A 72089-nucleotide genomic window follows, 5' to 3' on the forward strand; every position below is an offset into this window, starting at 1 on the left:
AGTGTTCACAAAATAGGCACTATATAAGCATATAATCAATTTTGTGGGCCCCAGGGCAGGGTCAAATTTGACCCCTGGGGCATAATTTGAACATACTGAGTAGAGGACTATACAATGTCACTGCATACCAAATTGTGTAGCCCTAGGCCTAATGGTTATGGACAAGATTTTTTTTTAAGTTTTCACAAAATAGGCATTATATAAGCATATGTTCAATTTTGTGACCCCCGGGGCAGGGTCAAATTTGACCCCAGGGATAAAATTTGAACAAATTTGGTAGAGGACTGTTAGATGTCACTACATACCAAATCTGATAGCCCTAGGCCAGATGGGTATGGAAAAGAATATATTTGAAGTTTTCACAAAATAGGCCTTATATAAGCATATGTTCAATTTTGTGACCCACCGGGGCAGGGTCAAATTTGACCCCAGGGATAAAATTTGAACAAATTTGGTAGAGAACTATAAGATATCACTACATACCAAATTTGGTAGCCCTATGCCCAATATTTATGGACAAGAAGTTTTTAAAGTTTTCACAAAAAAGGCTCCATATAAGCATATGTTCAATTTTGTGACCCCCAGGGCAGGGTCAAATTTGACCCCAAGGACATAATTTGAACAAACTTGGTAGAGGACTATAAGATGTCACTACATACCAAATTTGGTAGCCCTAGGCCCAATGGTTAGGACAATTAGATTTTGAAAGTTTACATAAAATAGGTCTTAAATAAGCAATTTTCAATTTTGTGACCCCCGGGGCAGGGTCAAATTTGACCCAGGGGCATAATTTGAACAAATTTGGCCAGTGGAGATAAAAACTGATTCTTTGTTTAGCGTGCAAAGGGGATGGAGGAACATTTGTTGGTGCCTTTTAAAAAAGTTGTTTCATTGTGTGGAAAATTGAGTTAAAAAATGTATACACAATGCCTAATATGTGGCAAATTCCAACAATGTCTGTGTTTTTTTCGTGTAAAAACAAGAGATGTGTTTGTCAGAAACATAATGCCCCCAACTGCGCCGCTTTGAAGCCGTATATTTGACCTTTAAGGATGACCTTGACCTTTCATCACTCAAAATGTGCAGCTCCATGCGATACACATGTATGCCAAATATCAAGTTGCTATCTTCAATATTGCAAAAGTTATAGAAAATGTTTAAGTTTTCGGACAGACAGTTAGCACATATAAGATGGTTTTACAAATTCACTGAGTGTAAACATTGGGCACTTATATAGCTCAAAGTGACCGGGAAACAAATTCATGTGTTCTGATTTACATACATGTATTTACACTTGCAAAATTCAAAGTAAAGAATGGTAATTATTGTTCTCTTATTGCCAACAACTGCATAAATCTTAACATTGTAAACTGGTTGTTTTGTCTTTATTACTACTTTTGTACATTCTTTTGTATTGCCCTCTTTATATTAACTTTCAACATACATATTATATCCAGTTATTGTAAAAATCAGATGTTCTGTGATGTAAATGTGTAGGGTTCTTGTAACTTGTCACACCCATTTCCATTTCAAAATGCCTTAACACTGATATAGGATATTAGTGATTTTTTATTATTGTATTTATGTAAACTTATTCTTTATGCTGATGAAAGTGTCATCCTTTATTTTCACAAAGATTCTAGTATCATCAGTAGTATTTGTGTAAAGAACTTGAAAATTGTATTAAATGGTTAGTGGATAACAAATTGTCTTTACGCCTTGGAAAAACTGATTGTATAGTGTTTGGTTCCAAAAGGAAATTATCTAAACTTCATAATTTTAATGTAAAATGTAATGATCACACTATTGTTTCCCAATCATCTGTTGAACACCTTGGTTCAATATTCGACACTGATATTTCTGCTACATCTATTGTTAATAATATTATTAAAAAGGTGAACTCAAGAAAAAGATTCTTCAGGGGCATAGCTAGCATTTTTTGAGCTGTTTAACCTGAATATGTTACATAAAAACGGGGTGGGTGTGCGGGGGTCCTCCCCCGGAAATTGTTTAAATCCTATAACGCCTGTGGTGAGATTTAAAGCATATCTAGACAAATAATAAGGTAAAAAAATATAAGACTTTGGTCTGTATTTCTTTGATATTTTACTGTTTTATCTCAATGTCAGAGAACTAAATTTTACTGTATTATCTTTATACCAGAGAACTAAATTTTAAAACAATATGGAACAGAGAAACATTTAAAATTGTAACACTCACTTATTCACAAGTCAAATTTTGACCTCTTCATAGTACAATGGTTTTAGTAAACAGTTAATAAATAGATTACAAGTTGTACAGAATAAAATTGTTAAATTTATTCATGGATATGACTCTAGAACATCTTTGAAAGTAAAAGATTTTAGTAGTATTGGTTGGTTAAATGTTCAACACAGAGTTAAGCAATTAACATTCAACCATGTTTATAAAATTGTTAACAAGAAATGTCCTTCTAACATGACCTTTTTTGTATAATAATTTTAGTTTAGTGTCTGATATACATAGTGATAACAGTAGACATAGTAAAGATAACTTTTATTTACCTCAATGTCCTCAAGTGAATGGTTTTACCAGCACTACTTTTTATTATAAACGATCAAAGACTGGAATTGTTTACCTGCTGATGTAAAAAGCGTTATAAAAGAATAAATATGAATTTGAAAAAAAAGTGAAAACTTCTCTCGCAAACAATATGATTGAAATTGAAAGAAGATGCTGGTTTTATTTGTTACTAGTAGTCTTATTGTTTAAATTAATGTTTTATGTGATTGGTTTGTATAAATAAATAAATAAATAAATAAATATATATATATATATATATATCTATATATATATATATATATATATATATATATATATATATATATATATATATATCTATATATATATATATATCTATATATATATATATATATATATACATATATATATAACCGGTATATATAGTACTGTTGTTCAAATAAGTCATCAATAAAGTATTTGTATGTACATTTAAATGTGATGACAAGATAGTAGTAAACATTGTGTAACTAATGCTCTCTAATAATATATGCTAATTACTATTTGATCTCAAGACTATAGTCTCAAGTTTAAATTAATGATATTTTTATGCATATTAATGCCACCATTTTTGTACATTTTCCACCGATCTATAGGGCCCCATTGGAAATAAGTTGCAAACCTTTCATGGGACATCCTGTGGTATATATATCATCTCTTGATTTCAACATCTTGTAACTACTTGTTATTTCAGATCTCTGCCAAATACACTGACTATTTACTTGTAACTGAATTTAAATGATTAACTTTGACTGTGATATTCAAAATGCATTGTGATCCAAAACCTGTGATAATTGTTTTCCAATTGCTAAATGTTGTAAATTGACAGTATTGTATGATCTGTACTTGTATGATATATATATACATATGCAAAAATAAATCAATATTTAGAAAAGTGTGACTGACACTGTTTTCAGACATATTACAGTTAAATTACTTCATGTCAGTTATGGCAGTCAGGGATGGAAAATATCTTTTTACAATTGTTGCCTGCACTGTCGACCATATTTAGTGTTTTGTTTCCCATCTAAAGAGTACCGACCCAAAACCATGGGCATGCCTGTGATATGTATCTTAAATTGTCTTAAAAGATAAATACTATATAATTTAACAACACCACTGCTCAGTTTTAACATTTCCAATACAGTATGTCTTATTTTGAGAGGCCATTCTGAATTGAGTTCATTTCCAAGGGCAAAGTAAATATATTAATATTACCAAACTGAACATTGTTACACTGTCCCTAATTTTAATGGCACTGGATTGTTTAAGGCTTTGAAAAGCTAGTTGCCTGGCCGGGATAACAACATCTGGAATTAAAATGCCTAGGATAAAATATAAACAATATCTGCCAGAAGTACTGTATGGTTGCCATCATCAAATGTACAGAAAGAATTGTTTTTCAAATTCAATCAAGCCCCACTCATTCCATTCCATGAAACCTTTCAGGTGTCTCAATACTGATAATAGCCCCACTGAGGGCCGTATGGCTATGGTCCATATACAGTTTGTGACTGCCTGGCTGGTCACTATAATGCCATTGGGACCAACGTGGAGTTCACTATTTCTTATATTACACCGAAGAGTTTTCTCTGTACCACTGTACAGTGTTGTACGATTGTTTATGGTATAGAACATAAACATATTGATTAAATCTCAAAGTTTGTCGCCTGCAGCCGAACATCAGCAATGTTGCAATGAATATATTTTAAGAAATACTGATTCTTTTAAGTTTGAATAATGTTGTTGTTTTCACTTCAATCAACAACTAATTGGTTTTCTTAACATTTTATTAAAAATTTAATATTTTGCATGCAATAATATCTTATTTTAAACAATAACATTAATAAATATTCTATTATATTGCTCCTTAAAGATATTGGTCCTTGTATATGTAGATTATCGGTTGATTAAGTGCAAGTTTATTGGTGTGTAACCCGAACTATATTTTCGGTGTAATATCTTCCGCCTAGAGGCGTTAGACATAGCCTTCCACCAAATACACCCGAGAGACGATCGCCGTTATGGCGGAATTGTCCGAGGAGTCCCGATTGCCGTCGTGTATGAATTCAGTATTACTAATGCATTCGTCTTTATGCATTCGGCATTCGGCTTACTTCATGTGAGCTGCTGCCTTATGCTTTTTCGTTTCGCTTAGTAGAACTTACAAAAAATGCCATTTTCTAGCAATACTAAGTATTGAAATGATAATATTTCAGGAACAAGAAGATAGCCACATGAACAATTTAACAGAAATAATTCATTTGTCATTTCCTCGGGAGAATACATGGTTAACATACATCGAGTAAACATTAAAAAGAAGTATGCAAGCAATATTTCACTAACTGATAGAAAGAAGCATAAAGACGCAAGGAAGACGCAGTTATTTCATAACAAATAAAATAAAACAAAATGCAATTGTAATTTAGCAGTATGCAATTGTCATTTAGCAGTATGCGATGGCATTTGGCAATATGTAATTGTCATTTGGTAACATGAATGGACTGGCGGATATTGCCTTCCATATCATACTGGGCAAGGTTATTCACAGTCAGTTTATTCAAGAGGCCTAAACCCCCATTGCTATGCATAGACATTTCCAAGACGGTGACCGCAGTTTGTGTTGTGATGTATGTTTCGTCCTGTATTCAATTGACAATTGGTCAATTATTTCAAATGCAAGACTAGCGTGAGTTGCAACTTTTTATCTTAATAATGTATCTGGAGTTTAAGTATTTCTATATACTGATACTTTACTTTTATTTTACGATTAATGTGCGTATATGTAAGAAATAATATTTTTCTATCATGGTTTGTTGTCGAATAGCTCACAGTAAGGAGTATAGATGCGTAGGAATTAAATCACAAGTGCAACATAATGTTATGTGTAACATAACGCACAAAAACGCACATTTGGGGCATTGTTGGATTTATGTAATGATCGAAATTTGTACTGAATTTCACACAATCTTAAATAGGCAGCCACCTGGATCAACAAATCAATAGCCACGGTTAATAAGTACCGGGCAGGATTATTTGCTTACCTTTTGTGTCAATCGTCGGTCATTTCCGTATGTATTCGTTATGTGTCCGTTGCATTCGTCATAGACATGTGACTTTACACAGCCAATCAGAATTGTAAACGTAACAATTATCAAAGCTTTTGTTTTTAATATCTATATTGATAAAGCAGTCTTACTTGGGCAGTCGAGGATAGCAGACGTATTATTGCTTACTTTGGCGGGCTGGGCCCGTTGCGGGCTTCGCATGTATCTTGTAGTTGACAAACAGTTTGAAAACGTTGTGTTGTGTTAATAAGCAGAAATAAACGCAATGAAATCAGAAATGGACTTTGTCTATGTTTAAGTATGTGTTATGGTACATTTGATAACACGCATATATACTCTTTACTGTGGGTTATTCGACAACAAACCATCATAGAAAATTATTATTTCGATTCTAATACGATTCTGATTGATTTGGTTCAAGCTTTTTGACGTGAACTATATTTTTAAATACTCCGCCCTTCTTTGTAAATTCACTATTAAGTGACGTTATTGAATTGTACAAACATATGAGGTCGTTTTCATTCATAAATATTTGCAAATGACGTCACTTTCATTGAGAACAAAAATCGTAGAAACTAAATGACGTCACGTTTATTGATGATACTGAAGAGCTTGCATGCCTTAAATGTTTTCTTAATTACGTTTCCTAAGAAATAACATTCTTTGTAGGCGTGGTCATGCCACTTATCACCAAATATACAATTTGTTGTTTCATAACATTTATATACATTCTACATTTATTACATTTCTTTTAGAGTGGGTTTTAGCACGTGCATTTTACTGCAATATTTTTTTTTATTTATTCGGAACTATTTTCGAAACTTTAAGCTCCGCCCATAATTATTGCAGAATAACCCACACTTGATTTCCTTCTTTGTCAATAGAATACACGTTCGCGTGTAGTGTTAGAATAATGAACAATGTTTATCAAATACGATAACCTGTTTAACCGCTAATGTGATAAACTTTAATCCAATACAAACACATAAAATTTGGTTTACAAAAAATTTATAACATGTAACAGCAAAATGAATTGATGTTAAAATACATATAGATGTTTCGTTTTGTTCTGTTTAGCTGCAATCATCTACGTAGAAGGAAGAGATGTGGTCGGCCTTGAAAGGGTGTACAACATTGACATAATCGCGATATTGAGAGGAAACGTATTATCACGTTAATTAAATTGTAGCACACCTGAGTACAGCATACTCATTATAAGCTTTTGTGATCTCCTTTTTGTGCGTCGTCCGTCGTCAGCATTAAAATTGTAACAGTCTAAATGCCACATGTATTATTCGATCTTCATGAAAATGATCAGAAGAGTTATTCAAATGATATAGGGACCGAATTTGAAGCTTGGTCACGTGAGATCAAAAACTTGCTCACTAGGTCAAATTTAAAAACCTTGTAAACACTCTAAAGGTCCAATTCATGACTCTTGGTCAGAATATTTATTGTTATGATATCTAAACTGAGGTTGAATATGGCTTTGGTTCGTTGAAAAACATAACTGCGAGGGTATCGGGGCAATTTTCCTTAAACGGCTATCGTAAATTCTTGTTAACACTATATAATTATCATTTTCTTCCAATCTTCATAACACATGGACATGAAAGGTGTTCTCATGATATCTAGACCGAGTTCGAAACTCGAAATGGTTCCAGTCTGTTGATAAAGATGGCCGCAAGCGGCAAGGTCAGTTGTCTTAATATTGCTCTAGTGAACCTTGTTAACACTCTAGAAGTCACGTCTATCAATAATGTATTCGGGTCTCAGGTGTCCTCTTGTTTTATTTAAAGGCTAAATACGTAATAAGTCGTATCGCCTTTACGATACTTTAGTTGAAATAAGATTGTTACCGTTGTTAATCACCTTATTGTATATAAAATAATCAACAACACAGCTGCTACTGCTTCATATAAAACATCGTTATTTTGTTGTGGTTACACTGTCAGCCAAAAGCATTCTACATGTATCAAGAGCGCGGCGAATGCATTTCTTTATGTAACCTCTAGCAATAGAACAGTTCACGTGGTGCTTATTCTTCTACTTGTTTATATGGGTAATATTCTAGCTTCGTTTTTGAGACCGCATATGTTTGCATAATCAAATTGACAATGTATCAAAATGTTACCGTTTAAATATTGAGCCTGTAATATAACATTATTTTTAAAATTTAAGAATGTACTTTTGATATAATAAGAATATATTTATACAATAATTCACTGCAGAACTGGGCCGGACGTCTATAATCGACCCGCTGACGACATAACGGCCCGAGGGCCTTTAACCCTAGGACAATTAAGCGGCTTGGGTCGATGATAGACGTCCTGTCCGCTCGCGAGGTCATTTTGTCACTATTTTTAGTAACGATATGTAATATATACGCACTTGCTCTTAAAGAATGCGTGCGCTTCTATATTAGTTATATATTGAATATTTAAACAATGCAGATGGCTAATGAGGAAATAACGTAAATATAAACCGAATAATGTTGTTGTTTTTTGTAAAAATAATTAATATGATAGCAGGAGACAGTATCTACATCACACCAATTAAAGTCAAGTTATGATTTAGAATGTAAAGACAAGTCTATATAATACTTTCGACGACATATTTAATTGTTCGTGGTGCAGTTTAATTATTGTATTATTGAGTCTATATTATTTAATTTTCAAGCAGATTATTACATATTTAGTGATCAGTTTTAAATTCTTCTTTCGTATTTCACCTTAGATGCAACAAGCGGACGAGCGACATCTGAAAGGTGCCACACATAGTTGTGGGGTTACCTTTGAAGTTAACAAGTACTACGTTATTTCGGGTAATTGAGTTTTACTTAAAATTTGCTAGTCCTTGTACAACTCTACTCATTTCTTTATCACGTGGTTTGATTAGTATAAATCAAATTCGCAAACTGAATTTTTGGTGAAGCAAACATGCTTATACAATCTTTAATTTTCAGTACCGATCTATGACGTTTTGCACCTTATTGGTCGCGATAGGCGCTAGTCCAGTTCCGTAACATCAACCTAGATTTAGTCGTGAGCTTGAGATATTATTATTCGTTCTAAAATGTTAAAGATAAAACATTTAAAAATAAATGGGGCAATAAATCCAAATATTTTCCCTCGCAACCTGAGTGGGGTCTAATTTATATGTTAAATTGAATTCACAATGTATTTTCGATGAACGCAAGGAAACCGTTCATCGTGGATAAAGGTGGGTTCCCACTGCCGATGCGATCAACTCGATCATCCCGATCACCAAAATTTCCCGACCAAAGCTCGACTAAAAGGGTATACACGACTTCTTCTCGATCTCTTGTCGATAGCACACGACCCCCACACGACTCATTCAAGATGTTCGCTCAACCATCTTTCCGATTTCCGCTCGATCATCTCGTTCTATACGCGAGCCCTATACGATCTCAGCTCGACCAAGTGGACCTCAGCTCGATCGCCACCAGATCTTCACACGACCAGATCGTGATGGTCCTACTACAGTCGTACAAAGTCTCTAACGGTGGTGTATTGAAACTTTGAGAATAAAAACTTTTGTGTTAACTTATCACTTTAATCATCATTGAGATTGAACAATAACATTTGTGAGCCAGATGGTTAGAGCTCCAGAGAGACAGGGCCATGGCTGTATAAGAGTTAGATAAGGAGGCGTAGGTGGATCATTCCCCTCTTCCTGTGGATAAACAGTTACTTAAGTCTCAGCGACTGTACATTTACCACTAGTTTTACTAGTTTTAGCAGTATCAGTCGCCTTTTTGCCCTTTCTTGGCATCTTTGGATGTTGACTCGTCCGACTCTAAGAAGGTTATGAGAGACAAGCAGGACGTTTTGCACGTGAGTTTTGTGTTAGTGACATGAGCTCGTTTATGGTCGAACAGCAATCGGAAAGTGATCGCGTACGGTCGAATAGCCGTCGGGTAGAAGTATAGTAAATATGTACATCAAATCGAATAAAGGTCGAGTGGATCGTGTTGCGACCTAAAATAACTCGGGTAGAGGTTGAACGGAACAGGTACATATCGTGTAAAAGATGTCAATCCGATCGCCACACCATTGCTTCACGATCAACTCGATCTTCTACTCGACTAATACACGACCACTTCCCGAGCGCTTCTCGATCCATTTCCTACTCGACCCCTGCTCGATATTTTTTACATGTCAAAAACTATCGTGTAGGAAGCCCGACAAATGCCGACCTACCCGACCTCCCCGACCACTAATGCCGACCGAACCAGACCAGTACCCGACCGCTTGGTCGGGCTTGATCGAATTGATCTGATCGGCAGTGGGAACCCAGCTTTAAATATATAGAGAGAATTTAAAGCAGCAAATATTAACAGTACAGTTATAGGTCAGGAAAACTTATTAAAATCTAAAACTGAAAATGAAGATCTTAAATTCATTTAATGCCATTACTACAAAAGAATGAGACAATATTAAGGACGTGTAGCGTCATTAAAATTACGAATATTACAAGAAAAAAAGAGAATTATATCAAAGGAAAAATTGTTAGCTTCTAGAGTAAAACTGATAAATATTTTGTCAGTAAAGTGATCGTGACATTTTTTTCACACTAAACTGTGTAAATAGTTCACGGTTTCACCAGAAAGCAAGCAAATACTCGTGGAATCAATATCTTTACATGTTTGTACATGCATTATGAAACTAAAAATGGAACTTATTTGTATAATATTTACATTTGTTTCATATCTTAAAAGGGATATATGCCTACTACACCATACAGATTCATATAATCACATCCTCTTAGCCTTCCAAAAGACTTTGTAAATTACTTTTTTGTATTGTTCAAATAATTATAATTTACTGCGGCGTTAAATTAAGAGTTTAAATATTCATTTAATATGTATAAAATAATTTGATCAAAGAAAAAAAACAGCAGACGCGTGCATCGTTTGTCTATTTATCTTACATGTTAACTATTAGAAACGTGTGATATACATAACATATGGGTATAAAGCGACACAATTAATTAAATGTTATAAAACTATGGAAACGTATTTCAACTCACGAACTTGTTTAACTTACTTATTATTTATAGAAAAAAAAACTACTGTTACTGTATTTGATTTAATTACATAAATCTATCATTGTTTACCTGCTTCACCAATATCGTTCGATGTCCCTGAATGCGATCGAGGCAAATAAAATAAGAAGGACTAGTCGCTATGTTCAGTAAATGAACAACGCGTACTTAATATTGACAAATGACGTAACTGCCCAGGTCGAAACGCCTTGAATATCATCCGCGATTGTCAATGGCAATCGTTGAAAACAGGAATACATAAATAAATTTAAAGAAAATTAAATAGTGAATGGTATGGTGTATTCTGTAAACTTATATGAATACACACTCGCATGCTCTATATGCGTATTAAACAAAACTAAGAGGTACTTTTTTATACAACATATTCAATATTATGGTCAATATATGGCGCTGGTTTGACAACTGCAGACCTAGGGACATTACTTGCATGTCACATGGAGAGCTGTCACACCATCAATGTGTTTTATCCTTCGAACATTTAAGTTGATGTTTTCAATTTAATATTTAGATGATGGATTTTATTCGGGTAAGATGCTCCATACAGTATTGACAATCTGTTGACAAATACATACAGTATCTATATACAAAAACCGTCGATCTTCTTTTATGGATTTAACGAATCTTGATTTAAATGTGCATTGTAAATCTCAACCAAATACTATTCTAATTCGAGAATATATGGCCACCATGGATAAAAGAATTTTTTTTCGTTAAATGGCTCTATAAAACCACAGAAAAGAAATGTTTTAGGAGTTTCTTTTTAAGTAAAAACTTTTATAATATCAAACAAATTTAAGATAGTTAAGGTTGTATAGTAACATTTTTATGAGGGTACTTTTTTTCACACCCATCTTTGGTTATAACCAGCTGATGGAAGATATACAGGGTCATCTTAACTTTGAGTCTAAAACTGGGAGATGCGGAACTAACTGTGGTTGCCGAACTATGTTCAGGCAACTCCTTACGAAACATGACATAAAAAACAATTGTTTTAATCAGACAGTGTAAAATTCTTATTTTTAACCATGCATCTAGTTTGAAATCAGGTAAATGATAAATTTAGAGTCAATAACTTGACATTTTACTTGTTTACAGCATAACGGTGTATTTTAACAGCTAAATGAGCAACTCTATTAGTTGAATTTTAAGATATCACTCATTTGTATAAATTATTGAAATAAAGATACATAGTCTACGACCGTAGACTGAACAACTGACACCTTTCGATGTCACTTTGATTTATACATCATATGACAGATTAAATTTATTTTTTGGAACGGTCATGTGATTACAACATAGTCTGGTATCGTAGCATTTATAAACAATAAGGAATGTTTGCCATTGTCGTCCCATAGCCGCTTCTGGAATGTAAGATTTTTTTTATTAATTTCAAAATGTTTAAGTCAGTTATTATCCCCACGCTTTTTGAAAAAAAGGTGGGGATATTGTGGTTATCTCCGCCGTCCGTCCGTCTGTCCGTCCGTCCTGGCCACTATCTCCTCCTACACTAAAAGCACTAGAACCTTGAAACTTACACACATGGTAGCTATGAGCATATGTGCGACCCTGCACTATTTGGAATTTTGATCTGACCCCTGGGTCAAAAGTTATAGCGGTTGGGGTGGGGCCGCGTCAGAAATTATCACTCATTTTTTTAGGTTATTTTACATTTACTTCTTTATTTCTACACCGATTCACTTCAAATTGATACTGGACCTCTCTTATGACAATACGGTCAATCTCAACCATGCATGGCCCCATTCCCAACCCTGGGGCGCCCCGCCCACATAGGCCACACCCACCAAAAATTTCCATTTACTATAATTTTTTCATTTCTACACGGATTCACTTCAAATTGATACTGAATTTTTGTTATGACATTAGGGTCAATCTCAACTATGCATGGCCCCAATCCCAACCCTGGGGCGCCCGCCCACATAGGCCACACCCACCAAAAAATTCCATTTACTATAATTTTTTCATTTCTACACGGATTCACTTCAAATTGATACTGAAATTCTCTTATGACATTAGGGTCAATCTCAACTATGCATGGCCCCATAACCAACCCTGGGGCCCCGCCCACATAGACCACACCCACCCAAAATTGCCTTTACTATAATTTCTTCATTTCTACACCGATTCACTTCAAATTGATATTGAACTTCTCTTATGACAATACAGTCAATCTCAACTATGCATGGCCCCATTACCAACCCTGGGGCGCCCCGCCCACATAGACCACACCCACCCAAAATTGCCTTTTACTATAATTTCTTCATTTCTACACCGATTCACTTCAAATTGATACTGAACTTCTCTTATGACAATACGGTCAATCTCAACTATGCATGGCCCCATTACCAACCCTGGGGCCCCGCCCACATAGACCACACCCACCCAAAATTGCCTTTTACTATAACTTCTTCATTTCTACACCAATTCACTTCTAATTGATGATGAACTTCTCTTATGACAATACGGTCAATCTCAGCTATGCATGGCCCCATTACCAACCCTGGGGCACACCTAGGTCAAACATTCGGCGTGGGGATACGCGTCGGCCTCTGCCGCGCCATTTCTAGTTTTCCGGTTAATGCAGTATTCCAGATAAATAAAACAATTGAAAATGCTTTTGATCATATAGAAAGATTAATTGAAGAATTAAACATTTTCTTCAAGAATGCGACAAGTAACGTGTTTTGGGTGGCGATCACTATGTTTTCCCCTTTTATGCATATACGGTTCATCATATCGTGTACAGATTAGTTGCAAACATACTAAGCCAAAGTCGAGGTAATCGAACACGTACCTGTTGTTCTAAATATGAAATGATATTTTATTAATTGTTCGTATTGTAATAGGATAATCTGTCGTCCACAATCTTTCATGATATATTATTTTTCAAAACTTTGTATTCTAGCGAGATCACCGTCAAATTCAAGAATGGCAAAAGTCGCTATCATAAAGAGATTAATATTTTGTTTGTTCTTTTAACTTCAACATATTGCTTATAACGTATCATGGGCAAGTAATGCTAATTCAATGTATAACAAAAAATGGACTTAAACAATCATTTATTTTAGTTTTTGACATCACTGTTAATTGGTATGTGCGCCCCAGGCACGGATAGCTTTTAACACCTGTTTTAGTTTGCATGAAGAAAGTGTTATATATCTAGGGCCTATGTACATGTATGTGCTTTTGGTGGACATTTCAACTAAATGAAGTGATACACAGGCGAACAAAGGGCAGTTGTATTTCAAAATAATTATTTTATTCCATTCAATTTTAACCTGATTAGCTTTGTTGAACACATAAACAACAACGTTTGAGGAATATCCATCTTGAATTAGATGGAAAGTTCCTTAATTACAAATAATTATATGCTATGTACCTCTTCTCGAACCTCACCTCTTTTCGAACCCTTCATTTGTTTACATTTGGTGCGCACGCGCGCACGCGCACTACGTCACCGTTTTTTGTGTATAAGTAATTTGTTTACGACGACTCGCGCGTAGCGGCAAAGCGAAGAAAATGCGTCAAAACAGGTAGAATCATTAGATTTATCATAAAATACGTAAAAATCATTGTATTTCTTAATGCCTTTTACATATAGAAGGATTTTTCTTAAAAAACTACAAAAACATGGTCTAATTTCTGTTCTCAAATTTGCTTGACAATTTACACATTTCGGCTGCTGCAATAAGTCACGTGACCACGGTCAAAACATGTGACTAATTTATTTTCAATGTTGTACACTGAAGGGTTCGAAAGCAGGTACTCGTTGTTTGGGCGGCATTGATAGTTTTACATGATATGGATGTGCTGGCAACATGCAAAAATGTGTTATCAAAAGAGGATTTACATAGCAATTAAAGTTGCCAGCCATGTAGAAAAAAGCTATTCATTGAATAGAGAACTTATTAATATGTTTTACTATTTCCAATATTAAATTTGAGTCAAATTGACGTGTCAAAAAATAAGAGGTTCGAAAGATGGTTCGTCCATTAATAGGTTAAGAATATGGTGTTAAGTGTGTGAGATTGTCTATTCAAAGTTGACATTAAAAAAACGGGATTGTGTTTCGCTCGTGGTGAGTTTTAACTTTTTCCCAGTGAACAAAATACATAGCGTGCAACCTGCTTTGAAATGGCACTATGGATCTTCGTGCTATAGGATGTGGCAGTGTTATTATTGGAAATTACCATTCAAACCAATTTTGTTTTACTGTTCAACAAAACATGTATTTTAAAAACTAACTTTAAATTTTGTATAAAAAATGTATTTTTAGAATGTATTAAAGAAATAGAGAATATCCTTTCCCAAAGTGCCTATAAACAATGTTTAAGTGCCCCGTAAGGGGGTGGACATATGGTCGCCGATATGTCAAATTGTGATGAAATTAAACAGAGACCAGACAACGCTACCATGATTGCATATAGATCATCAGCTTTTTTTCCTCATACACGTATTATATGCATGTCAATTATGGCTGAATGTTATAAGCCTCTACTCACTACAAATAAGTGACCACCAGTCTATGAACATGTCAATGAGTATTGAACACCCATGTAAACGTGTCATGATAGGAAAAATATACATACTGATATTATTTTTCTCAAGAATCTACTAAAACGCTTCTTGGTTGTTTTAGTATGCTGTTGGTTCTTTATAGTTCTATTGCGATCAGGTGATGTACATTCGAACCCAGGGCCCTCTTTGTCTAATGCATCTCTTTACACAGATGCAAACAGTTCTTTATCCACTTCCAATGATTCAGCAACAAAACACTTAAGTTTTGTTCATTATAACATTCAAAGTCTTATACAAAAATTAGATGTTTTTACACAGGTCTATGTGAATTTGATGTTATTAGTTTTACTGAAACATGGTTAAATAGTTCAATTTCATCTACTGATCTCCTCTTTAATGGCTTCCACCAATCAATTCGTAAAGATCGACCATTCGATTCACATGGTGGCGTTGTTATTTACGTAAATGAAAGTATTGCTTTCAAACGCAGACATGATCTTGAATTAAATAACGTAGAATGTATTTGGATTGAAGTGTTTCCCTTAAGAAATAAATCTCTTCTTCTTGGCGTATTTTATAGACCGCCAAGTGCGGATAGATCATATATGCATTCTATAGAAGATTCCATTGCGCTAGCCAGAGAATTACGAATAAATGATATTATTCTAACAGGTGATTTTAACATTAATTCTCTCGCTGAATCGACTGCACGAACAATTAATGAATTATGTCAACAGCATGACCTAACGCAACTTATTAACGAACCAACACATTATACTAAACATTCATCTTCCATAATTGACTTAATCTTTATAAGCAATCGGAATACCGTACTTCTTTCTGGAACAGGCGAACTCTTTTTAAATCAAACTGTTCGGTACCACTGACCTGTTTTTGTGACATTAAAATTCACAAAACCAAGATGTAAAACGTTTTATCGACATATCTGGCGTAACGGGATTATTCTAAACTACGACAATTAATGTCAGATACCAATTGGGAACTAGTAAAATGCGAAAATGTTGATATCTACGCGGAAAACATAACTGAAACAATATTGAACACTGAACGTGCATGCATTCCGAACAAAAATGTGTGTATCCGTTCTCGAGATATTCCATGGATAAACAATAACAGAAAGAAAAAAAATCGTAAACGAAAACTCCTATACCGCAAAGCAAAGCAATTTAACAGTATTACTAATTGGTCAAATTTCCGTTATGTCAGGAATGAGATTGTTCTACTTTTACGTAATTCGAAAATTGAATATTTTAACAGTATTGCACAAAAGCTCAAGTCATCCGATCTTTGCGCTAAAGACTGGTAGACAACATTTCGAAAATTTATTCCTATTCACACACATAACTCAATTCTGCCTCTTTATGATGATCAAACCAATATTTTTTGTAGTGGAGGATACAAGTAAAGCTGATATGCTCAATAAGTACTTTGCAAGTCAGTGTTCAGTTGATGAAAGCAACCTTGATCTTCCAACTATGCACCATGTAAATTCTAACAGCCTTCAGTCTATACATCTAACAGAGGAAGAGGTTATTGACTCAATTAAATGTCTAAATGTAGGAAAAGCGTCCGGTCCCGATGGAATAGATAACCGAATCCTCAAAGAGGCAATGCATCAATTAAGCTACCCCTTATGTGATTTGTTAAACTCTTGTTTAAATACTTGCACAATGCCTTATTCTTGGAAAAGTGCAAATGTGTGCCCAATTTTTAAAAAAGGCGATCAAACCTTAGTGTATAATTATCGTCCAATATTACAATTAAATACTACTGAGAAGGTCTTTGAGAGATTATTACATAAACATATGTTTCATTTTTTTCGTGCGAATGATTTTTTTGCCCCCACTCAATCTGGTTTCTTGCCTGGTGACTCTACTGTCAATTAGCTTACATATATTTATTATACATTTTGCAGAGCCCTAGACAATGGTCTTGAGGTCAGAGTTGTATTCTTTGATATAAGTAAAGCTTTTGATAAAGTATGGCACAAAGGTCTATTATGCAAATTACAATATGCAGGCATTCGAGGAAATCTTTTATCGTTTTTGTCAAATTATCTTACTGATCGTAAACAGACAGTAATATTACCAGGATCGCATTGAACCCCTATTGAAATTATCGCCGGAGTCCCTCAAGGCTCTATTCTAGGATCACTTATGTTTTTAGTGTATATAAATGACATAATTTCTGGTATTAATGCACACATAAATTTGTTCGCTGATGACACCAGTCTTTTCATGGTCGTATATTCCCCTAACGTTACTGCAGCCGTATTGCAGTCAGACATTAATACAATTTCCAGTTGGGCTGAAAAATGGTTGGTATGCTTTAATCCATCAAATCCGATCCAATGATAATTTCTGATAAAATAAATAAACCAACTCATCCACCATTGACTATGCAAAACGTTGATATTCCTATTGTTGATGTCCATAAACATTAAGGTGTTTTTATGTCATATGACTGTACATGGCATGCACATATATCCTTTTGTAAAGGAAAAGGCATGGACACGAGTTCATATAATGCGTCGATTAAAAATAATGCTTTTTGTACTGTTTGGGCAATCGGTCACTTGCCTTAAATAAAGGACCAACTAATTGTTTATAATGAGAATTCAATACTGCTCCAGCAGCTGGAGTTTCACTTCTTTATATTGATAGAAAAGCTCTCGAGAAAATATTTGCATCGTTTATAACACCGGTCCTTGAATACGCATATGCTGTTTTTGATAATTGTACGCAATATGAAAAAGATGAACTAGAAAAAATCCAAATCGAAGCCGCGCGAATAACATCCGGCTGTACAAGTCTAGTCTCATTATAAGAACTTAATAATACATTAGGAAGGGAAACTCTCAGTCAACAAAGACACAAACATAAACTAATATTAATGTACAAAATGAACTCGAACAATGTTCCAAACAACTTACAGTCTCTTTTGCCCGCAACAGTTGGGTCGAGTAACAATTACTCATTAAGAAATTTGTCACATCTCCAAACAATTCAAGCGCGAACGTCACTTTATTCCAATTCGTTTCTTCCGTCCACTGTATCTGAATGGAATAATCTCCCTGATGTCGCCAAAAACGCTGAATCGATCAATTCCTTCAAAAGTCTCATTAACACAGATCGACCGATTGCAAATCCCCTATTTTCATACGGCGAAAGACGATCAGAAATGTTACACACGCGCCTAAGAACAAAGTGTAGTGCTTTAAATGAACATCTTTTCAGACGCAATAGTATTACAACCCCTTTATGTCAATGCGTACATCGTGAAACGACGTCACATAATTTCCCCGAACGCACTCAGTATGCATATATTCGCGACGAACTTCTTAACTCAATATCCGTATATTTTGTCCCCTGCATTGAAACTATTCTATATGGAAACAACACACGTGACTTCTTAACAAATACTAAAATAGCTGATGCAGTTCACAAATATATTGTAAAAAAGCAATCGATTTGATTTGTAATATGCTTCGAAACGACTCTCAACCTTCTTTCCCTCTTTTGCAACAATAATTCAAAACTTCTTATATTCTTTCCCACGAACTCTGCCAGTCTTTTCCCTTCACCTTTAAATGTTAATATATAACATGTTTGTTTTCCTTTTAACAAATGAAACTCTATACTCAGAGTTTCTCTTTCTTTTTTGCATGCCAATATTATTGTGTAATCATAAGAAACCAACTATGTTCGTCTAACAACATGTAATTGTATTTGTATGGTGAGAAGAACTATATAAGACATTGTCTTTCGTTCCCATCCTATTCAAACATGTTAACTGTGTAAATGTTGTATGTAATTCGATGTATAACAATATGTATTGTTTGTTTGAAATAAATATGTTTAAACTAAATTGTGATGAAATCGAGTTTGTGTGGGTTTGATATGAATTTTCCAGCGCTTGTTACTTCCCTACTCGATGTCCGTCCGTCCTCTGATCCGTCACACTTTTCATTTTCGCGCAAGATCTCAGACACTAATGATCTTAATTCGATTAAACTGGAAATGCGTGATCACAACATGGTGGGCATTCGCAACCTTGCAGTCTTATGATTTTGAAGGGAGTTATTACCCTTTCGTTCATGCACATAAGAATTTGATAACTAACGCAAGGTCTATTCAGTGTAACATGTGCATTTTGTAGTGTCGTTTCACCTTATTGCGTGTTTATGGAGTTATTGCCTCTTGATCAATTTTTTTTTCAAAAAGGTAACCAATATATTGACGAAGCGTATCATTAATCAGTTTTACTGATATTTTTGTTCGGAATAATGTATTCCATCACGGGGCCCTCGGATTGGTAGTTCAACTAGCCAGAATCGATCATTATTTTTGAAAAGCTGTTTCTAAGTGACTTTAAAAAAATGTATTCGTTTAAAAAACATGAGCTTATAGGTGACATCAATAGGACAATAACAAACTACATGATAGCAACTTAAATTGTACAAGAGGGCCATGATGGCCCTGAATCGCTCACCTGACTCATTAAGATCAGATGAAAACAATGACCTCTATTGTCTACACAATGTTTTTCTATGATTTGACCTAGTGACCTTGTTCCTGACTCTAGATGACCCAAATACAATCCCAATCCAGATTTCATCAAGATAAACATTCTGACCACAGTTCATAAATATTGGATGAAAACTGTGACCTCTATTGTCAACACAAGGTTTTTCTATTTATTTGAACTAGATTTTTACCCCAGATGACCCAAATACAATCCCACCCAGATTTCATCAAGAATTCTGACCAAATTTCATAAAGGTTGGATGAAAACTGTGATCTCTAATGTCTACACAAGGTTTTTCTATTATTTGACCTAGTGACCTAGTTTTTGACCCCAGATGACCCAAATAAAATCCCAACCCAGATTTCATCAAGATAAACATTCTGACCAAATTTCATAAAGATTGGATGAAAACTGTGACCTCTATTGTCTACAGAAGGTTGTTCTATTATTTGACCTAGTGACCTTGTTTTTGACCCCAGATGACCCAAATACAATCCCAAACCGGATTTCATCAAGATAAACATTTTGAGCAAATTTCATCAAGATTGGATGCAAACTGTGACCTCTACTGTCTACACAAACAAATTGTTGACGGACGGACGCACAGACACACGCAGGCACGCACAACGGACGCCGGACATCACACGATCACATAAGCTCACCGTGTCACTTCATGACAGGTGACCTAAAAATATGTGTCGGAGATAAACATGAACAGTTGTGGTTAAAATCCCATAGAAACAAGGGCTGTTTGTAAAACATGCATGCCCCCCTATATGGGCTATAAGTTGTAGTAGCAGCCATTGTGTGAATACGTTTTTTGTCACTGTGAATGGTGGTGGTGGTGGTGGTGGTGGTGGTGTAGTAGTAGTAGTAGTAGTAGTAGTAGTAGTAGTAGTAGTAGTAGTAGTAGTAGTAGTAGTAGTAGTAGTAGTAGTAGTAGTAGTAGTAGTAGTAGTAGTAGTAGTAGTAGTAGTAGTAGTAGTAGTAGTAGTAGTAGTAGTAGTAGTAGTAGTAGTAGTAGTAGTAGAAGTAGTAGTAGTAGTAGTAGTAGTAGTAGTAGTAGTAGTAGTAGTAGTAGTAGTAGTAGTAGTAGTAGTAGTAGTAGTAGTAGTAGTAGTAGTAGTAGTAGTGTGTAAAAGTAGTAGTAGTAGTGGCAGTAGTAGTAGAAGTAGTAATAGTAGACGTGGTGGTGGTGGTGGTGGTGGTGGTGGTGGTAGTAGTACTAGTAGTAGTAGTACTAGTAGTAGTAGTAGTAGTAGTAGTAGTAGTAGTAGTAGTAGTAGTAGTAGTAGTAGTAGTAGTAGTAGTAGTAGTAGTAGTAGTCGTAGTAGTAGTAGTAGAAGTAGTAGTAGTAGTAGTAGTAGTAGTAGTAGTAGTCGTAGTAGTAGTAGCAGTAGCAGTAGCAGTAGCAGTAGCAGTAGCAGCATTACAAGACCAATACTTAAGAATGATCAAATGGGAAAAGGTAACATAGCACCAGCAGTAAATATGGGGCTCATTTACAGGTCAGATTTGGAATCTCTGCTGTAAAATGAGATTTTGAATGAATTAAAGGGAGGCAAATCTGTAATAAAAAGAACATGCATAAACCGTAGTTGTTTCCCTTGTTTGAACCATGCTAAATCCTAACAAGTTTGGAAAGAATTGGATGAAAAATTTGGACTTTATTGCATAAACACCATTTTCTCAATTCAAGGGGAGGTAAATCTGTACTTCATGGACCAATAATGCTCATTTTTTGTAGGGTTCGTGTCCTCATTGATATAAAGACACTGTGCAAATTTGGAAAGGATCGGACAAAAAATGTGGAAGATTTTTGAAAGTTTTCACAAAATAGGCAAAAACGAATAAACATGCAAAGTTCAACGAGCTCCTGCGGCCATGTTTTTTGACGAATCAAATTTCTTTGAACAACTTTTTCAGGGGAGCCCTCAAAGGTCATCCCTGTGAAATTTTTTGAAAATCTGATGAGCGGTTTCTGACAAGAAGATTTTTTAAGGTTTTTACCATATATGGTCATGGCGGCCATCTTGGTTATGCGATCAAATTTTTTTTAACAATTCTTTTGTCCCATGACCTAGGGATGCTCCACATGAAATTTAGTTGAAATTGGCTCAATGGTTTAGTAGAAGAAGATGTTTACAAATTGTTTACGGACGGACGGACGGACGGACGGACGCCGTACGCTGAGTGATCACAATAGCTCACCTCGAGCTATCGCTCAGGTGAGCTAAAAAAGCCACTGTGCTGTAATGCGTTTTACAAGTCGTCAATGTTCGGAACGATGTGTTCAGAGGATAGAATAAGAAAACATTAAAATATCAAATGAAAATGAATTAGATGTGACCTCGATTTGTTGCTTTTACTTGTAACCTATTAAGATTAGCATTGTATGTGATAGCATCTGGTCAATCCTTATCATAATTCAAGTTTTACACAGCCGAAAAAAGACAGACATGATATGTGTCCTTAAAGGTTGATCGTGACCTATCACTGTGGAGCGTGTTTGTTTAACGCGACGCATAGTATGGTCGTTTTTGAATAATTATCCAAACACATAAATTATTAAAAGAAGCAAAAGCATGTCTATTGACTTTGAATTGTAACATGTGCTTTTCACCAAGATGAAAGAACTAAATTCGACATTGAGTTTGACCATGCTTAACGATGCTTAATCATTATCTATAGTATAAATTTAATCCTCCTTCGATTTAATGTAAGAGGCCAGACAAAAACGGCTTAATGAATGGACTCACCCAAACACACATATCCATCAACACACGAAGATGTGTGACTTCTAGGTTCCAATATTTCTATATATTAACAGACAAAACATATTCTTCAACGTTTAATTGTTAATTCAATTTAATGAATTGTTCAATGTTTCATAGAAGCTACCTACGTAAAAACATCGAAACAATTCCCGTATACAAAACTACAACTTTTTAGCGGAAACAGTTTTTCTATTTGTCTACACATTGGCATTGAATTTTTCCCATCTGCATAGGAACTAAATTTCCTGCCAATTTCGTCTTCCACACTCAATATAAAAAAGTGAAACTCCAGCTGCTGGAGCAGTATTGAATTCTCATTAAAAACAATTAGTTGTTCCTTTATTTAAGGCAAGTGACCGATTGCCCAAACAATACAAAACAGCACAATACAGCACAATGCAAACCAACATAAACACAAAATATGAATAAAGCTGGGGTCACCGCCTTGGAACGGTCAATGCAAAGCATTGGGGGTTTAAACCGGTTATAGCGCTCAACCTCACACTTGGCCCAACAATATTTATAATACATTTAAGTGTAAATAAAATTTAACGTCATAGCATTGTAACTCAAGTTATTCAGCAAAAACCTGTTTTTCTATGTTTATTATTCATATTGACCTTACCGGCCCCAAAGATAATCAGTAACTTGGTCAGCTTGTTATTTACAAACACACAAATTTCAGTATAATTCATATATCTAAAATGCAGTTTTTGGGTGTATGTCATTTTTCCTCTTGTAAATACCAATAACTTGGGCATTTACCTTATAAATACACAAATTTAATATGTTGGTACATATTCAAACCTTCTATATTATAAATTTCATCATGATTTGTCAATGCAAAATAAAGATATTGACCGTAAACCGCATGGTGTTGTTTTTCTATAAATAGTTACATTGACCTTGATCTTCACATGACTCCCAAAAGTTAACGCAACATCTCCATCAACACTTAATTGTTAGGTCAACTCATAATAAAGTTATTGATCGGAACTCACCTGTTTAATGTCGCATGCACGCACGCCCTGCCCTTAGTTCATTCGAAGATTTTCAAATTTGTTGAAATCCTGGTTAAAATGTAATCATTGATCTAAATACCCCCGATACATCGACTCCGTTCGAAGTAAAATTCTGAAAAATGTGACTAAACGGGCTCGAACTGTGTGAGAACGGAGTGGTCGTAATAGCAACGTGTTACGAACTGTCTTCGAACTTTGTTGACGGCCTGGAACGGGGTTGAACGGGAGAGGTGTTTCAGAACTTTGAGCCTACTAAAAAAAAACAATTCCGATCATCCCGTTCTACAATTAAACGTAGTAACAACGTACTTGAAACGGAATCGAGGTACTAAGAACGGAAAGGTCGTACTAAGGTCGGGTAAGGAACGTGCCAGATCGTAGTACGATCGGACCGAAATTAACTGTACGATGCCACACCGATCGAGTCCGTTTCTAGTCCGTCCAATCCGTTTGCAGACAGACCGACCCCGTCCGCACTACATCTCAAGTACGATCTTGTTTCGTGTAAATAAATAGAAACTAAAAGATACGTTCTAACAACGTTTGCAACACGTTCTATAAATTCTCAGTAAGTTTTTAGTACGTTGTACTCGTTTTAAGGAGTTGGCAGTAGGTTCCAAGTACGTTCTACTCGTTCAATGCAGTTGTGTCAACGTTCAAACTGTAAATAAAATACGTTAAGACAATGTGCATATAAATAGAGGTCGTTGTCTAAAAATTAATCATTTGTGATATTAAGTTGAAAAATGGAAATCTTAGAGCTATTAACTTGTATTCCCCCGAAGGAGGGCATATAGTGATCGCACTGTCCGTCCGTCGGTCCATATGTCTGTCTGTATGTCTGTCCGTCTGTCCGTCACACTTTGCGTTTAGGTTTCGAACAATGCTCATAACTTTTATGTCGCTTAAGATGTAACCTTCATGTTTGGTATGCATGCGTTTATGGACAAGGCCTTTCCATACGCACAAAAAATTTGACCCCTGTGACCTTGACCTTGAACTTAGGGTCCACGTTTCGGTTTCGAAATATGCGTTTAGGTTTCGAAAAATGCTCATAACTTCTATCAAAGCGTTTTTTGCGGGCATATGTCATCCCATGGAGACAGCTCTTGTTTAAATGTTGGCTTCGTGCAATTAATGTTTGAAGCAGAGCAGCAATATAATGTTTTGTTGGGCCGAGAAAGAAGGCTCAAAGCGTGAAACATAAACGATAACTGGCAGGAACGTAGTCGGTTTTATAATCGCCGTGCAGAACGTGGCTGCAACTACGTCGTAAACGTACTAAGAACGTAATAAGACGGAGTGAGAACTGCCTTTGAACGAGTTACCATTGCACAACGAATACATAAGAACTGTGCTGAGGACGGGCTCTGTCTGACTGGAAACAGTATACCAACGGGGACAATGGGAAAATTGATCCAATTTGAACTGGGTAAAGACGGACTGGCAACAGGATAGGACGGGATAGGAACGAGCTGTACGTAGCGCGAACTGTGTATAAACTTCATTCAATCAGTTTGTAGATTTTTTTTCGACCAAAACTACACGTTCATGCAAGTTCACATCCCGTTCTGTATTTTCTTCAGAACGTGGTCGAACTGTCTAAGAACGTGCTTGGTATATGGGCTCCTTAAAACCTACTCGCTGAATGTCGACATCCTTAAAAAAAGAAGCTGATTCATATAAATGATAAGTCAAGTAAGCGCCTTGGTAATCATTAAACTTACTAAAGGTTTTGGTTTATGTAAACCTTGTTAAAGCAATCACCTAGCATTCCTCGCATTCCTGTTTCAACGCACACGCGATTTCAAGTTTCCAGTCGACATATAAACGAGGCAGCTTTATCGGAGGTCTTATACAACAGAAACCGGCGGTTAACCACATACCGGCGGTTGAAAGTCGGTAACTTGGTCGGTAAGCGTTTGTATAAAATTTGGTTAGTTATACCGATCGGTTAAAACCTAGTTTAAACATACCCTGCTTCCCTAGGTGGGTAAGTACAAGAAACCGAGAGATAACGTAAACAAAATGACCGCGGCGCGCGACATTATAAAAGCTAACCATCGACGACCTAAACAATTGCAGCGACTGACACTATATTTTACTAAATTTAAAGGGCAATACACTTTCCGACTTCGGACGACGAATTTAAGGACGCACAGAACGTGTTTTTTTATATTCTGTTATGGGTATGCCGTGTGTGATCCGATGCATCAATGGCGCCCATGTTTAAATCATTTCTCAGGGAACAGGGAACGACAAAAGTACAAACGAAAACCAAAACACGTTCGAACTAGAATAATATCTTACCTTTAATACTCCTTTAAAATCCATAAATAAGCCATTTAACTCAATAATTGACGTTTTTGAATCCATGGTCTTTAGTCTAATAATTATTCTAGCATAGTTAAATAAAGACCCTTATGCCATCCTATCACTATATTCAAATGGTTTTATGAACTCTATAAACTTTCTTCTTCGTCACACGCCACGTCATGTACTCTACATTGCTGCTGTTCAAATGAACCGGAGCAGTTTATGAAATAATAGCCGTTTGTAAACTCGGTTGCATTTGCATATTTCTGCATACAAACATATGTTTAAACTTGTACAATGTTTTATTTGTCTATGGTAAATGCCGTTATTGTACACGAAAATATTTTAATATATGTATAAATAAACAAAGAATTAAAAACATTCGATTACACAAAAGATAAATGAGTCGATAATACCCGTGTAAAAAATGGGACATTCCGAATTCCAGTGTAGTGCTATTTCTTATAATTTACGCATCCCTATGCCTACCATGAATTAAATCGGAAAGCAAATATTGCAGATTTATTATGAATTGTGCGATATTTGTATGGCTTGCTGTACATTCTAAAAATGTCAAAAGTATATGCACGGATTATTACAATGCACATTGCACGAAATAAGGAAAATGTGATCAATTGACAATTGAAATGTGTCGATATACAGTGTATGTACGTGTGAAATTCGCGTTTATAATAAATCGTCAAAAAAACTCGCACTTTTCTTAATTTCAATATGCAATATTTGACTAAAGACAGAGTGATTTTCGGATGTAATTTTTAAGTTAATGATATAGATCTACTCAGCGTTGTGCTTTGAATCTGTAAACATCGTTACTTTGCGAAAGATATTACTTTATAACGCAGTCATGAAAACGGGCTATAAGCCAAATTAGAAGAATAGGCTAGCATGTTACGACTATGAATATGTTACATCACTTAAAACAACAAGAAAAATAGACGTCTTTGCAAGCACTGTCTCGCAGTTTGAAGCACCAGGGATTCCGCTAAATGAGGCAAATCACGACATCATGATAATTTTTTCCCTGGTCATTTGTTCGTAAACATTTTGAAAAATTTGATGAAATCATAGTTAAAATGTACACTTTGTTTTATTGTAAAATCATTTGTAAATGAATTTTATAAAAAAAATACATGTTGCTGTTTGTTTTGTTTGTTAACGAAATCGAAGCGTGACACTTCGCTCGAAAATTACGTCATTAGAACATGCATTGTGGGAATGTTTTGGTTAAATATACCGTTGGTTAAATTCCACTATTCGCGGTTTAGTTACTTTGCGGTATATCGTGTTTATACAAGCGAGTTACCTTGACGGTTACTAAACCTGAATAACCGCAAACTAACCAAGGTTTTAAAGTAACCGAGCGGTAAATTTAACTAGCATTTATACAATTGGGTGCAGATCATGTAAACACATTTCTTGCCTTAGTTTTATTTCGTATTGTGCAAGCCATGAATCAGAACTACCACGCTTTGCAACAGAATGATCCATATCAGAATGTCTGTCCAATTTGGGCACTAAATATAAAATCATAAAACTTGTATCAATTGTTTCTATATAATAATTACACTTAATTAATCTCATGTGTAATGAAAAAGGAATGACGTCATGAAAACATCTTAATTTGAGCGGACCAACGTGATACATGACTGAAATTGATAATTACCCCCAACAAACTTCTTTGTCATGGACGTGTAGCCTTAAAACACCTAATGCTGCATTTTGATATTCTTTGGTGCCCTTATAGTTTAATATGTGTGTCGTGTTGTTATAAAAATGTAAATGCATAATAGGTAAAAGAATTATGAAGCATGTGTCCATAGTCTGATCTTTATCTTGAAGGTAGCCATATAGTTCTTGTGCGTGACACACAACCTGATGCAGTTCAACATCCGTAAATGCAGTGTCTAGTTGTATTGCGAAAAGAACCTTTTGCGACAAAAAAAAACCTGCGCCTTGAAATTTTAACCTAAAATAAGACCTTGACATCGTGAATGAAAAGAAATGTAGAAAGGTAATTATAAATCGTTTAGTGCATGGGGAAGTCAAAGTCCGGACAAGCCTTATTTGGACAATAAACTGCGATAGTTTGACCTTTGAAATCATCGTTTGGCATTGTTCTTGGAGCAACTTGATTTACATGAAGGATGTTGGTGAACATGCGTTCCAAATTATTTTGACTTATTTTAATTCATTGGTGAGATGCAGTCTGGACAAGTTACACGACAGACGGACTTCATATAGCATACAATTGAATTATCCGTTTTATATCCCCATAAAATTATTTACATATCTATCTGTTCTATTTTGAGACGCATTAAAAAGAAAATAATTTAATGTCAAAAAATCTCATGATCAACGTATTGACGATATGATTTGATTCCTAAGTAACAGAAACATACAGATAAAGGAACTATAATATCATAACACCATCATGTAGACTGATATTTGACGTCGAATATATATCAGAGTTGTCAGATGCGTACGTTCATATTACGGAGAGCGAAATAGAAAATGATTTTCTATAAAAGTTAGTAAGTCAATTAATCAAAAATTTCACAAATAATAACCCTTGATAAAGTTGATGGTGTTTGTCAAACTACAAAATTAGGGACTGGTGAATTAATTTTACATCTGACGCTATATTGTTATATATTTTGCGAAACAAAATTGTGTTGATATTCGATACAATAAAGACATCAAAACGCAAACATGTTCTGACAATTTTATACAACATATTGTTCTATAATGTGAGCAATAAAATGTATATACCATAGTATGTTGTGAAACAACACACGGTTAGGAGTACAGATACCAACATATCAAAACATTTTTTTTTCTTAATCAGAAAGTACAAGTCATGTGTCGATCAATCTTTCTAAACATAACATAACAATATTGCATCAACTTATTATTCATAATTCATAAAAATATGAGAACGTAGTCCTAGGTTTGACGAACAAATCTATGATGCCATTTCAAATTTAAAAAAAAACACTATAATTTAATTTTATTTAAATTATATTTTATTTCCAGTTTTGACTGTTTACTATTACGTGTTCATTAAATAAGGTTATCAATATATTTTACCCCAATAAATTAATTGTACGATTTGTGCAATCCTTCATAACTAATAAGCCCAGAAATATGCTCCGGTTAAATCTATTGCAGAAAAAAATAATCTCATTTTCTGTCAACAGAAGACAAGCAACATGTGGCATAAAACCAAAAATATCATTTATTTACAAACCTGAGTTTACAAACTGCAATAAAAATTAAAGGTGCGGTTTATAGTCTGCTTCGATATAAATCTTCAGCCGACTTCACAATCAACCCCCCGATCACTGGGATTTAAGTCGTCCGTTAAGCGCACCAGGCAGCCACGGCACATTGACTTATTTCCCTCACAGGTACCCATTTATACACCTGGGTGGAGAGGAGCAAGCGTGCGATTAATTTTTTGCTCAGAAAAATCCAGTGCTTGGGCGGGATTCGAACCAGGGACCTTTCGATGCCTAGCCCAGCATCTTACCACTAGACCACTGTCCCCACTAAATAATATCGCATCTGTTTATTATATGCCCTTATGTAATAACAATATTTTTCATTCTACTGAGGTTCAATTCGGTGTGGGCGTTTAAACTCAATTTGAGGCCGTTTTGACCATTTGAGACGTCATTTTTACTTTACGTCGTTTTAATTTGTGGCCGTTTCAACTGTATTTTTTTAGGTTTTAAACTCAACAAACGATGTTTGCTGGATATATAAAGTTGTGAGTCATTTGAAATGTCGTTGACTGCTTTGTATGTTGTTATTTATGGCTTTATGTCGAAAGTTGACAATTGCACGATACATGCGCGATATGATATTGCTTGTCATGTAAAATGTCGCGTGTCGTATCGTGGGTTGTTTTAATGTACATGTTAAATGTCGCCCATTGAGATCGAAACATGGCAATATTGCGAATTGAAACATGACATGCGACATTTTAAGAGGACACTCGATTTTCGATGCAACCTTTCCTGGCAAATATTAGCGCGAGGATGCGACACTCAAATTGTCATATGCAAGTGACGCTTGTCGTTTTAATAGTCAAGCATCGTGTCGTGCGTTGCTTGGATTGTCATATGTCAACCTCAAAGATCGACATGTGATATTCTATATGGCACTAGCCAAATACTATCGACAATGTGGCAATTTTCGACTAGTCTTTCTTTTTTATCATTAGGGTAATAATGATATAATGAAAAATATTTTGTGATGGATATTAAACGTGTCTTTGAAACTGTTTTAGGTCTAAAGGTCAATTAAACGTGTCAACTATAATACATATTTCATTTTCTTTGCTTGACAATGCATATGTACTGGTATTTCTGACAGCACACTCACTACAGTTTGTTGTTATTTATTGATTCGCGATTGTAAGCTTTTGATATTATTCCTTGATTAAAAAAATAAATGTTAAGATGTCAAGCAATGGGTAACATTTTATTCAAAATGCCTAATTGTGATATTAGCAGTAATACAAACGTTGCTGTTCGTGTGAAGAAAAGTTCTTTGCTATCAAGATATTAACCAGAGACGTGTAATTATAGAACACTGGGACAGACGTGTGGTGTTTGAAAACAGTTATCCAGGAAACACAATATCAGAGCATTTTGGTAGCACGTATGAATTAGCCTCGTCTGCAGTCAGTTCTCTGCTCACGTGGCACAATCCAAGATACAGGTGGTTGTCTACATAGGACCCTGGAGTTGTAAATATTAAAATATACAGTAAGAAGACAAGGAAATAAACTAATTTGTGTAAGGAATATTTTTAAACACTTTCTTCGTTGTACAACAAACTCATTAAAAAATTCTTTTGTTGGACAATCGACAGTGCTGTAACCTGAAAAGTGTGCTAAGTATTTATATACATATATATATATTTACGTAGATTTTATGGAATCAAAGTAAACAGCTGAACAAAAAGCGTTATCATCGCGGCTTTGAACCTTTTAATATCACTGGCCCAAGTGAAAGTGTCGCCGTGGAACGCTTAATGCATAGCATGCAGTAAAATATTAAACCGCTTCAACGTCCACACATTCACAAAACATCAAGAGTGTAAAGTAAATTAACATCATAGCATAAGAATTCCAATCAAATAGCTATACAAGAGAAAGGATTTCAAATATATTATTATGTATACAATCAAAGGTTTGATGAAAATGAGATCAATATAATGTTAACGATTAAATTTAACATACAAGTGTCAACTTAATATCATTATTTACGAAAAGAATCATAAACAAAACACAATTTAGTGTAATATTTGTATAGTTAGAGTACACGGGTTTAGCAGCTCATATTGTGTAACCGTCAGTAAGAAAATTAATAAAACTTTTTATTTCCTCCTATAGCTTTCATGGCTGATGATACATGCTTTTGTTAGTCCAGATTCATTGAAACTGAAGCACACTTTTCTCAAAATCTCACTAAACAATTATATGTTTGATACATTTTAATTGTTATTTTTGTATGACTTAAATAGAGATGGCAATAAGAGCTTTGGCATAAATGAGATGAAAAGCCGAGCACCGCTTTTTTCAGCTATGTTAAAGCAAGGAAAGTAACTCACACATGTGAACATCAGCACATTTATACCTCAGGGCGATGTCATACTTTAAGTGTTAATTAAATTGAACATTGTTGCTACACAAACATAGGGGACAATCTGACCGACCAATGTACACAGGTACACCTATATTGTCCCGCCTTGAGGGGCATAACAAAAGATCCTATCGTGCAATGTACCATACCTGCCAAAAGGTACACCGTCTGGAGTTGCAGATCAGCTCCACATAAGGATCCTTCCGTTGAAGTGTAAACCTTTGACGGACCCTTCAGCACCGTTCCCTAAAACCCACAGACAGAGTCGAAAGTACGGGTCATTCAAGCCCACACATAAAGCTACATAAGCGTGTTCGAATTTAATTATTAACGACAGTTTCCGAATTCCATAGTTCATTATTATTGAACTACACCAATCTAAACATTAGTAGACACGTTGTCCTTATTATTGGATATCATGTAATAAGTACTTATTGATATATTTTATTTTGACCTTATTCATCGAATTGGCCACAGAATGTGTGTGCTTGTACGATTTGTCCTGTATTGCATAAATGTTACTCATTTGTCTTAAATTACAGGACATCGTTAGGTAACAAGTATTTATCTCGTAATAATGTTTCATTATCTCCACAATTCCTATTATAAAAAATAACCTTTAAGTCTCGGAGTATGTTGACATTATAGACACGGTCGTCGCCGACTACCGACGAAGACTCCACCGTAGCAATTATTACTAAAACAGGTAAAACCAATAACAATAACTACATCATACAAGATAACGTTTGACCATCACAGTTCTATTTTCGCATGTGTTCGCAAGTTTGATATCTGTTTTTAAATAAAATATATTCACATATATAACCATAGCTTCAATATATAAATAAGTAATTGTGTATACGTTAACTACTAAAGTCGATATATATTGCACGTCTAGCGTGATTTCTGCCTAAAACACGCCCCAACACAATTTTTCGCCAGCGATATAGATAGCGGTGACAGTGGTGAAGTATCGTGGGCGTTATCGGGAAATTGAAGGACCACCTTGGCCTCCGTGGTTCGCGGTGACATGCAGGGTTATTGTGAATGGGCATGTATATTTCGATAGTGTATACCCTATAAAGTTTGCAAAGTACAGGAACATTTTTTACATTTTTATGTATAACTTGATTGTAAACAATCGCCCCTATTTTCTCTTGTTCACCCTCTTTCCAGAATCATTAGACACGTCTTACATCGAGCATGGGTATAGTTTGCGGTTCATACGTCATATTTTGTAGTTTTCTCATGACGTTTAACTTGTAATTTGTATAAAGAGTTGTTTTGTTTACATTTCGATATTGCTTTCTCGTGTGTGAACATATCTTTTGCCAATATTTATATATAAAAATGCTACATGTAGATCTACATGTAATTTGGTATCATAGTGATATTACTTTAGTGATTTCCTTTTTCTATTGTTACATGTATTGATTTGCATATATAAATTCGACACATGGACGGTAAGTATTCAATTCAGTGGTACTTTTATAACATAATCATTTTGTTTTGTCGTTTTGTTGGCGAGTGACCATGTTTTTACTAGTCTTTTTCCATAAGAATGTCATTTCGACACATGCTTTAAAGAAAAACGTATATAAATGAATATTGCGATAATATCGATTATTTATATAATTATACCGATTACTACGTTTATGTTTTTTTTAATATGTATCGAAATCAGTTTATCATGTTGGCGAGTGACAATGTGTTTAAATTAGGGATGGCATCGAATACCAATATCGGTATTCGAATGTTCGCAAATTCATTCAATCGAATATTCGAATATTCGCATAAAACGGCTGGATTGATTTTACCTTGTTATGTGTTAATTTCCATTGGTTTGCAAGTTATATCCGTTTGCTAAATACGAGGCTGTTAATTAACGTTGCTATCGCTGTCGACTAATACTATGACCGATACTGTGATCGGGCACAACTAGAATGTAACAAATCGTGTCATAGAATTTTATTTTTTTAATGATTCCACAGATTTGTAGCAGACCGCGCATATGTAAAACTAAGTTTACACACATTACTTGTTGCGGTCTTCTTATCCACAGACCGTGTAAAGTATTCCATACTGCAGAAAGGGCTGGTGGCATTTTCAGATTTGAATTATGATTCTTTGATGATTGTTTAATTTATATCATCTGTTACTTTTGAGTAATTCATATATTTAAATGTCTGTTCAAACTGTGATCACAAAAACTAAATTATTATTCGCAAGTAAATTGAAGCCCTTAATTGGTACCTAATTGACAAACAACAGTTCGGGCCCTTTCTTATAGTAAGTATATTGCATTGCTCGATTTGAGTAATTCACACATTTTAATGCCTGTACATACTGTGATCACAAAACGTTATAATTATTCGCCAGTCAATTGAAACCGTTAATTGGCACCCCATTGGCAAACAACAGTCGGGGCCTTTCTTAGAACGTGTATATTGCATAGCGCAATAAACACTGATACGGGCCGCGTTATCAGTTTGACACGAAGAACGTCACGTCAAACATGTTACTCCCAAGTGATTTCGGTTGCTTTTTAGTAAGCGGTTCGCAGGTCTTTAAATATTGGTGAAATTATGTTTGAAAAAAAAATGCGAATATGCGAATATCATTTTTATTATTCGAATGCTGATCATTCAATCGAATATTCGATTATTCGAATAATTTTGCCATCCCTAGTTTAAATATTCTTAGTTATTACCATACATATTTAAACAATATTATTATTGTGATCAATCATGAACATGTAGTGTAACAATATCATAATAAATTAGATTCAACATATTCTCGGTCGTACCAGAAATAAAAAGTAAAACCGTTTTAAACAAGCTCATTGTGATTTTATGACCTCAAAAATTCAACGAAATTTCTTATAAAAATGTCTTATCGAGTCTGTATATATTTTATATGTATGTACATTTTATAAAACAGTGATTTGTATCGAAATCAATCGAAGCGAAGATTGTTATGTTAAACTTTATATTATGCATATTAATATTGTGAAATATGTCGCCTTTCATATTATAAGAAATTCTATATCTATCATCATATTAAGATTTCTTTGTATATGTTGTTTACATATTAGTCCATATAAACGGACTCCCAGAGCCTTTGATAATTTTTACTATGGCGGCTCTGGCAGTCCAAATGCACCCTTCATAAACATATGGGTGCAGTTCAGCGCACGGAATCCGTGCGCTTCACTAAACAGACGTCGTTCGAGACAAATTGAGGAAAATAATGAATAAACTTCATAAACATGTTAAATTTAGCTGAATGGCAACCTACGGATGTTATCCTTTGCATGCACCCTATAAAAACACGACGATGTTTCAACACACTTTTCTCGCTGACATTTTTATGTTTAAATTTGAAACAGTGTATTCTGTATCGAATACCACATCGTTATCGACTTTAATAGGCTCCATCACATAACCCGACGTGCAAAATATTGGTGCACTGCGACCTAACCAATATTGGGTCAATTTTCCAATATGGCGGATACAGCGTACGAAAGAAAAACTATGTCAATAAAGGCTATTATTTATTGCTTTGATGGTTCCATTTGGATGAGTTTGTGGTTAAGACAGGTAAACTTTAATAAGTTCTTGCAGTTTCAGTGTTCCTTAACCCATGCATTGTTGATAACATTTTGCACCCATGGACAAGAGAGAGCGCATTGGAACTCTCAGCAACCCATTGGCATTGGGTTATTAAGCTGAGAGTTGATAATTGCAAATATTTACATATGTAACGAAATGAACATGTTATTTAACAAAGCACATGTATACAAATAGTCACTCGCCAACATGACAAATGATTATAGTTATAAAATATGATTATAAAAATATAATATACATGTAACTGAATTGAATACTTACTGCCGATGTCTCGAATTTACACGTGTATTCTAAGCAAAACATATCACAATAGAAACAGAAAATCACTAAAATAAGCTGGTATCAAACAAAAGAATAGAGTGGAACAAATGGCGATTTTAAGATGAATTATTACAAACAAATATAAAATCTAGCTTTACATGTTTATTCACATGTACCTGTTTTTTTTTTCGCAGCGAAATACCGAAGCCGCGGTGGTCCGCGCGCGAGTTTTATCAACATATTTTATCGAGTCACATTGATTCGCCTCGGCGACATCAATGCATTCCACGGTGTTCCCTAATGTATCGCTGTGACGTAAGTATTTGCCACGCTGGGCTAAATCACGGTGATACGTGGCAGAAAGCAGAAATCACGCTAGACATAGTGTATGTACCGATATTTGAAATACCGTTACGAGAGGTCCTTTGTTTAAATTATGATATATAGAGATAAACAGGTAACAAAATATCAGGAAAAGTATAGACTATATTAACGGAGCGATATCATAAAACAAGAATATTAACTCAATACTTTACAGAATAAATATTCATCCACCTACCGAATTCCGCAAAATGACACAAACGATCCTCCTCTCTAACGATTCCACAACGACAGGAGTCAACTGTCCGCCAACAACAAAGCACCACCAACCCTACTGTAACAGAACTTAGCCACCTCATCGCCTGAAAGTCTCAAAGTTTTACGGTAAAATCAACTGTGGTTACTGACTTTAAATATAGTTACACTATTAAATATTGGACTGATAAGAACGTGACACAACTGAATACTTTCGATCAAGAACATTCTTATCTTTAAAACAAACGTCCGCTCCGGATAAATACTAACTAACGACTGAAAAGGCGCCAAAGGGGCGGACTATCATAATCGATATTTCGCAACCGGGAAAGAGTGGCCTCCCTTAATAATTATTTAATTTTATTAAAATTAGTGACATTAGTAATGCAAAGGAAAGCGTTAAAGCATGCTTCACAGTTTCCACTGATGATATGTGCATACAGAGAAGCATTTAATTTTATATCGTGCACCTGTGTGGACAAGAGAAAACATGAACTGGTTAACAGTTTACCCAACTGTGATACAAAGCTGCGTACCGATCTATTCTGGTTCCCGTCGTACTAAGACTTTAGTACTTCAGGCAACCGTGGAAAATGGCGGCGCACTACGTATGTATTAATTATCGTAAAAATATTCAAGTTTGGAGTAAGTGAAAAACCTTGAAGCTTTGTTAAGGTTTAGTTTCAGGTATCGATCCGTTTATTGTTTTTTTCGAATCACTTATGATTTATATATATAAAAAAAGATAGTATGTCATGTTTACTCAATTCGGACATAGCGTATTTCGGATAATGAATGAGTACACAATCGAACAAAGGGATATCTGTTCAATGTACATGATGAATATATGTATAATTTTTATGGTCAAATAAATAATAAATTTCAATAACAATCCAACGTTGACTTGTTCCTGGAATACTATTAAATGGGTTTATATTGTAGGCCATTTACATGTACCTTGATGATAGATTGGGGATATTTTCTAACTTGGTAAATTTGTCTGGTTGCAAATGTCAGACTTAGCAAGAAATCCCAAAAACAGCAACATTGATATTAACTTAGTTAAATTCACAACAATATTTGATCATAAAATGATATAAAATGATTTTAGCATGTTAAATGATTGACCAGGGAAAAAAAGTCAATTTGTTCAAAAGTACTTTTTACATTACAATACAATAAATTGTTGAAAATATGATATGTGCATTATCTGGTGACTTTAAAACTAGATATATTAAAAAAATATGATATGTGCATTATCTAGTGACTTTAAAACTAGCTATATTAAAAACCCTTCTGATTCAACATTGAAGTTAAAGAAATGTACATGAACAAAAAATGTTTTGTGTTATTTCAAATATATAACACAATTTACAACTGCAAACAACTTAAAACAAAGTGTCATATTGTCTTCTTTTTTTTCAGCATATGCACAAGAAATTGGACGAGCTGGAAGAACGGGCACAGATGCACAGGCCATCCTATACTTCAACCAAGGAGACTTGACCTCAACAGCAATGAGGAAAGACATGAAAGAATACTGTTTAAACAATTTGATGTGCAAAAGAGAAATAATAAATTCTTTCTTCGGATTCCACACAACGGTTAAACCACTTGTCTGTTGCAGCGTTTGTAATTCTGATCTGGAACTGGAATGGCAGTTTGGAAATCTTAGAGTTGTGTGAACAATGTACTGCAGTTCTCTAGTGACTGGATACGCTTAAGTGTGCCCAATAGGATATTTCATGAAAAAACAAAAAAATTCTTAAGAATTATTATTTGTTAAAGATGCTATAATTTTATATTATGAATTTAATATTTTCATCCTAAAATATTGACCTTGACTTACCGGTCCTGGGGGCCGTTTAATCAAACATCGTGCAACAGATTAAAATACGATGCATATTTCAAATAAACATTATTACTAAACAAGAAATCATAGTCTAATTGCAAATTTTGGTAAATTGATACATATCATAATTTTCTTACCCATGGTCCATATTTTGAGTGCATGTTCTTTAACAGCTTTTATATTTTCAATTTTCAAATTTTAATCGTTTATTTGAATTGTCGTTCGACCTTTGAAGTATCTTTAAAGTTTTATCTTCATTATGATATAACGGGGCAATATGTACCAACTTTTTTCTTAAATTATTTGCTATAAAAAGAAAAAAACTGATGTAAAAATATCTCTTTCTGACCGTTTCCAGGTAAACAGCTTTGTCAGCAATTAATATGTAAAACAAGACTCTAAAAATAATAAGTTGTATCCTATTTGATACCTTTAAAGTACATGAAATTACACCAAAAGAAAATAAAGTCTACAGTTCATAGAAAATGTTCACTTTGTGATTCTCGATCCACTTAATGTATTTCTCCAAATTTAGTTTTGTAAAGGGATTTTTTGGAGTCTCTTTCACTTGTCTACCTGGAGTTATCAGGTTACAAATTCAAGTGAGGAAGGAGTCAGTTGCTTGCACAAAGTGGTCAGTACTTTTGATGCAAGAAATGCCGGCTAGGTGATCGTTTCATGTGTATTTTGTTGTTTTCTCCATCCACTGATATGCTTTACAATACATTTCTAGATTTTGTAATAATACAAACTAAGATCTTCAAGAAATTGTGTAGTGTTCATTTTGTATATGATAACTTAATCGATCAGTAGAAAATTCTACACTCCGAATATGGAAATATCTCATGGCACATGGAATAATTGTCACACATTTGTCACAAAGATAAACCAAAGGGATTGTAAATTATATTGGGGGATCGAACCAACGATCTCTGTATTGTGAAGCCATTGCGTTTCCACTACACCACGGATCCGCTACCAATCTACGATGCCTTTGACTTAAATATTATATAGAGCCTGGAAGTGTGAAAATATTTTTAACACATGAAATGTTTTGTCAAATAATCACATTAACAACTAAATGTCAAACTATATAGAGCCTGGAAGTATGAAAATATTTCTAATACATGAAAATGTTTATTAAAATACCCACATTAACAAAGTAATGTCAAACTTAATGTCAAACTTAAATCCGGCTTTGCTTAAACATTGCGTTATAAAAGTATATCCGAAATCCGTTCTATCCGAAATATAGCCATATATTATATGTCGATGTATTGAGAGTAAACGTAAAAATCAAGAAAAATCAATATCGCCAATATATTAATTAACATAAAACGAACCGATTATCATAATTTGAACTCCTTGTTCCGAAAATAAATGAATTATCCATTATAAAGAACACAGTGGCTGTCGCCATGAATCATGTGTGCCTGACCCAATACAAAGTGTCAGGGGCAGGTAATCCAGACTACGTACCGATCATGAATTCCTGAATAATACTTTTATTGTTGACAAAATGGGGTTATTTTAACAACGTCACTTCCAGCCAGCTGGTAGTAATCGATGCAAATATCAAACTATACTATCCTAATTGATATTCAATTTTTAATTGTGATGCTGTTATCTTATTCAAATACTATTCAAATTTTACATAAACCGTTTGAAGTATTTGAACACGTATTATTCATTTTAAAGCGAGGATATACGATAGTATTTTAAATAGATAAATAGTTGATGAATCAAAAAACTATAACAATACTTCAGAAGCCGTATAACAATAAAATAAACGAGAAACAAGATGTATTCAATTGCACACAAGATAAGTATTAATGCAAAGCATCAAAGGGCGTCGGGAATTTCAGTGTAAAAGGCACTCAATGAAGTTACATGGAACGATTTTTTTCTACTGTAAATATTAATATATTGGCCGATTATTTTAAACAAAACAGAAAAAGATACTGGTATAACCATTATCTATGATTTTGTGCTATAACCCCCAAATAACCATTATCTATGATGTTGTGTTATAACCCCTAAATAACCATTATCTATGATTTTGTGTTGTAACCCCCAAATATTTCATAGTTCATTTTATTTACATTGGTTTCCTTTTTTTACTGGCATCCGTGTGCAGTTTTCATTAATGGAACAGAACTGTAAAGCTTAATTTCATATTTTTCTTAACTTCAGGCGGAGATGATTCTGAACTGATTCTTACGTTGCTCATTTACGATAGGGGTTTAGTACTCATTGATATGAAAACACTGTAAAAGTTTAAATGTGTTTACGAACCCCCCCCCCCACCCTCTGACACATATGTTTCATGGGCATAATAAAAACAAAAAATGGTTACAATAAAACAGCATATTTATTTAAACTAAAATGTCTACATCAAAACAAAAAGTGAACATAGAACACAAATAAAATAATTTTATTCTGCTGGGGCTCGAACCTTGGGCCTCTAACATGTGAAGCGAGCGGGTAACCAGTACACTACGGAACCGCTTGAAAAATCACCTTCTAACTAAGATATTAATAAGCAATTAATAGTCGGTTAAAATGTAAACCCGGAAGTTTAAACGCTGGATAGTGAGCGGGGTTAAAGGTCCATAATAAAGGGTCCATACCTCTGGCAAGATACGGGTCAGGCCTGTGGCCTTCTATATGTGGTTATTTAAAAAACGTGTAGGAGGACTTGATAGTAATGAGACTGGGGTGCTGTGATGGTGCTCCTTATTGATAACCGGCTGCTTCCTTTATCAAGACTAATTATTACAATTAATGATACGTGTCGCGCTTCGCGCTCTATAGCGCCTTAATTACTAACTAGGTGGTTGCTATGATAGTGGAACAAAGAAGTTTTGTTTTTATACAAAACCAGAAAGTTTTACCGGTTCTTGTATTTGCCCAATCCCTGTGATCTTTTATTATTGCCCAGTCCCTGTGATCAGTTATTCATTAATAGAATTAGCTTTGCATTATTGGCAATAAATGTTGTAGTAAATGAAATAGGCACAAATGCAGTCCTTATTTACACTAACTTACACAAATAAATCACCACTATGCAAGATATTCTGACAACAAAAATATATACATTGATCCATAAAATAACTTCTCCTCCCATAAGCGAAAAAATCGTATTACATACTAGTCGACGCTCTTCAGTGCGACGCCAATAATCGTCTGCTGAACATCAGAACACTCCTCGAGACATGTACTCTGTTTGAAAATCCTTATACTGTGAAGATTCGTTGAGGCAACACATAGAAACAATTTTTATTATACAACAAATACGAGTACAATGTTCGGTATCGGCGTTAACTTTCTTACGGTATCAATATTTGTTTGATTGCACCATAGCAAGATTGTTCATCAATTGTATTTAACCTTCCACGATCATAACATTATGTTCGTTTAAGATTGCGATATTAAAAATACATTAAAATCTTATACACTCTCTGTGAGCTGTTGTTGTGCATATGTTTGTCTTTTCTAGTTTTCTGTTGTTTTTTGTTTCTAGTAGATCGGTTTTAATGTCACATTGTTAAGCAAATGGTTCTTTGTCATCAATACATCTATAACAAGGTTTAATAAGGTTTGTCTTATTCTGAAGCTTTATTTAAAGTGTTTTTGTTCATGTTTCTCGAACAAAGGTGCATGCAATACCTGTACTTGTTATGTCCAATTATATAATACAGAATTAGTCCAAGATGTTAATTCGATGTAACTTGTTTTATTTCATTATAAATTAATTGATCACGCTTGCATTTGCCAAGACCGTCAAGTAGGCATACGTCCATTCTCCCTGTTTATTCCAACCTGGTGAGTTGTAAAACTGTTTTTATTTATTAAAAATTTTGTATAGATGTATTATGAAACGTGTGCGAATACGTGTATTAATTGGAATTTTTATTTCATTCATATATCATAGTGCCGAATGTTTTGTTCTGTTTGTAAAATTAGTGTCATTATTTTGTTAAGGTCTTTTCCGTCATGGCTGTTTAGGTCAACGTCAATTAAAATGGATCTAACAAATCTATGGACTTTTAATGTCATTTCCCCATTCACCCCACACCCACTACATTTGTACTTTCTTCCATTCTTGAAGCACTTCAACCTTAGGGTAGGAAAACTATTAGCTCCATACAATTCGCTGTCCGCACGTTCGATCTTCTATCCGTCCGTCTTTCCGTCCGTTTAGACTTTTATTAAGAAGCAGTGATCATATTTTGATTTGCCTTAAACATTGATTATAAGGCATTTCAGAGCATGGGCATGTTGGTATTGTCAATTGTTCTGCTCGAATCTCTTTTTTTTTAAAGCGTTGGCCGGCAATAACAACAAGGACATTTTGCTTTCAACAAAATAACACATAATACTAATTTAATTTAACCTTACATGCATAATCACAATGAAATCAAACGATGCAGTACAATTTAAGAGTTTAGTCGCTGAGCTTGATTGTGTCCAAGTTGTAGGCCCGCTTACAATATCTATTAACGAGTTGCAAAGATCGAATATGCGTCCTGTCAAAAATAAGCACTTTTGGCAACCCCCAACTCTTTTAAAATACATTTTTGGTTAATAGGCTGGATAAAATAACGTTTTGTCCATATGCAATCGTTTAATATTAACACGAGCTAGCTTAATGGTAATAAGTTTTAAGTTTAAACGGCCAAAATTAAACATACACTTTTACGTCACTGTAAGACATTTTGTTATAAACTGTTGTTAATATGCGTTGATATTATATTTTTACCTCTGTGTCTGATGATTTCTTAAATAATTAACAGTAGTATGGTAGTGGATATCATCCCTTTTAATGTCTCTAAAATACAGAGCCCTATCTGAGCTTATCTCAATTGATATTCACCATCGTGATCGATTGTATATCGTTCATACGTTTCGTAATACTGGAGGAGTTCAACAACGTTTTTGTAATTCCACAATAACGAGTTTTCACGCGATAGTACTACAGGAGCGCTAACGTTGTGACGTTCACCCGCGAAGCTGTGACTATACCACTTTGATGCATCGCTTAAAAATGTCGTCATTGGATAAATTGTAAAGTTTGTATAGAAACGCAAATTATATGAAATGCACATTTCCGTGTCCGTTCAAAAGAATATGTAAGAACGTCCTGTAATCAGTTGAATTTCTAAGTCATGATTCGCCCTTTGCCTCAATCCTAAGAGCTAGTTTGTGTTTTTGGAAGATTAAAGCATTAAATTTCACGGCTTACATAAAGCATTCATTTTATTTTACATAGACCCTAAGACACTAGTATAAGATCAAAACAAATATTGATATCAGTATAATACAACAATATGATCAACCGCATACCCGATGTTTATCTACAGAGTGAAACTTCCGCTGCACCAGCAGAAAATGAAACTTTATATTAGGTCTTATCAGAAGTTACAAGAGGCCGTCCACCAGGTGTTGCTGATAAGGTGCATACTGCGACATATCGTCATCTTTAATTATACTGCATCTGACCTTAATTTTATATGAAACAACTCGAACTTCGGGTGTTCATTACATTAAGTATAACAAATGCGAGTGCATTGTGTATTGCTGAAGTACATCGCATTACCCGCACATGCCGGTAGCATCATTGAAATTTTCGATGTATCGTGATGTTGATTAACCTGACAATCTTCGTCTGCAATTTTCTTGAGCAATAGCATAGCCGTTTGGTTTAAGCCAAATATGGTTCCTAATATGCGCAAACGACCATTCGCAAGAATAAAATCTAACTGTAATGCAATTTATAAAGCAATGTTAAGCACGCCGTGCCTTGTAGGCATATTTTATTTTATTTTTGACAGTTTGTTATATTATCGATATTCTTAAAATATTTTGCTCGTTTGATAATTACCCTCTTTACCGTTATTTTATGATCGCATTGCGGAGGGGGAATATTATAACTAGGCCAAAAAATTGTAGTCAAGAGCCTACAAGGACAACACGATGCTACGCCACCTTCAAGTATTATTCAAATGAATCAGACAAGGGACCAATATTTATTAACGAAACAACAAACAAGAAATGTCTTTTAAAAAGATATACGGCGTTTATTGTGGTAAAAGTTGGTGAAAGGTAAAGAGTTCAATGAATGAGATCAAAGATAGCGAATGTCTTTTTCTGTGCAGTTCTTAGCTGCATCACACGCAGTAAGGGATGTTACGCGGAGTGTTCGCGGCTTATTTTACATTATTACATATTGCTGGTCATAAACCTATAGATACAAAACAGAAAACCAAAAGAAGAATGGGAATGAAATTAAAACATATGAGTCAACCGGCCACACGCTGAGTATCCGTACATATTTTTAATATTTATACGCGCGTTCTTCGAAGAAACTTGTTTTAGTGGTTTAACGGGCATTGCTATTTGATTCGAATATTAGCAGTATCGAGAATCATCGCGCTCATGCTTAATACATTAGTCAATATGGTGGAATAATTCTTGTTAAATTAATCAAAAATAATATTTATCATGGTATTGTTGAAAAAACATTAAGAATCTATAATTGACATACCATAATTATATCGCTGAATATCTTCATTTAACATATTTCTGGTCTAAAGAAAATTCCAGTTCACCTAGTTCACGCGATAGCGTCTATATTATATAACGATTGTTTTACTGGCCGCGAACTGACCCTGATACCTTGCGGGTTGGAATGCGATGCATTAAAGTGAGGTCAAGCTTCCACTGCTGGAACGACGGCTTGTATTAAACTTTATACTTTTACATGTCAAATGTTCAATTTGGAAAACAATTTAAAATGGTATGGCCAAAACGAATATCAGGATAGGGAAAAACATACTTTTATGAACTTACATATACTAGTACACAGACAGGAATATGAAAGTAATTACTAAATATGAGAATATAGCCTTTAAGTACAAACGCTCTGGCGCTGGCAATTCTCTGAAAATAAAAGGTGCACGCACAAACTGTATTGATGTCGAGTGTTTAGTGTAAAAACTGTTTTATCTATTAAGCCTTTTCATAAGAGATAAAATTGTTTCATGCTGAAAACGCAGTAAAACAGTGCTACAAAGAAGCGTTCATGTTTCCAATGTTCTGGCGGTATGCTTAAATCAGCCAACGGACTAAATGAAGTGTATTCATTCGTGTCTAGCCGCGGGAAATTTTTTTGAATTTTATTGAACACTTACAAAGGTCAGGTAAGGTGAAAAGCTGGCTTATACAGCTACGCCAAATACAAAGCAGTATTGTAATTGTTGAAGGGTGTATACAAATATTAACAAGGTGGTGGTCTGTATGTTAGCAACTCTGCGCTTGTCAACTCTCTAACGATACTGCACAGTCCCAGATAAAGGCGTTGCTGATTAATGGAACCTGAAATATAGTTCGGTCTTTATTAAGTAAATATTTGGTCGAAAATGAATACTGTTGGAAAAAGGGCTTCCACAGCCTATTGAATAATCTATTACACAATTAAAGAGTGCGATACAGCCCACCGTAATAACATAGTCATATAATAGTGCCTATACTTTTTATATCTTGAAATAGTCTAACTCATCATCACAACCTTTGAAAACATAATTAATTTCACTCTAGAGAACTTACAAATATAAATTTTAATTATTTAATATTATATGCATAAAGCGGGACTGCACGATTTTTATGTGTGTTAAATTGTAATATATTGATAAATATATGTTACAATGACACAAAATATGCAATAAAAATTATACATTAAAGACGAATTTCATTAAATGCAACAAATATAAATAAGCGCCCCGAGCCGATTGTGACGAAGATATTTCGTACATATTTTCTTACAATAACCGAAGCATTCGTCTTTCTATTAGGATCGGAGTTAATGTTCGTGTGTCGTTTGAATAGATATTGTTGCAGGAAATTAAAATGATCCTTAAAACTTAATTAGCTTCACATCGTACATGCATGAAATACATGCTGGCGAATTCGACTGTAAAGGCATTTTCGATTTCAGAATTAAATATCTGGCTTATTTCGCATTTTTCGACATATGTTCTTTTTCACTTTTATTTTAATTTATATTGAAATATATGTATTATAAGTTTTTTACACATTTAATATAAATTCATAGATATTTGACAAAATCGTACAGTCCCGCTTTAATAAAATGACCAGTAAAATAAACTATAGCAATAATTAACAATTAATACGGTACATACAATATAACAGTGTATAATTAATTTTTTTCAAAAAATATTATATATTAATGTGCACGTACCAGCGAGCAGATAGTCTTTATTAACGCCCAATTTAACCCCACACAATGAGCCGACCGTGGATGTGTAGACTCGCAAGAAAGAGTATCCAGTGTTACCCTGGAAACAGGATTTTTTATTGACTTAACCTTCAGCTGGATAATATGAAACCTGGATTACAGAAATAACCCAGTGGGAATGCGTATCATGTGATACCGCCAAAAAATGAACATATTCACATTTTATCTCTAAACAGTAGCTAAGAAGAAGCGTTTCTCGTGTTATTAAAACACGTTTTCTTAGCAGGTTTTTTACTGACAAAGCAATAACATGTTGCCTTTCAAAATGGTATCTCATTATGTTAACCTTTTAGTAAGACACCATTTAAATGGTTGGCGTTTTATCTAGGTACGGCATTACAATACTTAAAGGGGCCTTTTCACGTTTTTGTAAATTGACAAAATTAAAGAAAAGTTGTTGTATTTTTTTAGTTTTAGTTATGATATTTGAGGGGAAACATTTATACTGAACATTTACCATGCTCTAAAATAGCCATTATATGCATTCTTTGACGATTTAAAAACCTGAAAATTATAAAACGTTGCAAGGCGAAACGATTGAATAATTTGGACAGTTTTGTTGTTATCGTTAAATTTTGTGACACTACTAGGATTGCTTATATAAAATTTAAAACACATCTTTTGTCGTATGAGCACGGATTGCCGAGTGATCTTAGTGGGTAGACTTTTACCCCAGGACCCAAGGGGTCAGTGGTTCAAGCCCCGTTGTGGTTTACATTTTTTGTTCTTATTTAAATTGTATTGATTTTTTACTCGACCTTTTTAGATCCAATGTTTACATTTATCAATATAAAGCATTTAATGACAAACTTCAATGCATGCCAAAATGTGTGAAAATGACCCCTTCATATATAACGATTCTCAATTCTTGCAATCCGGACAAAAATGAGCATACGCCAGAAACTTTATAAACTTTTTTACCTTTAGGCTCCCTCGAACTATGACACCGAATACGCGTTCATCACCAACAACAGTAGATGACACGACATGGCCAATCATTCCTGAAATATAGTATTTATTTATTTTTAATAATAAATTATTTTTTTCATTTATTCATTTATGTATTTTATTTATGCATTTATTTATTTATTTACTTATTTATTTATTATTTATTTATTTATTTATGTATTTATGTATTATGCATAAATTTATTTATGAATTTATGCATTTATTCATTTATTTATTTATTTATTTATTTATTTGTTTATTTATTTATTTATTTATTTGTTTATTTATTTATTTATTTATTTATTTATTTATTTATTTATTCATTTATTTATTTGTTTATTTATTTATTTATTTATTTATTTATTTATTTATTTATTTATTTATTTATTTATTTATTTATTTATTTATTTATTTATTTATTTATTCATTTATTTAAAAAAAAATATTTATTTATTTATTTATTTATTTATTTATTTGTTTATTTATTTATTTATTTATAAGGACAATTGGTTTATTGTACTACTTGACCTCAGAATCAAAGACCATTTTGTAAACTAGTAATCGTTACAACTGACTGAATACCTACTGCAGTTGGAAACCTTTACTATGGATTTGTCGAGTTTTGCATTATTGAAATAGGGTTGTTTTGATAACATACAGTTATCATACTTAACCAAATTAAACGTACTTACTTATGTTTTAACCGCATGTTTTAGTAGTACAACCAATTATATAAATATTTCAAACGGGAAAAGAATCACTAAAATCAATATCGTATATTCTAAAAAATCTCTATTAATTTTAATTATTTATAAATATAAAATAACATACCCCATTCAGCTCTGCAAAATCTGTCTTTTTCTTCCACAATTCCGCATCTGCATGCTTCTCCGGGGCAGAATACTGCAGCCGACAACGCCAACAACACGTAGGCAATATTCATTTTGACACAATATTGTAAATCTTATGAACAAGTTTACTGCGCGGCGGTATCAACTTTGATATGAAATGAATACTGAATGTTTATTTATGCAAATTACCCCGGATGCGGCGGGGAAAATGTACGCAAAATAACAAATAAGATTGTTTTTCTTTGCGGTTGATGTTAAACAACGTTTTACGATAGATAATTCCGCAATCGCACAACTTGATGTTTTACATTTCAAAATAATAATAATGTTAAGATACCGAGTATCCGGCTTCACGCAGTGACGAGCTTTTCCAAATATTGGTTGTTTGATAATTCGTTTTATATGTTCTCCTATGTTGTTCGCAAGAATAATTGAACTTTGTTCAATTTTGAACTCAAGTTTAAGCTTTATTGTCGGAAAGGGTGGGTTTTATTGTTCACGTTTCGCCAGAATGAAGATACTTGTACGCGATAAAAGGGCTTCTGTTCCATTATTGACAGTCAAAGAAGTACATGTTAAATGTAAGTGAAGGTCACATAAGCATTATTGAATATTTAAACGCGTTTTCAGTTTGCTTGCGTTTTGGTATTACATGTATCCTCTTTTACGAACTGCTTTGATGCAAGCTTCGTCGTTGAAAGCACGGCTTCGACATGCCTAAACAAATAAAATGCAACAAGCGTGTTTAGTGGAATTGCTGCAACATGTCGGGAATGCGGATACGTTGATAACAAATGACACTAAAAGCAGCGCGCGAGAGTTCTTCAGCTTTTTTACATGTATATTTTGTTCATTCGGTTTCCAGGCACGGGTGCCAGCCTGTACCACACTATTTAAGTATGCGCAAATAATAATACACAATAACACGACACATAAATATAAAAACCCGACTGAATGCAACAAAGTTATTTGCAATCTAAATAATTTGATTTATATAATAAACAACGGGCGTCTATAGCAATAGTTTATTCAGCAGAATGCAGTTTCCTGTGGCTGCAGGTATTAAACGAGAGCGCCGATGGCGTTAAAAGCATAGGTGCAAGATACAGGGAAGAATGGCGTCACGTGGTATAATGTAGTTCGATATCGCCATCCGCGAATATCTCAAATCAATAATTTCAAACAATTACCGACTATTTAAATAGATAATCTTTCCATTTACATCAGTGTTTGAAACGCTTATGAAAAATAATTACCCAAGCCTTTCAAAATTTAAGCACGGACAGATCTGTATCGATTCTTTTCTCTATTCTTTTCACAAATGAAAATAGACGCTACCCTATTCGTCTGCGTCAAGAATTTGTCGTAAAACTTGTGGTAAGCGTTAGATGCAGACGTGCACAACAGAATGAGTTCTGAATACAGATTTCTGAATGCAGATTTTTATAGAAACTCCTCACAGCAGTTACTTCCCTTGCTTCGCCCGGTAAGTAAATTCTAGTATAAGGGAGGCCACTGCGTAGGAGATTGAGATTTATAGTGCAGATAGAATTGTTTTACGAACGAAATTTGTTTTAGGTTATAAGAAGATTTTTTGACATAAAACGGTCTTAGAAAAATTCACTAAAAACGGTGTCAGCAATATTCTTGGAAGAAAACGTTAGAAAAACGTTTCCAAAAAAAAATTGTAAGAATGACCATATACTAAATTAAATAGATATTTCGTCTGATTTTTTATCAGGTAAGGCTTCATAAAGGGCAACCGATAGATGTGGATTTTCGAAATGTGGTATATACCATAAGCATAGGTGCGTAAACGCACCTATGCTAAAAAGACAATGATGCGATTGTGCATTCCCACTGATGAATCTTTGACTAATATCTGTATATACCCCTGAAGAAGACGTATATTCGAAAGCGCTAGGGTAAAAGTTATTTAAATTTTACACTGTGTGAACAATTTCTTTCTCACATGTATGCATATATTAATTATATATAATAACAATATTTATAATAATTATTATTATATTATTAATAACATTATAATACTAGTGATAATTATTATGTAACATAATGATACGTATAGATATAATATTTATAATAATTGTATAATATAATAATCATTGAAATGAAGTCTGCGTTTAGTGATAAACATTGTTATTACAAACCACGGAGCGTATATAGTCATCTAGAGTCCGTGTAGAAACTAAAGGGCTGCGTTCCCAATGTTCGCGAGTTCACTTTATCATTTACCTGTGCTAATCCTATCGAAATAAAGAGCGTTGTGGTTATACAACAAATGCGCGTATTAATGTATGGTGGGGTCGTTCAATTCGGCTTTGCGGCAACTCAGCATTCGATTTCATACACTTAAACACATATTTGAAAAAAAATCACACAACTTAGGTGTGCTGGTTAATTAACAATTTACATAATCCTAATCAAAATTGGATTTAACAAAATAAATATTAATCGTCGTTCGAATTAATTTTGAGAAGTTGCCTTTAACCACAAAAATGGGACTGTTTGCGTCTATTGATTAATTTGTTAAACGGTAAATAACTGAAACCGCCACAGTCGGAAATAAACAAATGCATGAAGAAACTTTCCATTTTAACTAAGCCTAAAGCATTTATTTCACCTAACGATTTCAACGAATATGTAAATAAAATAATTTAGTTGTAATTAAATATAAAATGTACCTTTGTGTTTAATGCTTACACATACAACGTAGTTTGAGGTATGGGTTGAGTTAGGTTAGACCACTCTGATGGCCATTTGAACTGTTGTATAATTATTAAACACGAAATGCGCATGTAGTTTATAACATATTAAATTGAAAATATAATTGCTATATACTTGTCATATATTATCACCTTCCAAGTATATCAAGTGAATGGAATAAAATGAAATATGTATTTAATCCGGTCCAAATGGACACTGTTTGTAAGACTTGACCTTTAAGATCTTATCCGGTTCTGATAAACTCTGATCTGGGTTTTTCAAAGCTTAAGTAAGAACTGTCACTGATGGTTAATTGAATGCATGTTGTTCGCCACTGTTTCTTACTTGCATAACTGTTAAATATTTATTTAATGTATCTCCATGGTGATACGCACTTTAAAAGAGATTTATATAACCGGCGCTGTGATACATGACGTAAATTAACATAATTATAGGATAAACCACTCCTATTAGAATTGCGACAGAAGTTACACAACAGCTGGCTTCTATAAACAATATTGAGCAGCTTACGTGCTTCGACTCATGCACCATATGTGATAATTACTAGAATAAAGTTGTAATGCGATTATTAACCAGGTATTATTCATGTGTTTAAGTACTGGACCTAAGTACCGTATTTGTTGTATGTTTTCTCACACTCTTACATCGATCAGAATATACTTATGTGTACGCGTCCACGTAGGGTCGGACGGCAATCGAAGGAAAATATTTTTCGAACGTTTAAGAAACACATTTTTAAAGCGAAACGTTTACAGTACTTGACTTACATTTTTCGACGGATTCCTTGTTCTTGTAAACATCCAATCGGGATATAAAGAATAAATACGGTAAGCCAAACTGGATTGCTTTGTCGGATCGTAATCTACAACTGGCATGGGATCTGCAATAAAACAAATACTTTTCTTGATGTTATTATAATATGTTTGTTATTATATTATATATTTTAAATCTCTTTGACCAATCTTCATTTTATATTTCCATGTTACATGTCACTATAACTTATGTAATTACAAAAACTGTATTAAAGGGGCCTTTTCACAGATTTTGGCATATTTCGAAGTATGTCATTAAATGCTTTATATTGATAAATGTAAACATTGGATCTTAAAAGCTCCAGTAAAAAATCAAGAATAAAATTTAAAAAGGGAAAAAAAGGTAGCCGGTACCAAGGCTCGAACCAGTGATCCCCGGAGTCCTGGAGTTAGTCTGAAGTAAAAACGCATTAGCCCTCTCGGCTGTGTAAGTATTTTATACCTTATATAAGCAATCTTCGTAGTTTCGTAAATTTAAACGACAACAACAGAAGTCTCCAATTTATTCAATCGTTTCGCGTTGCAACGCTTTATAATTTTTAGGTTTTCAAATCGCAAAAAGATACATATATTGGCTATTTTGGACTATGGTAAATGTTCAGTGATACTGTTTCCTCACAAATATCATAACTAAAACGAAAATTTGCGAATCTGAAACAACTTTTTTCAATTTTGTCAATTTACCAAACCGTAAAAAGATCCCTTTAATATGGCTTATATCGTGAAATCGGATTATCCGATCAAACCATGTAAGTTTGTGGACCACCAGACATTAATTCGAGTATATTGGATAATCAACAACGTTTATCCGCACATGTGTTGGCAAATAATTAATTAACATTCAACTTAAAGAGACTACGTTTTCTCAAGAAGGAAAATTATTCAAACAATGCGTGGTTCGTATGTTTAAAATGAAATGTAATAAATGCATAAACAATGTATCAGTTTAGCTGGCCCATAAACAAAAATAACTGCGCACGTTCTCACGTAAGTTACGAGTGCGTAGTAACGTGAATTCTATGTGTGCGTAGGTGACTTTAAGAGAGCATGTTTACGTCTCGACATGAGCGCGTGTTGGTCTTCACGTTTGTACACAAACGTCTGACCAATGAACGTACTGAACGTAAGCCTAAAAATAAGAGTGTCCAACAATATCTTTGGTCAAAGGCCTTAGCGTGTTGACGTGAAGACTATCAAGTGCGGATGTCAAGATTAAAACCTGCGATTATAGACCGTCGCATTCGTGTATGAAATTATAACTTACGCGCTTGTAGAAAAAACAAACGAATTGTACCTTCTGACCACCATTATATTATATAGTGAATAAAGTAGTACACACGTAGTTAAGATCCATTCCTTATTTGAACATTGGTTGTTTAACACCATTTTTTTACAACCTAAATGAGTTTGTGCAAGATTAGTTATTGTCTTAACATAAATGAGTTCATTGTTTGTACTGTTGTTGTTGCTTTTCAGATATATTTTATTAATATATTGTTATCAAACATTCTTATTGTATTATATCATTTTGTCCTATCATGCGTATGTATTTTGAAAGCGCAGTTACTTGTATATTATACAACGCGTATTTTAGGATAACGAAAATCGAATATTTCGACGACATGTGCCTTTAAGATAACTCCCTTAAAGGTTACAAGTAAAGTATGTAACGATATGCGCTACACCGACTAATTATCTACATGCGGTGTATATAGCTTCAAGGTTGGCATGCACTGCTATTTATTTGCACAGAGATTTCCAGAATGGTCAACATACACTTGATCATAACCCTTTTCGCAGGATTGTTATATTACGGGGAAGCTTGTAGATGTGACACCGGAGACGAAATAAAACTGTTTTGTAGAGCGGAGTTCGGTATGAGTTTTAATAAATATTTAGAATTACTGTTAATTTGATTTTTTGTTATAATGTTTGTTCGCCACAAAGCAAATTTGTAAGAACGATAAGTGGCTTCTTATTAGTGTCAAGATCTAACCATGGTGTAAATATTTTACAACTTCTAATCACTGTCAAAAATGCATAATAAACTTTTTGGGAATCAATCTTGTAAGTTTTTTGCTACACAATAGTTTAAGGCGTTGGTCAAACCGTTTCCTTCCTGATGGTATTAAACTGCGCGCATCAGTCACATTATGTCGAATGTCTAATTTATGAAGTGGTTGCAAGCGCCGTGGCGTTTTTAAGTTTAAAGTCATGTGTTTTAGATCCGATAAGGGGAAATCTGAAACTAAACTTTGTTAATACAAATGCATGTCTATTTGTTTAAGATTTACCATAAATGTCGTGTATTTTCTTTGTTAGAAATACACATACCTTACAAATAAAACACATTGAATGCGTCCCTTACATTTTACAGGTGATAAACGACACACCAGCACATAAAGTCTTTGAAATAAAAGATTCCATAGAAAAACACAACCTTTATGACAAAGTGTTCACAGCTACTTCGCTGTTCATGATAACAGCATTGATACGAGTTAATAAATGTGTATAACTGGTTCAGTATATTTTGTGATGCTTCTTCGATGCAATTCAGTTCGCGTGTTTCTCGTTGCAGCTATAACAGCGTATGTGAACTCTTCCCAAGTAGTCAATGATGAACGGATCTTTACTGTTCACGCTCTCAGAGATTTAAAGGTATGACATCTAAAATGAAATGAGCCATGCTATGTGAAAAGGGGTTTAATGCATGTGCGTAAAGTGTCGTCACAGATAAGCCTGTGCAGTCTGCACATGCTAACCAGGGACGAAACCCTCGCCTAAACTGGATTTTTGCCAAGAAGAGACTTTCTTTAAACAGAACATATCATAAAAGCGGAAAGTGTCGTCTCTGATTAACCTGTGCGTATTGCACAGGCTAATCTTGGACGACACTTTACGCACATGAAAAAAAACACTTTTTCACAGATCACGGCTCAAAGAATACTCTACCTGTTTGCAATAAGTGTAAGCGTATTCAATTTATTCAATGGTTTGTCTGAACCAGAATCATTAACAATGTAAATTTATTCAATGTGAATCCTGAATGCGATCCAGTAGGCGAGTGTGTGCTCATACCGGCTTCCACTCCAGTGGCATAGCCATTGTCATATTTCAGTCGGCGATTTAGGGCATCCCAACCGCGCGGACTTTGTTACTAAAAGCATATCAGAATTCATTGAGCTTATGCGATGAATATAAGATTATGGAAATCATCGTCAATGAACATGCGCCTAGCGCGTGCAACAAACTTTCACTCACGAGGATCTAGAGTACACGAGTTACGTGGGGCGGCGGCTTTTCTCACGCCGTGCACATTCACAGACTCGATCTCTGTCTGACAGCATGTCATACCTTGGAATACATAATACGTTTTAGATCGTATCGACCTGTTCCTGAAAACAGAATGACTGTTCCGTCACATAAATGGCACAATTCTCGTATTACGGGATACATCGAAAGTCCATAACTAAACCATCGTTGCGGTCCATTGAAATAATTGTCGACTTTTAACCTTCATCAATACATATTCATAAAGATAACCGTCTTTTATTGTGAATGTCTCCACGATTTTCGTATTTGTTGTGAAATTAAATAACTTTAACATAACCAATAACTGTTTTCCTGTTTCGACGATTTATAATTCATTTCGTATTATATGTATATACAATTAATAACAAAGACATGTAAATGTAAAGACTTAATTAGCCATATGTTTTGTGCTTCGACTTCCTTCCATAATTTTACATATTTTACTTTGCATAAATACTTATTTATGAATGACACAACATTAAGTGATTATAAACAAAACAGATTTCAGGTTTACATCTACAATTAAACTATGATTACAGTTTTTGAAAAAACATAAAACCCAATCATGTAACATTTGCTTGTTTTAATTATAATTGACAATATGAACATTTGATTTTACACAAAAGAGTTCATTTTTACAACAAAATCTAATTGATTTGAATCCAGTTATGCAGACTACAAAACGATAATCATGTAAAACAAATGTCGCAAGTTCGAAAGAATAATGAGATTCGCTAGGTTAACAGCGGTTACATGTATGTTTAAATTATGCAATTATGAAATAAATAAATACAGAGAATCGCTACATGTATATAAAAAAACTACAATTATGTTATATGAACGCAGTTATGAATAACATGATAGTCTTATAACTATCAAAAACCCTTTATTTGTTACACGTGTTGTGTTTGCATAAATATTTAAAGCAAAACTTAGACTAGCCATAAATCCTTAAACATTTTGGATAACTTTTTTCCTTTGGCATTAAAAACTGTACTTTTTAACTTCCATAAACATAACAAAGAAGTTGTAATTTACAATTTAATTTGAGTCGCCAAGAAGTAACATTTTGCATTTTATTTCTTTATTTTTATTTGCATTTTTTAAGCTTTACGAGACACTTTAAATGAGTATTTGTACTGCGTTACAATTCCAGAATAACTTGTCGACATGTTTATGTTGATTTTTTTTTAACTTTGACTTTGATGATAACGCTTTCAACGATAATCGTTATTGCATTCATGCAAAGAACGCTGCAAACATAAATGAAATGGTACCTAGTTTGGAAGAACATTAGTACATGTAAAAACTGACGATATTGATGTAATGCTATAGGAATGTTGATATAAAATGTACCGCGATTAGCCTTGGAGTTATATGTATTATGCATGTTTGTTGGTCCTCACAATCTACCAGGTGGAACTGCCTTGTCTTGCATAAATGTATCTTCGAGGATGCCGACTTGTCAGTGAATGGGACATTCATGAAATATACTTGACATTGATAAGCGCAACAAGCATAACGTAAATGGAGATTGCGTCCTTACTGTGGGTACATATTACGCGACGATTGCTCATAATGTTTGCAGGGATATTCTCTGTATGGTGTACAAAAGGTCTTCACACCTACAGAAGGATCGCTTTGCGGTGTCTCCTTGAACACACAGACGTACTATCTTCTCGCGGGTATGTTATCAATTTTATGTAATGCAGTTAACACAGGCTTATCAGGGACGACACTTTCCGCCTAAACTGGATTTTTGCTAAGAAGAGACTTTGTTTAAACGAAACAAAATCATCACAGCGGAAAGTGTCGTTCCTGATTAGCCTGTGCGTTATGCACAAGCTAATCTGGGACGACACTTTACGCACATGCATTAAACCTCGTTTTCACAGAGCACGGTCCATAAACAATCTTCAATTATCAGAGAGATAACAATTATACAACCCATTAAGCTAGAATATTGTGTTAGAAAACACATACCGTGCATCATTCAGAACATGTGTTTGATTGATAATGGTATTATGACTTCTAGCCAAAAGGCAATGTGTGATATTTTCATTCGCGCATGCGAAAACCATTTATTGTTACAATCAATTGTAAACCCGAAAATACAATCAAATATCATTTTTTCCAATAATAAAATTCTTGCTTTTCTTTGTTTTATACCAATGAAATCATTTCTAAGTATACGCAGCCCCTTTTAAATTTAGATCAATATTGTTTGCAGACAAATTTTGAAGTGTTTATTTTTGGTAAATCTGTTATTTTCAGGTACATACACAGATGACAAGCGCCTGCACCTAGGATTGTGTAATGTCGCAAGAGAAATGACAATTCTGGAACTTGTCCACTATCGTCCACCTGATTGTAAATAACCAAAAGAACGTTAATCTCATATGCGATAAATCAATTTTAAGGGACATTTTCACGTTTCGGTAAATTGACAAAATTAAAATAAATTGTTCCAGATTCGCAAATTTTCGTTGTGCTTATCATATTTGTGAGGAAACAGTTATACTGAACATTTACCACACTCTAATTAAAATATCCATTATATGCATCTTTTGACGATTTAAAATCCTGAACATTATAAAGAGTTGCATCGTGAAACGATTGAATAATTTGGAGAGTTTTGTTGAGGTCCTCATATCTTGTGATACTGCGAGGATTGCTTATATAAAGTAGAAAAATACGTCACTTATTGTAAGAGCACGGATGGCCGAGTGGTTTAAACGTTAGAGTTTTTCTCCAGAGGACAGTGGTTCGAGCCCAGTTGAGGGTTACTTTTTGTCTTTATTTATTTGTATTCTTGCTTTATAACTAGAGCTTTTAAATTATATGTTTACATTTATCAATATATAGCATTGTAAGACAAACTTCAATATCTACTAAAAATTTGTGAAAAAAAACTTTTAAACTGCTCCGTTGGTTGTGAATTGCTCTCTTTTTCCCCTGACAATTCAATCCATATAAATACTCGGGTTTCTTGTAATTTTACGGAAAAAGTCATGCTTTTAGAACTTTTTATCAAACTGCTGCTTTTCACAGCATTATGTCGTTACCAAAAGTAAACTATCTCGCTCCAGCGTGTTTTAGGTCACCCCCACTACTGTTGTCCCTTTGTTTATAAACGGCTTATTGTTCCGTCTTTCCGAGTACGCTAAGACGTACCAAAGAATTACCTTTGCCGTTTCAACGACTTACTTAGTTCTTCAAAGCAGTAATTAATCGCCTTTTAATACTTTTTAAGGTGTTTTAACGAGTTACTAAGTCCTAGAAACGACATAAAATCAAAGCATGTCGGCACTGAAGGTTTCCCCATTGCAGTTGCTATTACTAAATAAACAAAAATAATTCGAAAATTGTATGTGTCGCAATGTACATATCAGAATGCGAGGGATTTTTCAGCAAGCATAGCATGCTATAGTTAACAGGGTGGTAAGTGGGTCAAAATATATTATTAAAAATACAGTGCGTTTGATATTTTGTTTTAACAATCATAATATAGACGTCTGTTGCAATGGTACAACATATCGATCTTCCGCGTACCAAGCTTGACTTGAACTTCTTCCACTGTTCAACATTATAAAACACAACAATAAAATCGTCAAATAACATCATCACATGTACAACAAATTAAAAAAAAAACTCACCTTTATTTGTAAACCTTTAGGTTTAAATAAAGTATTTACGTTTTAAGAATTATTAAAAATAGTTTAAATGTACGCAATTGTACTACGATTTACATCAGTCGTTAGAGATTTTGACCAACAAGTGTTCATATAGAGAAACGGGAAATGTATACACAGATGCATTAGTAATATTCAACTTAGACATACTTTCTTGTAAAAGATACAGCGTTATCAAGATACTTAAAACATCAATTGTCGTGACAAATATGTTCTTTGCGAATGAATTCAGTTACTTTATCCCATACAAATCTTGCTGTAAAGAAAAAGATAAACGTTCTGACAAAAATCATCAAAGTTGAGTCTTAAATGCGGCCTCTAGTGTGGCAAAAACGCTGTTCAATGATTGGAACTTATGTCTTAGTTTCTGGAAATGTGCCCAACATTACGACTATGCCTAGATAATTATTCTAACAAATGCCATCAATATTAAGGCATAAATGTGACGTCTAAAGTGGTAACAAGGTTTTTCCATGATTTGATTGTGTGACCTAGTTTTTAGGACGCACGTGACTTACATTCAAACTCGACCCGGGTATTTTTAAGATATACCTTGCGATCAAGTGTCATCAAGAATGAGTCGTAAAGGAGGCATCTTGTGTGTTATCAACGTCAAAGATTTGGTATGGTGATCTAGTTTCGGAAGGCACATGTCAAATACCCGGAAATGGCTCGACGTTCTCAAGATAAACATTTTGATCAAGTTTTTTAATCGAGTCCTAAATGGGGCCTCTTATGGCGTAAAACGTTTTTCTAAAATATGATCTTGTAACCTAGCTTATGGGTGCACATAGCCCAGATTCGAACATGGCCCAATAGTTTCAAGATTAACATTTTTACCAAGTTCCAAGTATAACCAAGGTTGGCTGAAAAAAGTGTGACATAAACAGTGTTAAAAAGCTTAAAGTTGTTTATTCTAAGATTTTCAATGGGTCATGTTATTTATGAAAATGTATGCTCCGAATACAAACTTGGCGTACTATTGTTAAGATAAACATTCTGACCAGGTTTACTAAAGATAAGATGAAAATTTGATCCTCTTAAGAATGTTAACGGGCGTTTTATAAATTCACCTGGTGACATTCTGTTCGGTCGCACTTGCTCCATATATCGAACTCGGTCAAGATAAACATTACGACTCTTTCATTATGATTGAATTATAAATGTGCTCTTAATAGTGTTCACGCGCTAATAGTTGACTAGGCACACCGGTCGCCAGACAGAAAGTGAACATATTTAGCTGACTGAGCGCCAAAGTATCTAATCGTCTCATAGTTGTTATCATATACCAGATATTTCATTTAAACTGATATTGTGCTTTTTACATCGTATTGACAGTATGTTGCCACAACACGATAGCTATTTGGTTGCTTTTACCTTCGCAACTTTCCCATCTCAACGCAGACAGTCCGTTATTATTTTGTCGCAGTAAGGCCATTTTGTCATCTCGAAATCTGCTGATATTTATCAGGCAAACTTTGACGCCTTGCTGTTTGGCAAACTGTGTTTGTTTGTAGAAGACGATCTTTAGTAAATTTTTAATATACACATTAATCTTAAATTTTAAAAGCCTCAAATCAGTTTTCACGACATTCACTAAAGGTCAATGCTCCGTCCGCCACGTATGTTCGTCCGCAAATGAGCATTGTACGATTTCTATAAAAGTACTGAAAACGACTGGATATCTTATATATATGTACGTTTTAATGGGCGATTTGAGGATGATCCGAGACATTTTTTGTGACACCCTAAATCTCTTCTTGCGTTCTTCCGTCGGTAAAACTGATATATTTTATAAAAGATCATAAGATAGGATTACGAAACTTTGCATTCCTGTTCAATATCTTTTAAAAAAATGTTTTAAACAAAGTGTTTGTGAAACACAATGTCCCCCTATATGACGTTTGACCTTGAAGGATAACCTTGACATTGACCCTTCACCACTCAAAATGTGCAGCTCCATGAGATACACATGCATGTCAAATATAAAATTGCTAGCTTCAATATTGCAGAAGTTACATTACATGAGCAATTTTGACCCATATATTTGACCTAGAAGGATGACCTTGACCTTTCACCAATCAAAATGTGCAGCTCCATGAGATACACATGCATGCCAAATATCAAGTTGCTATCTTCTATATTGCAAAAGTATTCATAAAATAAGCGATTTGGGCCACATATATTTTACCTCTGACCTTGAAGGATGACCTTGACCTTTCACCACTCAAAATGTGCAGCTCCATAAGTTACACATGCATGCCAAATATAAAGTTGCTATCGTCAATATTGCAAAAGTATTCATAAAATAAGCGATTTGGGCCACATATATTTGACCTCTGACCTTGAAGGATGACCTTGACCTCAAAATGTGCAGCTCCATGAGATACACATGCATGCCAAATATCAAGTTGCTATCTTCAATATTGCAAAAGTATTCAAAAAATGAGCGATTTTGGCCACATATATTTGACCTCTGACCTTGAAGGATGACCTTGGCCTTTCACCACTCAAAATGTGCAGCTTCATGAGATACACATGCATGCCAAATATCAAGTTGCTATATTCAATATAGCTAAAGTTACTGCAAAATGTTAAAGTTGGCGCAAACCAACCAACAGACCAACCAACCAACAGACAGGGCAAAAACAATATGTCCCCCACTACTAAAGTGGGGGACATAAAAATCTCGGCCCTACCATGTCCAATGGATTGTATTATGATTACGTTTCACGTGTATAGATAAGGGGGTATATGGTTTTCACTGTTCGGGAACTCCTGTTATGCTCGTTTTGTTTTGTTAGCAGTGATGCCAAAGTCATGTTAAGTAATACCCAGTTTAAATTTCAAATACTGCAGTTAATACTTCTTCTTCTTCTTCTTCTTCTTCTTCTTCTTCTTCTTCTTCTTCTTCTTCTTCTTCTATGTAATGGCCACCTTCAACTGACTGAAGATTATTGTCATGGTGCGCATAAGAGTCAAAAGAAAAAGTGAGAGTAAAAGTGTGAAGTATAAACAGTGTTAGATAAAAGACGAAGGGGAAGTTAGATAACGTTTTTGGCTGTTGAAATCTGATAGTTTCAACTGAGCCAGCTGACAGGATGTCCGGTGGAAGGTTGTTCCATTCCCTGATGGCTCTCGGGAAGAATGATTGTTTGCGATAGAGGGTTCTGCAGTATGGGATGTGGAAGTAAAATATATTGTTTGTTGGTTCCGACTTGTTCAGACTTGGTTTGAGTCGATTTTCGGTTGGTATGTGTACTAGGTTGTTTACAATTTTATAAATCATAATTAGTCGTGCTTCTTTTCGTCGATCTTGGAGTGATTTCCACTGAAGGTTTTTTAGCATATCTGTGACGCTTGAGCGTTTATGGTATCTGTTTTTGACATATCTAGCTCCTCGGCGTTGGATCATTTCCAGTCTATCCGTATCTCCCTTTTCGTATGAGTCGCAGATAGTGCAGGAATATTCCAATGATGGGCGGACGAGTGACATATATACTTGTTCCTTGATGGCTGTGGACGCAATGTTAATGTTTCTTCGGATGAAGCTTAGGTTTTTGCTGGCTTTACTGAAAGCTGATGTTGTTAATGTGATCGCCCCAATCTAGCTTTTCATTCAGTGTACATCCAAGGTTTTTTGTTGATTTGACATGTTTTAAAATGTGGTTATGGAGTTTATATTGATGGATGATGGTTTTGCGCTTGCGGGTTATTGAAATGACTTGACATTTTTCAGGTGAAATTCCTTTTGATATTTATTTTCCCACAATGCTAATTTGTTTAGGTCTTCTTATAATTTTATGCAGTCTGTGTCTCCTGATATGGTGAGGTATGTAATGGTGTCATCTGCGAAAAGTCGAACCGTAGATTTAAGGCCGTCTGGGATGTCATTTATGTAGTAGAGGAACAGGGATTGGCCGAGGACAGATCCCTGGGGGACGCCAGAGTCGACGTGTACTGTGTCTGAGCATTCTCCATCTAGCACGACATTCTGCGTTCTGTTTGTAAGGAATGCTTGGATCCAGGCTAAGGTCTTTCCTTGTATGTCATAGTGTTCGAACTTGTGAAGGAGGAGGCTGTGGTGTACCTTATCGAAGGCTTTCGAGAAGTCCACTACGAGGACATCGGTTTGGTGGTCATTCTCCATGTTTTGGGTCACGTCGTCTGTGAATCCCAAGAGCTGGGTTTCGCAAGATCTGCCCTTTCGAAATCCTTGATGTAGTGGGTAGAGTAAGTTGTTTGCTTCTGCATGTTTCATTATGTTGCTGGTAACAATATGTTCAAGGAGTTTGCATCAGATGAAAGTTAGAGATATTGGCCTGTAGTTAGCTGCGTCATTTTTGCTTCCTTTTTTGTAAACTGGATTTCGCCAATCGTCTGGGATGGTGCTGATGTCTATAGAGAGTTGGAACATGCTTGCAAGGATAGGTGATATTTCTTTTGATAGTTCTTTCAGGACTCGTGGGTTGATGTTGTCTGGACCTGCAGCTTTGAAGGGGTTGAGTGAGTTGAGGAATTTTTCTATTCCGACGGTGGATATAGTGATTTCAGAGGCAGATGGAGCTTTCATGCTGGTCGTGTATTTGTTGACCTTGAATTCTTCAGCGGATATATTGGGATTTTGGGTGAATACTGATTGGAACTGCTTGTTCAGGATGTTGGCTTTTGTTTCGCTTCGGAGTAGAGTTCGCCCTTTTCTTATGTTTGATAAATGTCGCTGGTAGAGCGTTTCCGGTGTCTGATTCTTCTGGAGCTACTATGTTGTATATGTAGGCCCAGTAGGACTGTCATAGCTTCTTCTGCAGGAGTTGTTTATGTTTCTTGTACTTGGCAATATGTGTATGATCTTTTGATTTTTTCATCTTTTTATAGTGCTTGTCTCTCATTCTCATTAGTTTCTTTATTTCAGTGGTTATCCATGTCATTGAGTCTCTTGGTCTAGCAATTTTATGTGGGATATGGGTAGCAATACTGGACTGAAGAGATGAGCAGAATTTGTCCCAGATCGTATTAATGTTGCATTTTTTGCCAATCATAGATGTGATGGTGGAATGTAGGTCTATCCTATCAGATTTCAATGCTTCCCATCTTGCTTTTCTGTATAGGGGTATTTGTCGGGCTTTCTGGTCCAGTTTGACTTGCTGTGCAGAGAATTCAACATATACTGCATGGTGGTCCGAGATGCAGTCTGAGAGGATACAGTCCATTCGTGCATTCTGAGTGTTTTGTATTAGATTTTTTCTTCCAGTCCCACCCAGGCAGGTTGAAGTCGCCTACTATGATGATCACTGTTCACCAGAGGAGCTTGCTCGATTTTCAGAATCTCTGAATTGACAAAGGCTTGGTTCATTTGAATCTGTCGGATTATAGTACGAGCAGAGTAATAATGTCTTTGATTCCACTAGTTGGATTTTAGCCCAAACTATTTCGCAGTCAGTTTGTAGTTCTGGGATGTCTGTGCTAAGGTATGTGTCCTTGACAACAATAAGGATACCACCACCTGGTCCTGATTTTCGGCCATTACGCCATAGTTTATAGTTTGCTGGGAATATTTCATTATCATTTATGGATGGATCTAGCCAGGTTTATGTGGCTTGAATTGCATCGGGCTTTACGCTTTCTTTCATGTGCTCAATGCGCTCCTGCTTTTTCTTAACAGATTGACAGTTTAATGTTCAATATTCTCAGTGGGGGTATTTTCTTGGTGGTTTGCCGGGCATGTTGTCGGTCTGGTGTTGATGCATATATGCATTTCAATGTTTTTTGAAGGATCTGGACTTTGTAGACTTGTGGTGCTGATTGATAGGGCACTATAATAGTTTTCTGTTGTCAGTGAGTGAAGGTCAAAGCAAAATGAACTGTAGTTTGGGTTGTTACATACTAAACAGTCCCACCTTATGGCGCTGTCCTCAGAATGCTGTAGGTGCAAGTATGTACATCTTGGCAGCCAATGTGGTACCATTGGTCACAGGTGTCACAGACAATCGCACGATGGTCCCAGGTTACAGGGGCGTCGCAGGTCCCACAGAGATACTCTGTACTGTCGCTTGATCTCGGGCCAGGATTCAGTTGGACATCTCTTGCTTTGGCGGTAAGTAAAATGGATATGTACATCAAGCAAGAATAGTGGTATGATGCCTTCTCGGGTAAAACATTTCTTTTCACGTTCTTAGTCGTTCATATGTTAGATATTATAAGATGTTAACCTTTGTTTTCCATGAACTATTTAAAATGTGTAATCAGAGACTTAGTTATCTACGTCTCTGGTGTAATAATATAGCTTTCTGCGAGTTTCTGTTTGACCGATCTGTAACGTGACGTTTTTTTTACTTTAAACGACGTTACATAAAGTGACACCACGCCATGTAAACATTTTCCGATTTGTAATAACGTTTTGTTATTCAGTTATAATAATTTCCTTGGCTAATTTAACAGCAAATGAAAAAAAAATGAAACGTGTTGTCATTTCATTCCATGATTAATTCAATTTGTCCATAAAATGTGTTAGTAACCTCGCCAAAGGCTTCAAAAAAGGCTCGATAACTAACAAAATTCGTAAAGCCGTCATATAAAATATTGGTGTATGATGACAATATAATAAATCTGTATTTATTCGACCAATTCAACCAATTATGTAATGCAGGAACTTTTGATTTTATTAAATATGAAACATTTGTGGTAGTTATCCCACTTAATTGGAGAGACACACTATAACTGAAAGCAAAAACTAGCCACAACCAAAATACTTAATTTCACTTATTAAAGTAACATTGTAGTAAAAAAAACAAGAGCTTTGTCACAAACGTGACGTATACTCCCACATGCTGCATTGACACAGACTATTTTGCATGCTGTCTTCACAAAACAAGAGAAGCTAATTTATGGCGATTTTTAAGAATTATTATGCCATTATCATTTATGGCCATTTTGACCTTTGAATTTTTGAATTCTTTCGCATGACACGCCGTCCAATGACTGTGAACGTAATTATTTAGAAAAAAAAAACTCACAATGAATGACATAGTTAAGGCCCGGGCAAGATCATTTATGGCCATTTTTGACATTTGAACTCAAAGTGTGATCTTGACCTTGGAGATATCGACGTAATTATTTCGCGCGACACACCGTCCAATGATGGTGAACAAATGTGCCAAATGATTTTTAAATCTCACAATGAACGACAAAGTTATGGCCGGACAAGCTCATTTATGGCAATTTTTTGACCTTTGAACTCAAAGTGTGACCTTGACCTTGGAGATATCGACGTAATTCTTTCGCGCTACACACCGTCCGATGATGGTGAACAACTGTGCCAAATTATTTTAAAATCTCACAATGAACGACATAGTTATGGCCCGGACAAGCTCATTTATTGCCATTTTTGACCTTTGAACTCAAAGTGTGACCTTGACTTTGGAGATATCGACGTAATTCTTTCGCGCGACACACCGTCCAATGATGGTGAACAAATGTGCAACATGATTTTAAAATCTCACAATGAACGACAAAGTTATGCCCGGACAAGCATTTTACCTTTGAAATCCAAGTGTGACCTTGACCTTGTAATATCGACGTTATTCTTTCGCGCGACACACCATCCCATGATGGTGAACAAATGTATCATGTCATTTTAAAAGCTAACGTTAAATGACATAGTTATGGTCCGGACAAACTTTCTGTTTAAAACGCACTTAGTCACCCCGTGACCTAGTTTTTGAAACGGCATGCCACATATTCAAACTTGGGCTAAACATCATCTAGATACAACTTGTGACCACGTTTGGTGAAGATCCGATTATATTTTGGACAGACCGACAGACAAACAGACCGACAAAGTGACTCATGCATAGCCCCCTTTACCAAACCAATTTAAGTCTAAAAAGGTATCTACTCCAACTTATTACAATTCAAAGGCCACCTTTTTGTTGAATCCGTACCCTGATTCGAAACACATGGTGCAAAAGACCTTGACTTCAATATTTTTTACGTGCATGCCTCTTATGATTAACAAGAAAAGTAGGAGAGTTTCAACATAAATATCAGATGAGAATAATTCCAAACAAGAGCACCGCCTTGCGGGTGCAGACCGCTCATCTATTTTTCTTTTTAAAGGTGAAGGGAACTATCTCAATACTTCAATCAAAAAAGATGGATGGGTGGGGTGGAGAGGGGTGTAAAGTGTGGGTGTGTGGTCATTTATTACATTATCTTCCAAAAATAAAAAAATAAAAATGCAAAAACAAAATAAAATAAAAAATTGGGTGGGGGGGATTCTTGGGTGAGATAGTTGGACGGTCTTTCAAAAATAAAATAATAAAAATAAATATTTTTGTTTGTTTACCATGTTTCCAAAAAAAAAATTGCGGGGGTGGGGTGGGGTGGGGTCGGGGGGGGGTATAGTGTGAGGGTGTGTTCATTTATAAGATGATCTTTCCAAAAAAAAATGAAAACAAAAAATTGTTGTTTTTTGTGAGGGGGATTCGGAAGGGGGGGGGCATGGAGGATGGTATGGGTGGAGTCTATTGTAGTATGTCATGTAAGAACTGTTTTGGCAAAGTATCACTCAAATCTGTTCATAAATAACCACGTCATGGCTATTTTGCAAAATTTAATTATTTGACCTTGAGAGTCAATGTCATTCAAAGGTCAAGGTAAAATTCAACTTGCCAGGTACAGTACCCTCATGATAGTATGAAAGTATTTGATGTTTGAAAGCAATAGCCTTGATACTTTAGAAGTAAAGTGGATGTAAACACAAAATTTAACCATATCCATATATTCAAAGTTACTAAGTCAAAAAAGGGTCGAATTCCGTCAAAATGACAACCAGATTTATGCAACTTGTTCCGTACAGTCCCCTGATGATAGTTTGTGAGTGTTCCAAGTCTGAAAGAAATAGCTATGATACTTAAGGAATAAAGCGGCCCAAAACACAAAACTTAACACAATTTTCTATTTTCTAAGTATAAAGGGGCCATAATTCTGTCAAAATGCCAGTTAGAGTTACATAACTTTGCCTGCACAGTCCCCTTATGAAAGTAAGTAAGTGTTGCAAGTATGAAAGCAATAGCATTGACACTTTAAGGAATAAAGTGGACCAAAACACAAAACTTAACCAAGTTTTCAATTTTCTAAGTATAAAATAATTCATAATTCTGTCAAAATGCACGCCAGAGTTATCTAACTTTGCCTGCCCAGTCCCTTCATGATAGTAAGTGTACCAAGTTTGAATGCAATAGCTTTGATGCTTTATGAAAAAAGTGGACCTAAACACAAAACTTAACCAAATTTTCAATTTTTTAAGTATAAAAAGGGCACAAAATTCTGTCCAAATGCACGCCAGAGTTATCTTACTTTGCCTGCCTAGTCCCCTCATGATAGTAAGTAAGTGTACTAAGTTTGAATGCAATAGCTTTGATACGTTATGAGAAAAGTGAACATAAACACAAAATTTAACCGGACGCCGACGAAGACGCCGACGCCAAGGTGATGACAATAGCTCATAATTTTTTTTTAATAGATGAGCTAACAATGACAAGTCGAATATATGTGATCTCTGTTGCATGCTTATCGATTCATATGCAATAATGATTAATAACATAGCGTAATTAACTGAAACTATGAAGACATTCGATTGTGTTAGCCTTTGCATGGTTATATGCGATCTTCAGTGACAATGAATAATATCAATTGTGAAAATTTTCATTTTTCATAAAATTTAAGAATAAAATACAAATTAAAACATTTTTTTTTTAATAAAATTCGGTACATAATCAGAAAAAATATATTATTAAATGTATTTTATGAATACAGACAATGATGTAAATAGAATTTTCATAAAATGTGAATCCAAAATACGAATTATCATAAATGTCAATAACAAATGCTGTAAGATGAACGTAGCATGTAGTAAGGCACTTTCAATTAAGTCCCAAGTTAGTTCTAGCTACCATAACTTTAAATGTCGCTTTTTATGATTTTTGACTGGCGCGACTTTTGGCGCGACTTTATAGTTATGGACCAACCCCATTAGGAAAGTCAACCAGAAATTCCCGAAAAGTTGACAGTTAACAAAGACCGGTCCAAAACAGCTTTTAAATGCAGTTATTGGCCCAAATCAACCACTTGATCGGAAAGATTGACATTTTTCACATTTAACTGATATATTCTTTCACAAAATACTATCTTAAACATTTAAACTTTATCTATTCTGCTCTTACATATGGAGAAAAACAGCGATGTGACAGACTTTCTTGAAATGCGAATCTCCCGAGATTTCACGGTCATATGACGTTATTTCTATTTTTAGTAACATACCATGTGCTCAAGGTTTTTCAAATTCAGAATGACATTTCCCGGTATTTTAGATTATTCTGGCTTGTTTTGTAAACAGTTTGTAGTGTAAATACAAACTCAAAGTAAATATTATTTGAAACTACCTGATTCACACTGAAATCAGTCTTATAATCCACCAGACGTAAGTTGTTAATCACAAATAATAGATTTCAGAAAACGAAAGTAATGTTTACAATTTCAGCAAAAAATGTCAAGGCCGATCAGAAAGTATCCAAATGAAAATTCGTCACGTGACAAAGCGACAATGGCGTCAAAATTGTGAATTTCAGACCGATGAGAGCTTTTTTAATCAGTTGTAAGATGCATTTGAAACATTTGAACCTTAAAATATTCCTCGATGCAGTAATTTATATTCATTCACCAATATATCTAGAAATGTATCCAAGAAAATGAGCATTCTTTGAATTATAGCGTGACATAAATATGTTACGACTCTGGTTGACTTTCGATACGGGGTTGGCTTCAGCGTACAGGTATGTCAATACTATATAAACTGTACGCTGAAGTTTCTTTAGCTAGTCCCAAGTAAATGTTCAGCAGTTAAAAGGGGTCGTTGAATGAGTAATACTTGTGTTCGACAGCACTGAAAAAAGATAAAAGAATCATGTCAATAGTATAGAAACCATTATCGTTTTATCAAAAATACTATATTAATAGCACATTTAAGTAATAAAATCAAGATATATATTACATTTCTTTATTGAAAGCTTTAATCTACATAGTCTTGTTTTAAATCTTTATTTAAACCCTACAATCTACATGTATTTGTACAAAATCTGTATTTAAGCCCTACAATCCACATTTATTTGTTCAATATTTTTATTCAAGCCCTAAAATCTACATGTATTTGTTCAATATCTTTATTTAAGCCCTACTATCTACATGCATTTGTTCAATATCTGTATTTAAGCCCTACTATCTACATGTATTTGTTCAAAATCTTTATTCAAGCCCTACTATCTACATGTATTTGTTCAAAATCTTTATTTTAGCCCTACTATCTACATGTCTTTGTTCAAAATCTTTATTTAAGCCCGGAAATCTACGTGTATTTGTTCAAAATCTTTATTCAAGCCCTACTATCTACATGTATTTGTTCAAAATCTTTATTTTAGCCCTACTATCTACATGTATTTGTTCAAAATTTTTATTTAAGCCCGGAAATCTACGTGTATTTGTTCAATATCTTTATTTAAGCCCTACAATGTACATGTATATGTTCAATAGCTTTATATAAGCCCTTCAATTTACATGTACTTGTTCAATATCTTTATTTCAGCCCTTCAATCTACATGTATTTGTTCAATATCTTTATTTAAGCCCTACTATCTACATGTATTTGTTCAGTATATTTATTTAAGCCCTACAATGTACATGTATTTGTTTCACATCTTTATTTAAGCCCTACAATGTACATGTATTTTTTACATCTTTATTAAAGCCCTACAATGTACATGTATTAATTTTTACATATTATTTAAGCCCTACAATCTACATGTACTTACAAATGTTTTGTATTGTGTCTGATTGATGCCTGGCACCTTTATTTAAGTCCTACCAGCTTTAACAGGGTTTGAATACAGAAATCAGACTAAATTTACATTAATTGTTAACATAGGAACTAACAATTAAAATATGATGAGCCTCATTTTATTATTCAAACTTTTGAATAATTACTAAATTTAACCACTTGTTTTGTGTGTCTAATGACTTTACTAAAACCCTACAATCTATATATACATACACTGGCTCTGAACATAGTCTGACATCTTTATTTAGGCCCTTCAATGCCTGCATTTCTTCCTCCGAGAGACTGAAGTCAAAGACCTGCAAACACAACAACTAACTGTTACATCATGTCATGGGAGGATTTTTTATTGCCTTAAATTCCAAGTATACATGTACTTCAATTTTCTCAATAGTGTTACACAATTTTGTCCTTCCAAAACTTTGACTTAAATTAAAAACAATAGATACAAACCCTATCTGCTATTTTTAAATTTGTTTCATAACATAATGTTGTTTAAGCTGCATACATTTATCTTAAAACTAACTATCACAAATCACAAACAGATCTTTTGCTTTTAACAAAACAATCCAAATATAATTGATGACTATCACAAATCACAAAATAGAGAAATAAAATACGAGTATTCGTCCTTGCCCCCCCCCCCCACCCCATCAAACCCCATTTGCACTAAAGTCATCATTATCTTACACTTGATCTTTTGATTGAAAATCATATATGCTAATCCTCTGCCAAGATTATCTAATAGCCTAATTTACATTATCCTATCAACTCTCTAGATAATATATTGATAAAAAATCATGCCACAAGCCCATGTTACCTTCCGCTGACATTACAATGAATAGACATCTTTCATTCCTCACAATAAACCAGCAGAGCAATTTAGCTCATCAATGTAAAATGGCTCTTGAGGTATTGTGCAGAAACTAATTTTAAGATAAAAGCCGATATGACTACACAGGGAAAGCATGAAACAATGACTTTACAAAACTTACTTGATAGTTCTCCTGTATTCTCTCAGGTTTCACACTTTTTGGCACCGCACTCACACCTAGCTGCAGAAGGAAGCGGAGTATAACCTGCGCAGGCGTCTTATTTTTGGTTTTTGCTATTTCTAATACTTTGGGTTCTTGTAATACTGGCACAAATTGTTCACTGAAATACAGATCAATGGCCCCTAAGTGAGAATATAAGTCAGTTATTATTAATTTAAATATTCTATGACATATTGCTTTTTGACGATGCTGTTTCAGCATACTGTTTCAGCATCGTCTTAAGTTATGATACCATGTAAAAAAATCTTCACAATGGCAACCTTTGTAAAAGACCGAGCCAGTCCGATTGAGATAAAGCTCGGTTCGAGAATACCGAAATCCCCGTAATTACCGAAATTATATATTTTAGTTTTTCACTATCAAACTTGGATAAAAACAATGTTTCATAAGTGATTGTATTGTACTTTGCAATATTCTATATTAATATCCGCAGTATTTTGATAAATAATCAATATTAAGCGGGATTTCGGAAGATTTCGGGGGGGGGGGGGGGGTCGGGGGATTTCGGTAATTACGAGGATTTCGGTATTTCTACACACCCCTCAAGGTCATACAACAATGGCGGC

The 72089-nt window shown here is 34.6% G+C and overlaps 4 protein-coding genes and 1 long non-coding RNA gene across 5 annotated transcripts in view; 2 read left to right on the forward strand and 3 right to left on the reverse strand.

The window, feature by feature from the left end:
- The window catches only part of LOC127851219 (uncharacterized), a 25921-nt gene extending 17469 nt beyond the window's left edge, over window positions 1-8452 (forward strand). Inside the window, exons 3-4 of the long non-coding RNA XR_008035700.1 lie at window positions 6705-6790; window positions 8364-8452. This is a non-coding gene — a long non-coding RNA (uncharacterized LOC127851219). The remainder of the gene's footprint in view (window positions 1-6704; window positions 6791-8363) is intronic.
- Window positions 8453-30406: 21954 nt separating this feature from the next.
- LOC127851178 (metalloproteinase inhibitor 3-like) lies at window positions 30407-36263 on the reverse strand. Its single transcript, XM_052384808.1, has 4 exons — window positions 36036-36263; window positions 32204-32283; window positions 31736-31832; window positions 30407-30680 (listed from the first exon to the last, which is right to left on the reverse strand). The coding sequence occupies exons 1-4, from the start codon at window positions 36154-36156 to the stop codon at window positions 30562-30564; spliced, it is 417 nt and encodes a 138-aa protein (XP_052240768.1). The 5' UTR covers window positions 36157-36263; the 3' UTR covers window positions 30407-30561.
- Window positions 36264-43986: 7723 nt separating this feature from the next.
- Window positions 43987-48153, reverse strand: LOC127851208 (metalloproteinase inhibitor 3-like). The gene is made up of 4 exons (XM_052384837.1): window positions 48001-48153; window positions 47143-47222; window positions 46165-46261; window positions 43987-45281 (listed from the first exon to the last, which is right to left on the reverse strand). The coding sequence occupies exons 1-4, from the start codon at window positions 48110-48112 to the stop codon at window positions 45184-45186; spliced, it is 387 nt and encodes a 128-aa protein (XP_052240797.1). The 5' UTR covers window positions 48113-48153; the 3' UTR covers window positions 43987-45183.
- Window positions 48154-53325: 5172 nt separating this feature from the next.
- On the forward strand, window positions 53326-57767 carry LOC127851187 (metalloproteinase inhibitor 3-like). Its single transcript, XM_052384820.1, has 4 exons — window positions 53326-53452; window positions 54156-54235; window positions 56478-56574; window positions 57164-57767. Exons 1-4 carry the CDS (start codon window positions 53341-53343, stop codon window positions 57265-57267), a joined length of 393 nt encoding a protein of 130 aa, XP_052240780.1. The 5' UTR covers window positions 53326-53340; the 3' UTR covers window positions 57268-57767.
- A 10505-nt stretch (window positions 57768-68272) lies between these two features.
- LOC127851148 (1,5-anhydro-D-fructose reductase-like) overlaps window positions 68273-72089 on the reverse strand; it is a 26487-nt gene continuing 22670 nt past the window's right edge. The window contains exons 8-10 of the mRNA XM_052384735.1: window positions 71464-71623; window positions 70685-70767; window positions 68273-69523 (exon numbers count right to left, since the gene is read on the reverse strand). Coding sequence (XP_052240695.1) covers window positions 69481-69523; window positions 70685-70767; window positions 71464-71623 — 286 coding nt within the window. The 3' untranslated portion in view covers window positions 68273-69480. The remainder of the gene's footprint in view (window positions 69524-70684; window positions 70768-71463; window positions 71624-72089) is intronic.

The sequence above is a fragment of the Dreissena polymorpha genome, chromosome 1, assembly GCF_020536995.1.
Source record: "Dreissena polymorpha isolate Duluth1 chromosome 1, UMN_Dpol_1.0, whole genome shotgun sequence".
In the NCBI taxonomy this organism is placed as follows: domain Eukaryota; kingdom Metazoa; phylum Mollusca; class Bivalvia; order Myida; family Dreissenidae; genus Dreissena; species Dreissena polymorpha.

What these genes read in the sequence shown, in the direction of transcription:
- LOC127851178 (XM_052384808.1), bottom strand. Translation starts at nt 36,156, where the DNA reads ATGAGGTGGCTAAGTTCTGTTACAGTAGGGTTGGTGGTGCTTTGTTGT. An exon ending in ACATACTCCGAGACTTAAAG is followed by an intron (nt 31,833 to 32,203) that starts GTTATTTTTTAT and finishes TGTGGGTTTTAG; the next exon opens with GGAACGGTGCTGAAGGGTCC. An exon ending in GACGGTGTACCTTTTGGCAG is followed by an intron (nt 30,681 to 31,735) that starts GTATGGTACATT and finishes TTACAACTCCAG; the next exon opens with GGTCCTATGTAGACAACCAC.
- LOC127851187 (XM_052384820.1), top strand. Translation starts at nt 53,341, where the DNA reads ATGGTCAACATACACTTGATCATAACCCTTTTCGCAGGATTGTTATAT. An exon ending in GTTTTGTAGAGCGGAGTTCG is followed by an intron (nt 53,453 to 54,155) that starts GTATGAGTTTTA and finishes TTCTCGTTGCAG; the next exon opens with CTATAACAGCGTATGTGAAC. An exon ending in GACGTACTATCTTCTCGCGG is followed by an intron (nt 56,575 to 57,163) that starts GTATGTTATCAA and finishes TGTTATTTTCAG; the next exon opens with GTACATACACAGATGACAAG.
- LOC127851208 (XM_052384837.1), bottom strand. Translation starts at nt 48,112, where the DNA reads ATGAATATTGCCTACGTGTTGTTGGCGTTGTCGGCTGCAGTATTCTGC. An exon ending in ATTTTGCAGAGCTGAATGGG is followed by an intron (nt 47,223 to 48,000) that starts GTATGTTATTTT and finishes ACTATATTTCAG; the next exon opens with GAATGATTGGCCATGTCGTG. An exon ending in TAAAGACTATCTGCTCGCTG is followed by an intron (nt 45,282 to 46,164) that starts GTACGTGCACAT and finishes ACTATATTTCAG; the next exon opens with GTTCCATTAATCAGCAACGC.